At 48.3% G+C, this 70,788-nt stretch overlaps 1 protein-coding gene and 1 non-coding gene across 3 annotated transcripts; both read left to right on the top strand.

Annotated features, from left to right (window-relative positions):
- Nucleotides 1-57,043: 57,043 nt before the first annotated feature.
- Nucleotides 57,044-63,947, top strand: LOC121438939 (ornithine decarboxylase). Of its 2 annotated transcripts, none has more exons than XM_041639452.1 (11): nucleotides 57,044-57,352; nucleotides 59,736-59,842; nucleotides 59,927-60,042; nucleotides 60,279-60,452; nucleotides 60,555-60,727; nucleotides 60,854-60,988; nucleotides 61,105-61,186; nucleotides 61,363-61,446; nucleotides 62,064-62,339; nucleotides 62,420-62,634; nucleotides 63,103-63,947. In XM_041639452.1, exons 3-11 carry the CDS (start codon nucleotides 59,941-59,943, stop codon nucleotides 63,245-63,247), a joined length of 1,386 nt encoding a protein of 461 aa, XP_041495386.1. In that variant the 5' UTR covers nucleotides 57,044-57,352; nucleotides 59,736-59,842; nucleotides 59,927-59,940; the 3' UTR covers nucleotides 63,248-63,947. The 2 variants fall into 2 exon arrangements, with proteins under 2 accessions (XP_041495386.1, XP_041495385.1); XM_041639451.1 differs by having other exon boundaries at nucleotides 57,045-57,352; nucleotides 59,736-59,838; nucleotides 59,925-60,042.
- Nucleotides 58,353-58,486, top strand: LOC121438950. Its single transcript, XR_005973139.1, has one exon. It is a non-coding gene; the product is annotated as a small nucleolar RNA SNORA42/SNORA80 family (small nucleolar RNA).
- Nucleotides 63,948-70,788: the final 6,841 nt, after the last annotated feature.

The following is a 70,788-nucleotide window of genomic DNA, read 5'->3' as shown; positions in this document are numbered from 1 at the left end:
AAGGATATCACTGATGACTCCATTACCCAAATGTATCAGAGGTTTCCATGTTGACATTATTTTCTTTTTAAAAAATAATACATATTTTCAGCCAGGAGGTAGGAGGCACACACTTTTAATACCAGCACTTGCTTGGGAAGCAGAGACGGCTAGATCTCTGTGAGTTCAAGGCCAACCTGGTCTACAAAGAGTTCCAGGACAGCCAGAACTGTTACACAGAGAAACCTCGTCTCAAAAAAACGGTTAAGTACTCTTAACTACTGTACTATCTCTTCAGCCCTGTATCTCCTATTTCTTTAAAGAAAATATTGCATTTTAATTTATTTGTCTCTGTGTGTGCACACACACGTGTCACACACACACACACACACACACACACTTGCCATGGGGAACGAGTGGAGGGCAGAGGACAGCCTGTGGGAGTCAGTTCTCTCCTTCCACCATGTGGGTTTCAGGGAGCAAACTCAGGTTGTCCACTTTGGAGGCCAGTGGCTTCACTAGTGCTGAGCCATCTCCAGCCCACCTCTTTCTCCTTCTAAGCTGATTATCTCAGGTATTTGTTATAGTAATAGAAAGCTGATTAACACACAGCATGCTTTAGTAGCCTGCTCTGTATCATTGATGAAGACCACCCCAGGGCCGGTTAAAATATTTTTGTTTATCCATTTGTCAGTTGATAATAGTTTGAATTTTGTTCTGCTTTCAGGCTATTTCAAACTATGTTGCTTGGAAAATTTTTTAAAGGTAGGGCAGTGTCTCACGCCTTTAATCTCAGCACTTGGGAGGCAGAGGCAGGAAGATCTCTGAGTTTGAGGCCAGCCTGGTCTACAGAGCAAATTCCAGGACAGCTAGGATTATACAGAGAAACCCTGTCTTGAAAAAGAAAGGACATGTCTGCTACTTTTTCTATGACTATTGCTTTTTCATTTCTCTCAAATTGGTTCCCAGAGGAAATTTCTTGCTGTGGGATAATGCTTTTGTACACTGTAAAGATTTGTTACTCATATTGGTTTAATAAAATGCTGATTGGGCAGTAACCAGGCAGGGAGTATAAACAGGGTGACCAGACTAGGAGAATTCTGGGAGGAAAGGGAGAGATGTAATCATTTACCAGATGCAGAGAAAACAAGATGAGAAAAGGTACCAAGCCACATGGCTAAACATAGATAAGAATTATGGATTAAGTTGTAAGAGCTAGTTAATAATAAGCCTGAGCAATAGGCCAGACAGTTTATAATTAATATATGCATCTGTGTGTTTATTTGGGACGAAATGGCTGTGGGATGGGGCGGGACAGAAACATCCATCTACAATTTCTAGATTATATAATAAAATTATGTTTAACTGTTTTGGGCTTTTTGTTTGTATGTTTTGAGACAGGGTCTCAAATGCACCGAGGAGCTGAACATGACCTGAAACATTTGGCTCTCCTGCTGGGATTATGTGTGTGTGTCTTAACTGTGCTGCTTAGTTAACTGTCAATTTAACACAATCTTTGAAAAGAGCCTTAAGGAGGACTTGTCCAGTTCAAGATGGCCTGTGGGCATGCATGTATGGGGGGGGCGGGACTTGATTGTTAATTGAAGTAATAATGCCTGGTTAGTTGTGAACATCCCTACTGTCTGGATAACAGGATCCTGAGCTGTAAAAGAGGAGAAAGCTAGATGAACGTGAGGACCCATGTGTGTGTTCTCTCTCGGCTCACTGAGGATGTCATTCTTTGAGTTCCTGCCTTATTTCCCTACAATAAGATGCTCTAACCTAGAATTTCTCCCCGTGTTGCTTTTTGGTCAGGGTGTCTTTCACAGCAACAGGAACACCAGGAGATAACACCACCGTGTTTGGCTTTCAAATAAGCTGACAAGCTATTTGTTGCAATAGCCAATCCATTTTACCCTCCACCAGCAACACGGGCATGGAGACGGGGGAAGACGTGACACTGGCTTCACACCTGTAGTCAAGGCAGGTTAGCAGGCTTTAGAACAACCACCCAAAGATCTCAAGAAAACTGTCCATCTTCATTCTTGGGCTGATGTGGAGTGGGGAGCTAAACAGAGATGGAACCTAAGTTTATAGGGTAACAAAGGAATCCTGCAAAGCTGACGATTAGCCCTGGGTTCTTCTGGGCTGCTCTCTGGTAGTGTTCCTGTCCCCTTGGCACCTACCGTGGAACAATGTCAGTGGGAAAATGTCTCTGGGAGATGTAGAAAGGGAAGGCGAGGGCCGCATTTCTGGGTTTATGTAGGGTTTATGTGGAGGATGTCTGCTATGACTCATCTTTGGAGAAGTAGATTCTGGTTTCTAAGGCTTGTTTTGAAGTAGAGGCCAGACAGGCTCACTGCATAGACCAGGCTAACCTCTACTTTCCCGGGGATGTTCTTCTGTCCAGTTGGCCGCACAGGCTTCTTTCTCTATTTCTCGAATCCATGTGTTTATAGCTAGAAAGAAAGTATTTTTTCCTCGTGTGTGTGTGTGTGTGTGTGTGTGTGTGTGTGTGTGTGTGTGGTGTGTATGCATTTTTGCAAATGTGTGAGTGCGCTTGTGTAGAGGCCTGGGACTTAAGGGCGTATACCACCACATCCAGCAAGACCTTGACTCTTAGTCCAGGACCAGCCTGGCCTCACTCTAGAGCAGAGGATGACATTGGACTTCTTAGTCCAGGACCAGCCTGGCCTCACTCTAGAGCAGAGGATGACATTGGACTTCTTAGTCCAGGACCAGCCTGGCCTCACTCTAGAGCAGAGGATGACACTGGACTTCTAATCCTCCAGCCTCCATTACAACCGTGTGCCACCATATCTGGTTTTGTGCCATCTCGGTCTCGAACCCAGAGCTTTGTACATGATAAGCAAGTACCCTACCAACTAAGCCGCGGGTCAGCGGCTGCTTAGGAAGCCTTCTATTGCCCTTTAACTGAAAACACTCTGCATACCAAAGTACCATACTCAAGGGTTAAGTATTCTGAGCTCCGACAGCAGCTTAGCATTGCAAATCTTTTAAATCGCTGTCATGTTGAACATCTATGATGCGTGTGAAGCCAGCCACTTGTCCGTGAATTTATGTTCAAATATTTTGCCCATTTTAAGTCTCGTGTTCTGCCAACTGAGCTAGCAGGGTTATTCTGCCTCTTTTGAATTTGCTTGTCTGCCCTATGCTATTGAATTGTAAAGTTCTTTATATATTTTGAGTGTGTCTGCTGATATTTTCTACCAATTTGTGTTTTGTCTGTTGAGCTTTCTGATTGTGTCTCTGAGGAACACAGGAGTTTGTTACAATGAAGTTAAATTTCTCTGATTTTTGTTTGTAAACGCTCTTAATCCAAGTTCACAAGATTGTGTTGTTTCTGGTTTTGTGTTGTGTTGTGTTGTATTGTGCTTTCGGAGACAGGAGCTTGCTAGGTAACCTTGCCTGGCCTGGAACCTACTGTACAGGCCAGGCTAGCCTTGACTGCCTGAATCCAATCCCTGGGAGAGAAGTGTCCTCGGACCTCCACATGCTTGCATTAAGTGTGCGTGTGCACACAAATAAAATAATGAGAAGTAAAAGGGGAAACGAAATCAGAAAGCATAAGTGAGTCCTGAATCTTTTTTATTCTTTTCCAAAATTGGTTTAGTTGTAGAAATTTTGCATTTCCACATACACTTTAGAATTAGTTTGCCAATTTCTGGAAATAAATAAATAAAGCCCGTAGAGACGCTGGTAAGGGTTGGATGTGCAGCCCACTCTAAGGGGACTGCTCTTAACAGACTGACTCTGTCACCCGTGAGCGCCGACTGTCTCCCACTGTCTCATCTTGAGCTTCTCTCAAGAATGTTCTGTAGTCTTAAGTGTGAGGGCTTGCACCTCTTCAGTTAAGTTGATTCCTGAATACACTAACTGTCATTCTAAGTAAAATTGTTTTCTTCTTCATAGTTGTCTTATTTATTGAATATATATATATATATATATATATATATATATATGCCGACTTAATACCCTGCTAAGCCTGTCTGTTACTTCTAGTTGTTCAAACTTGCATATGTGTGTGTTCCTTAGGCCTTTATACATATGAGATCATACAGTCACTAATAAAGGCATTTTACTTCTGTCTTTCCAGTCTGGGCCTTGCATTCCTTTTTCTTGTCTGATTGCACAGGCAATCACCTCCAGTACAAGGCTGTGTGGAAGTCTATTGTTGTAGGAGCTGCTGGCTGCATTCCTGCCACCCTGCTCCCAGCTGCCTGGCTAGCTTATGCTCCGAAATAACAACACACAAACTGTATTCATTTAAACACTGCCTGGCCCATTTCTATTAATGTGAGTAGCACCGAGGTGCGCTTACTGGGAAGATTCTAGCCTACGTCCATCCTGGGTCAGAGCTTCATCACGTCTGCTCCAGAGAGCAGAGCTGTCTAGTCTGAGCTCACTTCCTCTTCCTCCCAGCATTCTGTTCTGTTTACTCCACTCACCTATGTTCTAACCTATAAAATGGGCCAAGGCAGTTTCTTTATTAGCCAATGACCTTCCTCCATCAGTCTATGGTCACAACACCCTGAATGCGCTTAAACCTGGTGTGATCTTGAAAGCTCGGCAGAGCCAGGCCTGGCTAATATTTTGGTGGAAGAATGCTGAGTGAAAAATGCTGGGCATGAATGGGTTAATCCTTAGGTAGAAAAACACTGAGTGAAATGGTGTGCATGAATGGGTTAATACTTAGGTGGAAGAACACTGAGTGAGATGCTGGGCATGAATGGGTTAATACTTAGGTGGAAGAACACTGAGTGAAACACTGGGCATGAATGGGTTTCCCCTATGAATGAAGTATGCTAGCTGCAGACAGACATTCAATAAGCACATTTAGATTGAAGAATTTCTATTACTCACTTTTTGAGAATTCTACCAAGAATATCTCTTAGATTCTATCAAATGTACTTTTGTTTGTACTGAGATGACTGTATTATGAACTGATTTCTTGCATTCCTGGGATAAATCTGAGTTATTCATAGTCTATAACTTTCTCATGTTGTTGCATTAAGTCAGTTGGGTGCTTTTTTTTTTTTTTTTTTTGACACAGCATTTCTCTGCGGAGCCCTGGTTGTCCTGGAACTTGCTCTGTAGACCAAGCTGACCCTTATCCTGAGTGCTGAGATTATAGGTGTGCGCCACCACCAACTGGCTATTATTTTTTTTCAGAGTCTTATTCCCATGGCTTGCTTAGCCTGCTTTCTTATAGAACCCAGGACCACCAGCCCAGGGACGGCACCACCGATAATGGGCTGGGCCTTCATCCGTCAATTCTCATTAAGAAAATGCCCTACAACTGGATCTTATAGAGGCATTTTCTCCATGAGGTTCCCTCCTTTCAGATGATTTTGTGTCAAGTTGATATAAAACTATTTGGCACAGATATGATGTCCCGTATAAACAAAGAAACAAACACATAGATAAAGGTCCAGGTTGCTGTGTGAGCTGAACCATGGGTTATAGGACACCTTAGGAGTTTTGTTTGTCCCTGATAACCTCAACCAGTGGGCCAAGGGCTCCCACCTCCAGGACTGCTGAAGGCACGGGGCTTCCAGAGAAACATTCCCCAAGATCAGTGTCCTCCCTCTTCAACATCAGTGGGGATTAGCTCAGAACCCCTCCTAAGCTGGAAACACTTCGAATAACTGATGCTAACCAGAAAGGAAGCTAGATGACCAGGTCAAGGCTCTGGCCATCTCTGTCTACATTCAAGACTTATGGTGACCAGGTGAGAGGTCTATAAGAACCCTAACAGCCTAAGGCCCAAAATGTCCATTTTATAGAGACAGAAACTGAGGCACAGAGTCCCAGGCAGATCAGCTGCGTGAATCTGGGACTTCCGATTCCTAATACAGGGAATTGTGCCCTGCCACTACCACGTAAGGACAGGGAATCATGGTTCTTCACACTGGTCCTCAGTACCATCCGTCTTTTCTTAGACTGGCATGTGGCCAGGTTCTTCGAGAATGTTCTCGTGTCCCAGTGAAGCCTTGGGTAAGGAGCTGTGAAGGGCCTTTTGCATCCTCTCAGGCCCTCAGCTCAGTTAAGATTGTCTCTGCGGGGACTACAGATTTCTCCTCAACCCCAGCATCTGCCAGGGGATCCATGGAAGAACTTGGGAGGGCTTTTCATCTCCTTTTTCTGTGAGCAGAGCTGGGGCCACAGCCTCACAATCCTGAGTCTTGCCTTCCGACTGTAAAGAGTAGGAGATGACTTCAGTATTGGAGGACGAGACACCCCAGAAACGTATCTGTGTGTGATCTCCACTTTTCCCTGTGCCTCTGGGTCTCCTTTGACTTCATAGCTGTGGTAATTCTGTGAGGGGGACATTGGGGCCCTTGGTGGGAGCATTTGGGCTCGCCTCACTGTAAAGACAGGCAGAATTGAAGCCTCCCTCAGGCCACAGTAACTACCTCTTCCCTCTGCCTTCCATGGCACTAGTCCCAAGCCTTCTGTGGCAGGAGGGTGTAAGAAGACCGTCAGAGTGATGTAGAACCCAGGACGCTGAGTGCCTTGATTTCACCTGCAGGGAAACCCAAGCCCAGAGCACAGCCACACACAGGTACCGAAGCTCCAAGCAGCCTGCTCCCCTTGGCACCACCTTATGGTCTGCCTGCTGCCTGACTGTCCGCCTATCCATCAGTCCGTCTGTGACTAGGAGCCATGCCTCTGTCTGAGGTAGTTGAGAAGAAAGGAGACAGAGGCCCCCACCAAGTCCCCGCACAAAATACCGCCACTTGGAGTTCTCAAGCCTTTTCAAATCCCAAAATATCGCCTTATAATTGCCTCATTTTTGGCCCTCGTTCATTTTATTCAGACCAGCCTGGGGCTCTCCAGCCCGGCATATTAGGGAACTGCTTACTTTTTAATAATAATACTTAATGTTTATATAGCGCGTTTCATGTTCAAAGTCCTTTGACAGTGTTCGCTAATTAATTGGAACGCTAACTGCTGCCCTGGGCAGGTTTGACCACGTTCTCAGGCTCCTAATTGTGAGAGATGGAATTCTTCCTGCCACCTGACCCCACTCTCCCTCTCTGGACCCCCATTTTCATCCATAGCCTAGACCCTCAGACTCTCAGCTCATCCCTGTGTGACAGAAGCATGACCAGAGTTAGGGGGACAGGTAGCTGGGGACAACCCACTGCCACCCTGGGAGCCCTTGAAACAGGGTGCTTCTGATGTCTGGGTACAGAGGAGCAGGGGCTGATGAGAACACAGAGAGGTTCTTGCCAACTGGCCATGTGGAATGGGGCTGTGGAGAAAAGGCTCTGAGGAATGAAGAGGACCTGTTGGGACAAGGACATCCTAAGAAGGAGGCCAGCTGAGTGCAGTGGAGTTTCAAGGCTAGGAAGTCAGTGTGGGGTGTCCAGGGTCCAGGGTATGGGGTCAGGGTCAGGTAATGGGATCTTGGAGCACCCTGCATGGTTGAGATCACTCTTTAGGGGCCTGAATCCAGGACAGCATGAAGTAGAGAGGCCTGAACTAGGAAAAACAAGTCAAACCCAAGGTGGACAGGCAAGATGACAGGGTAGGCAACAGGTCCAGAATGAAGCATGGGGGTGGCAATTCACCTGGAGGGGCGACCCTGGAAGACTGCCTCCTGTGGAGAGACAGGTAGGATGAGCGGGGACCTGAACTGGCTTAGAGAGCAGGTGAGGTTTGGAGAGAAGCTCTGGAAAGAGCCAGACTTGGGGTCACTGGAGTTCAACAATGCCTGAGGCCTGGGGATGTCTCTTTGATATCTCCGATCACCCCCCCCAATCAACTTTTTAAAAAGACTTACTTTGTTTTTATTTACATGCATCTGTGTTCTGTGTGTCTGTGCACGTATGTGTAGGTACCCAGGGAGGCCAAAAGAGGGCAGCAGATCCCATGGAGCTACAGTGACAAGTGACTGCGCACTGCCACGTGGGTGCAGGAACCCAGTTCAGTCCTCTGAAAGAGCAACCTTCTCTCCCATCCCCTCCATCAACTTTTAAGGGGGTAAGTTTGGGTCAGGGATTGGCATAAGTGACTGAGTGAGGTGAGTTTAAGATTGAGGCAGGGTAGCTGGGTGGTGGCGGTGTATGCCTTTGATCATAGTACTTGGGAGGCAGAGGCAGGTGGATCTCTGTGAGTTCGAGACCAGCCTGGCCTACAGAGCAGACAGCCAGGACTATACAAAGAAAAGTTGCTGGGGGGGGGATATGAATATATAATATGATCTAATATAATATATATTATATAATGCATATGATCACCACAAGATCAAAGGTCATCTGGTCAGAACAGAGTTTCTGAAGCAGGAGGGAATTCAACAAGAAATTGATTGACAAGGTTGGGCAGTGAGGCCTGGTCAGAGAGAGGTCAATGCCTCTGAAGAGCCAGGACAAGAACAAGGTTGTCTGAGGTTGTCTGCGGGTGCTGAATGGCTTTGATAGGTGATGAGGATTCGCTAACATACACGTGATACCAGTGTATAAGGACAGACATTGACAATGGCTGCGAGGAAAAGAAGCTGCCTGCTGATGTCCACGGCAGAGGGGAAGTCCTGTGTGTAACAGCAGGAGCCAGCATCCAGCAGTAGAGATTCTGCCCCAGACTAGGACACTGTTCTGCTGGGAGGGGCAGGGTCATCAAAGATCAGAGGCAGCCGGGCGATGGTGGCGCACGCCTTTAATCCCAGCACTTGGGAGGCAGAGGCAGGCGGATCTCTGTGAGTTCAAGGCCAGCCTGGTCTACAAGAGCTAGTTCCAGAACAGGCACCAAAGCTACAGAGAAACCCTGCCTCGAAAAACCAAAAAAAAAAAAAAAAAAAAAAAAAAAAAAAAGATCAAAGGCAGGTTTGAGGGGTTTTTTTTATGGTTTATTTAACTTTATTTTATGTGCATTGGTGTGAAGGTGTCAGATCCCCTGCAACTGGATCTTCAGACAGATGTGAGCTGTCATGTGGGGTGCTGGGAATTGAGCCCGGGTCCTCTGGAAGAGCAGTCAGTACTCTTAACCACTGAGCCATCTCTCCAGCTCCCAGGTTTGAGGTTTTAAAGGTGAGCTGTGCTGGCGGAAGGCCCCAAGGCTTGTCCCAAAGCACTCAGGAGGGTCCTGTTGGTCTAGCTGCGGCCAGCCATCCTATCGACACCCACCCTCTGGGAACTTCCTGCCATGCCAGGGCTCAGCTGCTTAGTCGAGGGAGTGGCTCCAAGGGCCCTTCCACCCTGGCCATCCTTCTAAGAGGGCTGAGAGCAGAGGGTTGCCCGCCAGGTTCGTCACCCCCAGTTCATCCCCTGGTTTATTCTCATCCGCTGAGAGTGGGAAGAATCCACAGGCCTGACAGGAGGAGGGAGATGCAGAGGGCTATTTCTCCACTTGCTGCACAGACCCAACCTGGAGCCTCATGTTCCAGGACAGAAGGATGGTGGAGATGTGTGAAGGAGATGAGAGAAACGAGGAGGGCCAGAGGGTTCAGCTCCACACCGCCCTGAGGAAATTCTGCACGCAGGGGTGGATGGCTGGGGTCTCCGCTGCTGTGGGTCCATCAGCGACAGAGTGGAACAGACACAAGATGTGAGAAGAGCAGCATCCCGGGAAGGGAGGAAGGGATGAAGGCAAGGCAGGTGCCATTCCCATCTGTGTCTGTCACAGACACAACAGTCCAGCCAGGCAGGAAGGAGGTGAGTTGTCAAGGCAGGGCTGAGCTGGGGCCCTGCCAGGTATGTGGGGACTCTGGACGTTGTTGCCCTGAAGGAAGGGAAGAGACCTTCAGGTTTGGAGTCTCCACTCAGGCCTCTGACTAATGGAGTGCTCACCGGTGATCCAGGCCTCCCAGCTGGTAAGTCCCCAGGGCTGGGACGGAGAGGAGAGTTAATTGAACATCTAATCGGGAACAGGCCTTGTGCCAAATAATAATAATTAATTTTTTTATTGAGCACTGGGCTTGCCACTCCCCTAAGCTCACAGGAATTATCTCATTTAAGGCTCACCACAGTCCTATGAGAGAGGTACAACCTCTCTCTTGTGTGTCTCTGCAACACAACTGGGGAAACTGAGGCACAATGCAGTTAAATGGTGAGCCAGACGCCTAAGTGTCCTAAATCCTAAGATTTTTAACTTGACAGCCGGCACCCCCACGTGCAAAATGGGCGCCCAGGAGATGTCTCCAGGTCCTACAGTTAGTGAACAGTGGCGAACCATGCCAGGGCACTCCGTCCAGAACTCCACCTACACCTTGCACATCAGCCTGGCCAGGAAAAGATTGGGTGGGCCAAAAGCAGCTTCTGGCCTCACCTCATACACCTGCCCCATCCGATGCCAGGAGGCTTTCCACACAGGAAACAGGTGGATCTCACAGAGTGAACATCAGAAAGATGGCTCCGCCCCCATCTGAGGCCTGCCTGCCTGCCTGTCTGACTATAGAATCACGAGGATCAGGTGCCATCAGATCTGCCCGCAGGTGATTCTTTATCTCAACATTTATCTAGTTTGCGTGCGCATGCGTGTCTGCCAGCCACACCGCATATGCGGAGGTCGGAGGTCAATGTGCAGGCCTTCCACCACGTGGGTCCCAAGGATCCAACTCTAGTGGTAGCGCTTAGCAGCAAGCCCCTTTGCCCACGGAGCTGTCTCTCCATCCCCAGAGTGGTTCTTACCATATAGCTGGGGGCAGAAACTGAACATGTGATAGGGAGCAGGCCCCGTGCCAAAGAATAATTGGCTTTCCTCAGCGCTATTCTTGGCCCTCCCTAAGCCATTCACAGGAAGGTTCACCACGGCCCGTGAGTGTTGCCTCCATCACAACTGGGTGCCATCTTGAACTGGCTGCTGCGCCCCCATTTCTGTCCTTCTGTCCCTGCATTGGTGCCCTAATGCCTGAAGCAACTATGTGGCTAGACAAGGCTTCTAGCTGAGCTAGTTCTGGCGCCTCCAAGAGACGCATGTAAATGAACTGGAGGTGACAAGCAAGGACTTTGAGAACACAAGCTTCCTCAAACTACCTCCCTCCATCCTCCTTGGAAGAGGCAACCTGCAATCTGACCTGAGCAGGTAAGGGAGGGGGAAGGCCTTGATACTTTTCCTTCCTCCCTCTCTCCCTCCGTCCTTCCTTTCTTTCTTTCTTTTTTTTTTTTCGAGACAGGGTTTCTCTGTAGCTTTTTGTTCCTGTCCTGGAACTAGCTCTTGTAGACCAGGTTGGCCTCGAACTCACAGAGATCTGCCTGTCTCTGCCTCCCGAGTGCTGGGATTAAAGGCGTGCGCCACCACCGCCCGGCTCTTTTTTTTTTTTTTTAAAGGATTTCTCTATAAAGCTCAGGCTGGCCTAGAACTCACTTGGTAGATCAGTGGTAGATCAGGCTGGCCTCGAACTCAGAGATCTGCCTGCCTCCACCTGCCAAGTGGGAGGCAATCTTTTCTCTCACCTGATTTTTCCTTGAAAGGCCAAACCGACCTCCAGTGAGACACACCCAGCTGCCTCAGGACCTTAGAGAGTCCACTGATCTTCCTTCAGCGCTCATTGGGGCCGTGGCAGGACTTAGACACAGCAGTCAAAGCAGCGGCTTCCACGGGGAGAGGTGCTTGCCCATCTCTGCCCTTGGCAGTACAGGCCCCGTGTCCATCCCTGTCCTGTCCATCAAGTTAGATCAGGTCCTGGGCCCTATCCACGTCTCTCCTGGGTTCTTGGTGTAGTTACTGCTCCACAAGAGTGTCCTTTAGGGGTCAGAGAGATGGTTCAGTGGTTAAGAGCACTGAGGACCCAGCTTCAGTCCCCAACACACAAGTGTGGCACCTCACAACTGCCTTTGGCTACTGTTCGGGGAATCTGATGCTCCCTTCCAGCCTCCTCAGATGCACATGCACACACACACACACACACACACACACGTGCACACGCACACACACACACACGTGCACACACATACACTCATGCATGCACATACACATGATGTATTTTAAAACTCTTCTTTAGGGGCTGGGGAGATGGCTCAGTGGTTAAGAGCGCTGTCTGCTCTTCCAGAGGTCCTGGGTTCATTTCTTAGCACCTCCATAACAGCTCATGACCATCTGTAACTCCAGTTCCAGGCAATCCAATGTACTCCCCTGGTCTCTGGGAGCACCAGACATGCATGCGGCACACAGACAAACGTATAACCAAAGCATCCATACACATAAAATATATTTAATCCCAGCACTCAGGAGGCAGAAGCAAAACAAAGCATATCTCTGAGAGCTCAAGGCCAGCTTGGTCTACAAAGTGAGTTTCAGGACAGCCAAGCTATTACACAGAGAAACCCTGTCTCGAAAAACAAAATTCTGTGTGTGTGTGTATTTTTCTTTAAAGACAAAAAAGTTTGATTTCAATTCTTAAAACTTACCAAGGTGACCTGACTCCCCAACACCTTGCTAATAACACCTTGGGGTAGCAGGGAATGAAAGCACATGACCAGGTTCCTGAGGCTCGGGGTGTTCCTGCTATTGGCCATTGGTTGTAGGAACAGAGTTGGAGAGTCCATATGAAGGACACCAGAGTTGGTGCCCTTGCTCCCAGAGCGAGCATGCCTTCTGATCACAAAGAGGCGCCTCATCTCAGGGGCTGGGTCCTGCTATAGGGAAGTCACAGCACGGGCCCCTCACAGTTCAAGCACCAAAGATGAAAACAGCGCAGCTGCCAGTGAGATGCCCAGAAATTTCAGATGAACGAATGAGAAAAGGAAGGATGCAGATCTTGTTAGGTAATGCTGCGAGTTCCGTGAGATAACCCCAGTGCATACACGGCGCTTGGGCCTAGCAGGAACTCAGACACTGGTCACTTCCTCCTGCCACCTCCTCACCTCCATGAGTCAGGCACAGAAACTGCTCCCTGGGGAGAGGGAGCCATTCTCTTTAGTGGTGTAGTCGTTGGTCAGTTGCTCAGTGAATAAACACCCCCATGTTCATACAAACAGCCCTAATTAAACTCAGTGGGTCTCACACCTAAAAACACATGAAGATAGAAGGGAGACCCATTGGAAAGGAGAGTTTAGGAGAAACGGGAAGGGGGATAGAGAAGGTAAGGGGGGAGCAAATATGATCAAAATACGTTATAACCATGTATGACATTATCAAAGAATGAATTTTAAAATTCTCACAGTTTCGTTTCTACTTTCAGGATGTACACACACACACACACACACACACACACACACACGATTTGTGGATCTATTTAAAATCCAGAATCTACAAATAAGAGGGAAAGACGTATTTGCCTCTCAGAGGCTGACTCTGTTGGCTTCCTATGACAATCTCCAGTTGTTTCTGCTCTTCTTTAAATTATATAATTTTGTTCTTTGTCATGGCCGAATAAAATTCCATCATGTATGGTTGCGAGGAGGAATAGGAGAGAAGGAGGAAAGAAGAGAAAGAGGGAGGGTGGAAGGGAGGGAAAAGCAAGCCCCATTTCCTTTCCTTTGCCACATGGACTAGTCTTGTTTGCCTGGCATGTCTTCTTTCTACACAGTGTTCTGTCCTGTCAGTCTACAGGCTCCAAGGTCAAGGCAAACAGTGCTGCACTTGGTAGTGGACAGAAGGGGGCCATGCTGACCCCTCCCCACCTCCTCTGTAGAAAGCTGCTGGCAGGAGTGGTCACTCTGTCCCCCTGCTGCCCAGCAGCTGAGCATCTCTGTTACATCACAGCTCACACACCCTCTGCCTGTCAGCCGCCTGAACAACACCCCCAGCCCTGGCCAGCGTGGCTGTGATGCACCGTGTGTGTGTGTGTGTGTGTGTGTGTGTGTGTGTGTGTGTGTGTGTGTGAGCGCGCGCGCGCGCCTGCCTCTGGCTCCTAGCTTGGTCCAGGGCTCCAAGGGGGCCTGTGCTTCTCTCACCGTGAAGCCCTGTTGGCCAGATGCCAGGGGACTTTAGGATCTGCCTCAGATGATCGTGGTCAAGTGATGCCCAGGGGCTGTGCAGGAGTGGGTGCCAGTCTGAGAATAAGATGGCTTTGCCACCGACTCTCGGAAACTTGGGACCCATCCTAAGGTCTTGAGCATCTGTGAAATGGGGGTGTGAATTGCACGTGCAATGAGAGCATGTGTGTGAGGCTCTCAACACCGTGCGCTTGGTGGGGAACGACAATGAATGGGACTTTTTAAGAATGGCTCTTCCTTGCTAGTCGTCACAAAGCCGGGTGCAGATGTTCTGCTATTTATTTGGTTATTTGGTTTTTGTTTTGTTTTGTGGTTTTGCTTTTGAGATGAGCTCAGCATGTAACCCAGGCTACCTTTGAGCTTGAGGTCATCCTGTCTCAACCTCTTTAGTGCTAGGACTATAAGCCTGAACCATCACACCTGGTGACCAATGCCTGGCTTGATGGAACCCATAGAAAGACAACATCATCTCATGTCACCGTGGTTCTGTAAGAAGCACTAAGCAGGGTACAATTAGGGTTCCAGAAGTTGGCTACTCACGGTTCAGAAAGTGTGCCTTTCGGCTGGAGAGGAGATAGAGAGGCAGAAGGTAGGCTGATGCTGGACCGTGGGATGAAGCCTCGTCCGGGCTGGAGTGGGGGCGTGGCGATGAGGAGAGAGGCTGTGAGGGTGTAAGGACCGTGTCAGGACGGCAGTGGGTAGATGGCAGGAGACCTTCCCTTAACTCCTGGCTTCCTGAACAAAGGGGGAGAAAAGATGATCCACACCTGGTGTTTGCCCAAGATGAAGAACAGTGCTGTCCACATGAAGACTCACACACTGAATGTTCCCCGCAACTTTATCTGTAGTAGTTCCCGCTAGAAATAACCCAGGTGTCCACTGACAGATGACTGGATTAATACATTGCAGCAAAGCTCTCTGAAAGGAACATGTTTAGGAAATAAAGACAGAAGGAAAAAATAAGAGTTGGGAAGGTGGGAAGAAAGAGAAGATGGTAGAAGAACCGGAAGAGAATGAGCCACGAGTCTGCTCAACTACACAGATGGATCTCCCAACATGGATGACTCTCAGAATCATCACGCTGAGAAAAGCCTTGTGAGACAGATGTCTTGTGATTCCAGTTTACAAAGTTCTTAAACACAGCTAACCTGAGGCAAGAGAAGGCACACCGAGGTTATCTGGGGCCCAGGGTAGCTCGAGGCAGGGGAAAGCAGGAGAGTTAAAGAGGTGGCTAGGGAAGGGACCGATCAGTGTCTTTAGCAGGTGGTGGCTTCCGGGCATGCAGATCTGCAACGCACAGGTGTGTAGGTGTGCAGGTGTGAGGAATGTGCAGGGGCCGCTGGTACTGTGAGCCCCAGGACTCCCTGGCTCCAGTCACTAAGGCAGGACTGAGGTGGGACAGCTCTTCCTCCCTCTAAAGGGGGGCTCTGCATCTGCGGGGCTGCTTGGGTCTTCCCAGTTCCTTACTCTGCAGAGTCAACTCTCTGTTCCCAAGTCCAAGATCAACCAGGCTCCTTCAGGAATCACTGCTGAGAATGCTCAGCTCATGTCTCCAGATCTCAGCATGCCAACGACAGTATAAGTTCTCATCAGCCCCAACAAGACCAGTGCCTAGTGGAATGACACCATTCGACTTCATTTCCAATGGCTTTCAAGTGTGGTCCGAGGGAAGGTCTGCTCCCTACAGCCACACAAGGGTCAGGTCACCAAGACTCTGACATGCAGCCAGTGATGAGAGGAAGAAGGGGGTGAGCAGGAAGGTGTTTTGCAGGAGGCTATCACACACACACACACACACACACACACACACACACACAGAGAGAGAGAGAGAGAGAGAGAGAGAGAGAGAGAGAGAGAGAGAGAGGAGAGAGAATGAATAAGACTGACCCCAGGGCACCTGGATATAAGGGAAGCTACACCTTACTCTGTGCTTAGTAGGAAATGGGAGTAGCAAGGCTGCAGGAAGCCAAGTCCACCTGTCTTTCTAGTGTCCAGCATGCAGCAGGTACTGGGAACCCTTCTTAAACAGCAGTGGCTGGCCAGATGCATATGAAATCAAAGTAAGAGCCAGTGTCACTGTTCCTGGGTACAGTCCCTTGTTATGCCCTCCCCCACCATCCATCCAAAATCTCCATGACCCTGTTATGTCTCCTGCTGGTGTGTGCGACCCTGAGAGGTGTGACCCCCAAGCTAGCTGGTCCTTGTCCAGGGCCACTTGCCCTTGGAGTTGCTGTTCCATCTGGGGCTAAGTTGGACTCATCTGGACCTAGCCCTGACCTCCCAAAGAGGCTCTCTGAGTCCATTTCTATGACCTGACATTTGGGGGCAGAGTTTACTCAGTGGGTTTCTCTACCCAGCGACTGGACTACCTACAGCAGGCTCTGACCACCTGCCACCAGCCCGTCCTTCTCCGGAGATACCAACCAGTTTGTCCTGTCCAGAGAGAAGCCACCTGGGTTCCAATGTCAGCCCAACATCCCTGAGCTGGTGTATTTGAACAAGACATCTAATCTTTGAAAGCCTCAGCTTTCCCATCAGTGAAATGGTCCCGGCACATTGGGCTCCTACTGAGTGTGGACTCCATTCTTGTGAGCCATTGCCTACCCCCCATGCAGAAATTGGGGCTCGGTTGTCTGGGATGCTCCTTCCTGCGGGGAAATCTCGCATGTCCAAGGTCAAGCTCCTCGACTCCAATGATAACGGCCTGGAATTTGTGAACTTTGGAATGATCTTTGTTGGGTCATAGCTTGTCTCCACCTCTCTGGCCTCACCTAGGATGGGCTGTGTTCCAGAGGCTGCTGGAGCTCACGCTTTGCAAAATAAACAAAAGCCTGGCTGGCTCCCGGGACAGTTTCTGGTGAATCAGTGGGACAGTTTATAAACCCTCTTAAGTAATCAGCAACTGTCTTGGGGTTTTCCCCTCATTCCAGGATGTGACATGAAAGCCTGCTGCTTCCGATGAGACCGGTCCCAGCGTCACCCCTCGGGTTGCGTCAGTCACCAGCCAGTGGGGAGTGAAGGGCTGAGCTGCTGAGACAGGTGCTTCAGGAGGTGACGCAGGCAGGGTAGAGGCTCCTGAAAGTGTGACCGGGGATTTCCACGCAGACCCAATTCTTGTTCTTTTGTTGTTACTTGAGTATGGCATTGTCACCCCAGGACAGATGTTCCATGACCCACAGTCATTTCCGGGGATGAGATGCATGCTTCCCGTGGCTGAGGGCTCACTCAGCACACAGAAGACACCAGCCGAATGGGTGAGCATTTACCAAGTGCTTACCATACATCCAGCCAGGGTCTCTCGGTTCTGGTCCCACCATCTTGAGTCAGGGATGGAGAGGACTCCTCTGAGGCAGCTCTGCCCTGTCTTAAGGTTCCTGGGCAGAGACTCAACCCTGCTTTACGATGCACTTCCATGATCTGGAATCCATCCTGTGAAGTAGACAGCACAGCCATGAAAGATGCTCACATCAGGAGAGTGCTAAGGAAAAACCATTACCCACCAGGCTTGCCAGATCCCTGCAGAGCCGCAAGGCCCGCAGCTACATTCTGGCTCATGGTACCCACAAACACAGATCCCACAGCTGCACGCTTCACCCATTTTCCTTGTGTATTTAGACCTATTTATTTATTTGTTTGGTTGGTTGGCTGGGTGTGTTTTCCTGAGACAGGGTCTATCTGTCCTGGACTCTCTCTATAGACCAGGCTGGCCTCAAACTCACAGAGATCTTCCTGCCTCTGCCTCCAGAGAGCTGGGATTAGAGGATTAAGGCCTGTGCCACAACACCCAGCTTTGATTTCTTTTTTATTTTTAATTTCATGAATGCATGCGTCTCTGTATGCGAGTTTATGCTCCTGTGAATACAGTTGCCTCCTGTATTCACAGAAGAAGGGGGTGGGATCTCTTGGAGCTAGGGTTATATAGGCAGTTGTGAACTGCCCAGTGTGGGTGCTGGGAACCAAACTTGGCTCCTCCAGAAGGACAGTAATGTTCTTTTTAAGTGTTGCACCATCTCTGCGGCCGCCTTTTTCCTGTTTTAAATCGAGAGCTCACAGTCCACAAAAGCATTCTTTCAGTATGTTATGATTTCTGTGGATGTTATTGCCTTCGTGATGCCAGGCAACCATCACCGCTACCTAATGCGCAAGGGTTGTCATCAGCCTCCAAAGCACCTCCGTCCACGTTGTCGCCACTCCCCGCTCTTCACCCCCAGTCTCTTCCAGCTGTTTGCCTCACCCATATTTCTGTAGACTTGCTTATTCTGGATATTTCAAATCATTTGGGTTCATGTACTAGGTGACCGGCATCTAGCCTCAGTCACTGTCATATTCGTAAGGCACCCCTATGTTGTAGCGAATATTAGTACTCTATTCCTTTTTATTAACAGTGAGTATTCCACTGTCTGGATATCCCGCAATATCACTTATCAGGTGACGGATGTTAGATTGCTTCCATCTTTTGTCTGTTAGGAATCATGCTGCTGTGGATGTCTGTGAATGTTTTTGTGTGGACACAGGCTGTCCATTCATTTGATAATGTGCCTAAGAATGGAGTTGCCTGGTGTCGGGGTGTACTGTGTTGCTCAAGTCAATTGAAGTCACTCCAAGATGGAATGTTAAGGCCTGTGCGGCATTAGGAAGGTCCAGCCTCATCTTACTGGAGGAAAGCATCATATGCCCCATGACTCTGTTATGTCCTTTATTATGTATCCTTTGCAATACACAATAATACAAGAGCCTCAGGTGTGCCTGAGGTGTCATGTGACCAAAGTCCTGGGCCAACTACAATGTTCCTTCAGCAAAACAATTCTACAGATAATGGGAAACAATCCCTGTTTTCCACAAGGATTCTTCAAGGTCAAAGTACTTCTGGGAAAAAAAAAGGTTATTCTTTCTAATATCTACCCTGATACAGTGGCTCTGCTAAATTCCTACAGCATCCTGAGTCATCTGATGAGTATTTTTCAAACCTTTTAATTTTCAGTTTTTGTTTATTTTAAAATTTAAAATTATTTTTTTAAAGATTTATTTATTATGTATACAGCATTCTGCCTCCATGTATGCCTGCAGGCCAGAAGAGGGCATCAGATCTCATTATAGATGGTTGTGAGCCACCATGTAGGTGCTGGGAACTGAACTCAGGACCTCTGGAAGAGCAGCCAGTGCTCTTAACCTCTGAGCCATCTCTTAAATTTTTATTTTTAAATTTTATCTTTAAATTTTTATTTTTTATTTTGATGTTATGGGTGTTTTGCCTACATGTATGTCTGTGCACCGCATGTGTACCTGGAGGCCAAAAGGGGGCATTGCATCCTTTGGAAATGGAATTAAAGATTTTTGGTAAACCTCCATGTAGGAATTGAACTGGGTCCTCTGGAAGAGCATTAACCATCAAGCCATCTCTCCAACCCCACCTTCCTGTCTTAAATTGCTTCCTTTTGTTTTGTTTTGTTTTGATTTGTTATCACAGTGGAGAAAAGTAATGGTGACTTGAGTCTAGAACCAAACATTAAACTACTTTATTTTGGTTATTTCTTTCATTTTATTTATGTTTTTCTGGTGCAAGCTGCTGAGGTGAGAATGTCTCATACCTAACCCAGCAGGCTTCTAATTCTGAGGATGCTGTAGGAGGAAGTGATTTCATAGTTAGCAGAAACGGAACCACTTAGAATGGAAGAAATCTGAAGCCCTCTGGTAAGACAGATCCTGAGCCTGAATGAATGGATACCTGTCTAGAGTGTCAGCTGTGGGTACTCAAGGCCTCAAAAAAGAAGAAGGAAAGAAAGAAAAAGAAAGACAAAAAGAAAGAAAGGAAGGAAGGAAGAGAAAGAAAAGGAAGTAAGAAGGAAGGAGGGAGGGAGGGAAGGAGAAGGAGGAAAAGGAAGGTAGAGAAAATACTCCTGGGTTGAGCCCCACAGAGGGAAGACAGGCAGATTGATAGACCCCAGACTTCTTGCTGAGATAGTAGCTGTTATGGTCCCCAGTGGCTGCAGTGGGCAGCAGGCCACCAGGGGCAGCACATCCTAGGCAGGGGGCAGCACAGTGGGTGAGAGACCTTGGCAAGGCAACCCACAAGAAGCCACAGCCCAGTGGGTAAGAGACAGAGACCTATTGGGCACGCCATGCAGAGAAAGTGGGCATTTATTTAGTGGGTTATGGAGGGTGAAGGGAAAGGGGAGAGGGAGAAGAGAGAAGAGAAAGAGAGAAAGAGAAAGGAGGGGAAAGGGGAGAAGTGGGGAGAAGGGAGCGAGGCAGAAGCTGCCTCTTTGGGAGAGAGACAGAAAAGAAGGGGCTCGGGCTGGAAGCAGAAGGAAGATTGCTTGCCTTCGTGGACATGGACTGTGGACAGGTGGTGGTGGGGCTTCTCTCTTAAAGGGAAAGGACAGACCATTACCATGGCTTCATTGCATTAGGGAAGTGGGAGAGGAGAAATCCTTGAGATATTCTGTGTTAAGTGCCCAGGCTGCAGATGTAGCTAAGGTGGGGGGGAGGGGGGGATGGCACACTCTCCTAGTGGGACCTGTGCCCTGTGTGCTCCTTCTCTAATGGCCAGCCAGACTCACTGAGGAGCAAGGGTCTCTGAAGTGAGGCCCGCTGGATGCCAGAGAATGGGAAAGGGCAACAGAAGTGATGCTCCCTGAAGAGCAGGGGATGATGAAATTGGCTCTCTGAAGAGGGGGTTATAGGGAGACAAGGACTGAGGGACCATGGAAGAAAGGGACCTTCCAGGGCAGATTTATGTTTTGTGGGAGTAGTAGAGCACCCTAGAAATGTTTCCATTGCATCATTTCCAGCCTCGTGGCCCCGTGGAGTAGAATTCAGTGCTGAGTGACACATTCCATGCCTCTACACCGGATATGACAAGCCTGAGGGCAGGGTACTGCCCAAGGCTCCTCTTTGCCTCAGGAGAGAAGGCACCAGGCCTTCCTCCAACTCAGGAATCATCTCTAGATCCCTTGAGTCACGAGCCTACAAGCCAGAGAGGCTTCACAGCCGGGTGTGGGGTGAAGTGGAGGAGTGTCGTAACAGCTCTCTGAGTTGGCCTTGAAAGTAAGTGCAGGGCTGGAGAGGTGGCTCAGAGGTTAAGAGCATTGCGTGCTCTTCTAAAGGTCCTGAGTTCAATTCCCAGCAACCACATGGTGGCTCACAACCATCTGTAATGGGGTCTGGTGCCCTCTTCTGGCCTGCAGGCACACAGACAGAATATTGTATACATAATAAATAAATAAAATAAATATTTAAAAAAAAAGAAAGAAAGTGAGCGCAACTGGTGCTTGCTCCTTGGCCTGCTCAGGTGAATAACAGTTGTTTTGCAATTGGGTTGTTCAGGGGGACTGCCAAGGCTCTGCGAGGTAAAAATCTCCCCCGGGGGCAGGGCAGGGTGGAGGTGGGCTGCAGAAGAGACCAGGTGGGACTTTGTCCATTTAGAGAAAGGAGGTTAAGGACTGGAGAAGCCCAGCCTTGCCCAAGGCCAGACATCAGGAAAAGAATAAAGACAGCCACCGACGTGCTGACTTTACCTCCGACTGCTAAGATACTGAGATCCTCTTATTGGACAGAAACTGCTTTGACTTGGAGGAGCAGCCATAATTCCCCATGCTCATCCCGGCGTGTGCAAAGCCTCTGAGACAAGCCTTGCTGAGCTTCAGCAGACCAGGAAGTGAACCCCCAAGTGCCGTCTACTTACAGAAAGAGACATAAAACTGTTATCTTGGAATATATATTTGAATATTTTGAATATACATACACATATGCATACATATATACACACACATTTGTATGTTTTTTTTATTTTTCGAGACAGGGTCTCTGTGTAACAGTCCTAGCTGTCCTGGAACTCAGTCTGTAGACCAGGCTGTCCTCAAACTCACAGAGATCCAGCTGTCTCCCAAGTGCAGGGATTAAAGTCATGTGTCACCACTGCCCAGTCACCTTTGACATTTGGGAGTGTAAATGTGGTGTTCCTCCTGATGATAGTAACACAATCTGACTGCAGAAATTTAAAACAACAAAGCCCAGTGATGTTGAGAAATAATTTTTAAAAATAAATAGGATGGTTGATATCTGCTGTCCACTTGACAGGATCTGGAATTGAGAAGTCTCTGCATCCCAATAAGCCTCTCCATTGGCGCAGCAATCCAAGTCATACCAAATCGAACCGAATTAGAAAAATCCCAGGACAAAGGTTGAAGAGATGGCTCAGTGGTTAAGAACACTGGCTGCTCTTCCAGAAGACCTGGGTCCAATTCCAAGCACCCACATGGCAGCTCACAACTGTCTATAACTCTAGTTCCAGGGGACCTGATATGATACCTTCATATCAATACACATAAAGTTAAATACATCATTAAAAAAGAAAATGCCCAGGTGATTTTTTTTTCAGTCCTCCAGAGAAGAGACAAAAAAGAAAGACCAAAAACCACATTTCTGTTGGGGGGGGGCAGTTTAAATACCCTGTGGGCGCAGTCACGAACATCTCAGGGTCATCATTTGGTGAGCTTTCTAAGAAGTAGCAGGGTTTGGAGAGAGATGGGGAAAGGGGCTTGGGGTGGAGTTTCTGCCAGAACATTCCAGACTCTGGGTATATGGATGCCAGGGGCAGGGGTGGAGCTTCCGCCAGAACAAGAATGACCTAGCTAATAAAGGTCTGGGCATGACTGTAAGGGAGTGTCTAGGCTAAGTTCACTGAGAAAGGAAGACCCCACTCTGAAGGCGGGCAGCACCATGCTGTGGCTCTGACCAGCCCCTCAGGCTCCGTGACTTCACGATGGATTGTATTCTGAGCCAACACAAGTCTATTGTCCCTTCAGATACTTCTTGAAAGGTGTCCCTCACTGCAGCAAAAAGTGATGAGCAAACACATTCCTCCATTATCTTTGTGAATCTCCTTTTTGTTTTTGTGTTTTAGAAAAGGTTCCTCTACTAGCCCTGGCTGTCCAAGAACTCTGTGTGTAGTGATAAGAGTGGCGGGGCTGCATCCCCAGCACCCCTGCCGCCTGCTAGCTTATGCCCGAAATAACAACACACAAACTGTATTCATTTAAACACTGTTTGGCCCATTTCTATCTAGCCTCTTCTAGGCTAATTCTCGCATATTAATTTAGCCCATTTCTAATCATCTGTGTTGCACCCCAAGGTGCGCTTACCGGGAAGATTCTAGCCTACGTCCATCCTGGGTCGGAGCTGAATCGCGTCTGCCTCAGAGAGCAGAGCTATCGCATCTTCCCAGGAGAGGGGAGCATGGTGTCTCTGAGCTCACTTCCTCTTCCTCCCAGCAGTATATTCTGTTTACTCCTCCCACCTATGTTTTAACCTGTGAGACCAAGCAGTTTCTTTATTGCTTAACCAATGAAATCAACAGATTGATATATGACACTCCCACATCATCTGTGGACCAGGCTGGCCTTGAATTTACAGAGATCTGCCTACCTCTGCCTCAGGAGGGGTAGTATTAGAGGTGTGCGCTGCCACTACCCAGTTAATAATTGTTTTTAATTAAATGTTATTTTATGCTAGAGCAATGACTCCAGAGTTAAGGTCAGTTGGTGCTTGCTATTCTTCCAGAGGACCACAGTTCCATTCCCAGCACCCTGTAATTCCGTAATTCCAGGCCTCTGCAGGCACCTGCACAGACATATACACATAAATACAAACAAAGTAAATCTTGAAGAAAAATAAAATGTTTGGTGTGCATGTACCTCTTTACAAGCTCATAGTCACTGAGCCATTTCTACAGGCTCACCTACTTTTAAAAAGATTTATTTTATTTGAAGCTTTTAATCACCAGGCGATGGTGGCGCACGCCTTTAATCCCAGCACTCAGAAGGCAGAGGCAGGCAGATCTCTGTGAGTTCGAGGCCAGCCTGGTCTACAAGAGCTAGTTCCAGGACATAAAGCTACAGAGAAACCCTGTCTCAAAAAAAAAGAAAGAGAGAGAAAAAGAAAAAAAGAAAAGAAAGAAAGATTACTAACCCCCAAATTTGTTACTAAAAATGTTACTATAACCCAAATAAAGGGAAAGGGTGACTCAGGCAAGTGCCTGGCCCAGAGCCAGGAGAGCCAGGTGGGACTGGCACATTTGGTCATCCTGACACAGCAGGCAGCCTTTTCCTGTAAAATGTAGCAAGCGGGAACCAGAAGACGTGAGTATACCAGCTTATGCTTATACAGTGCCTAGCCATATGGAGAATTATTCTATTTTCACCTCATCACTGATAAGACGGTAATAAAATCTCTCCATGTCCTCTGTGAACACTCTCCAAAACATGTATGGAGAACTATATTTAGATGCAGATCTATGTCTCTGCCCACCCCCAGGCCTTGGCACAGCACCCCAAACCCTGATCAAGAGATAGAGTGCTAGGAGAACCTCTTTGTTCTAATTTGTTGTCTTTGGCCCCAGTTCCTGACTCAGAATTCCTAAGACATTTGTAATTTCCTGAGAGACGGGGTTGTCTGACGTAGATCCTTCATTCCCTGGGATTCTCTGGATGGCAGGAGCATCTTCAGGTTCCATTCATGTGACTCTTGTTGCTAATGGAAGACCAAGCTGTGATTCAAAGGTTAGTCTCCCTTAGTGGGGAGGGGCCGGAGACGGAGGTGATATCTATCATGCCGTCCTCATATCTACACACACATCTACATCACAGGACCACACTAAGAATTGCTGGTTCTGAGCTCTTCTGGATACTGAACACACAGAGATAGCCAGAGGGCAGTATTCCCAGCAAGCCGTGGAAACGCTGCATACCTTCCTAGGTGCCTCACCCTCGGCATCCCTTCCACCCGTGTGTGCCCCCATCCTTTGCAATGGCTCTTGTCTAAGTCAGCGGTTATCTTCCCCTGAGCTCTGTGAGTTGTCCTCACAGGTCAGTCAAACTTGAGGGGGGCTCAGGAACCCCTTTATAGAGCTGTTCAGTTCTAAGCACAAGCCATAGCCTGGGTTTTACTATTGGTGTACGGCATGGTAACAATGATCGAGCCCCTCCCTGTTCCTGGGAAGAGCGTCATGCCACACAGTAGATGAAACACCAGCTAGGGTCGGCTAGAGGATCGCAGGGTCTACAGGGTCAGGGCCAGCCCCACCAGGAGGTGTCAGAATCCTACCATGTGTGAGAAGTGAGATATTTCGGGTTCTCTTGTCTTCATAGGTTTCTTGTTATGAGTTGATGTCATTTATGCCCTGTTCCTCCCCGCCCCCCCCCCCCCAGACTGGGTTTTTCTGTGTAACAATCCTAAGCTGTCCTGGAACTAGCTCTTGTAGACCAAACTGGCCTCAAAACTCACAAAGATGTTTCAACACAAGAACCTGCTCGGAGACACGTACCATCCCTGCTTCTGCGCCACGTGCTTCTACCCCCACCCCATCCATCCCCTCACCTCTACCCCCACCCTCACCTCCCATGTCCACAGAACTCATAGTATTGTTCTGTTGACATCTAAAGAGTCAGGGAGGCGGATCTCTGTGAGTTCGAGACCATCCTGGTCTACAGCGCTAGTTCCAGGACAGGCTTCCACCCACATACACACACACTCCCTGCGTCCTGGAGGGAGCTCACACCTGTTGTATCTAAGTAACCACTTCTGTTGTTTTGTGAATAGATTTCCGTCTCCTCAAGCCAGAGTGGTTTGACTGAAGTGGATCAAGAACACTTGATGGATAGCAAGTCCTACCCCTTTTCCTCAATCCAGTGGACACTAAACCATACATTGTCCTCTGCTGCATGGAGGACCCAAAGGAAATCAGAAACCCGAGGGCCATGGCTGTCGGGATATCTGGAGACTGGCAGCAAAGCTGGAGCCCCTGGGAGGGGCCAGATGAAGCCTCTTCTTCCTCTGACTTCCAACCTAGCAGGGGAGGCAGAGGCTACCCCGTCAGCTGGGGGTGAATGGGAGCAGGCATTTAAAACAGCTCCCCTCAGAGGCGCTTGGCAGTGCCTGGACAGCTTCTGGAAGAAAGTGAGAACAGCACTCCCCAGCCCAGAGGAGGGCCCAGAGCCAGTGTGTGAGAAAAGGATATGCAGAAGGAGGAGCTAGAGAGACAGTGAAGGGGATGGTGTCTCGCTAGCTGTTACTGAGGAAAACTGAGGGGAGATGGTGTGTTCTAGAACCTGTGTTCTAGAACCTGTGTTCTAGAACCTGTGTTCTAGAACCCGCCACCTGAATCTCTCAGAGCTGATGATTGACAGCCTAGCTCAAGAGCTTGAGGGGATGGAGGCAGTCAAGACTCCATCTTGGAAGACAGGACTGGAGACATGTCCTTGCTCAGGTCAGAGAGTATCTCATACGGGAATAGATTTCTCCCCACCACCACCACCATATATCAATACTAATTTAAATGCCTCTACAGAGGCCGCTGTATGCGGGCAGGGCAGCTATGTTAGTCAGATCTCTGTCACTAGAATGAAACGCCCAAGATAATCACCTTCTAAAGAAAAAATGGTGCATTTTGACTCACAGTTTGGGAGGTTTCACCTTGTAATTGGTTGATTTGGGTCTGTGCCAGGGAAACCCATCATGGAGGGTGGTTCATCTCACGTCAAGATTGAAATGAAGGAGAGATGGAGATCCCACAGTACCTTTCAACAGTGTCCTGTGTGGTCTGGAGAATCATAGTTGTGCTTTGGGTTCAAGAGAGTGAATCTAGAAAGCAAGCAAACGTACAAAAATAAATAGCAAGTAGCTGACGGAGGCATCGGGTAGACATCTTTAGTCAGGCAGAGCCGCCTGGTGTGGCCTGATGAGAGAGCAAGTGGGGGCAGAATTATCAAATGGGAGGCTTAGCACATCCAGCAGAAGCCACCGGGGCAGCAGCAGTCACGGTTAAAAGGCTCCCCACCAATGCTGTCCCTACCACAGTACGTTATACCCAGGACGAAGGCTGGTGACCCTGGCTGGGAATGGTTCACCTTCTACCTGTCCTCGGGAGCACAGCGGTTTTACTCATGCGCTGTTTGGCTCCTTCCCTTTCTCCCTCTCACAGAACCAGGGAGGACACTGGACAGAACGTGAGTGACTCTGAGGCCAGGGCATGCCATGCATTTAAGTCTGTTTTCGATAAGCTTAAACAGTTTGCAGCAATTTCCCAAATCAATTCACAGCACAAAGAGCATCGCTGAGGGACCTAAGTGTCCACCGCTTAGGAGTTCCACACACCCCCATAGCACCACTAAATGGCCCAGATCTTAACACAGTGACCTTTAGGGGACATTTAAGATACAAACTACACCAGCAACGCAAGGTTGTGTGGGCTGCTGGGTCCTGTTGCAGCCTGGCAACTTACAAACTCTGTCAGGACAGCTGGTGATGATGGCGACACTTGACCCCGATCTGCACTCACTGAAGTGACTCCAGAGTCCAGTGTCACTCCCCAGCATTGTATCCTGTCAGTTCCAGCCCTGCTATCCTGAGTTTGTATTCCTCTCTTTCTCTCTGTTCCTCAGTTACTTGCACGGGTGTTGATGGGACCTTAGGTCATTTTCTATCACTAAACAGAATGGTGGATATGTGTGTCATTTGGCAAACTTAAACTTAAAAAGAGATGTTCAGGCTGAGCAGTGGTGGTGCACGCCTTTAATCCCAGCACTCGGGAGGCAGAGAGGCAGGCGGATCTCTGTGAGTTCGAAGCCAGTCTGGTCTCCCAAAAATAAAAACTGTAGGTGTTATTTACATTGAAATTCACAGGAAACTACTCTATAGGCTCGAGGTTTAAAACTCCTGCATAGTGGTAGTTTGTGCTCTCTCTCTTGTGGCAGGAGAGTCTTTGGAGAAACATTGTCCTTTCTCCTCTCCTCTCTGTGGCTCTAGCTCTCTTCATTTTCCTGCTGGTGAAAAGCTGGAAGTCAGGTGGGGACTGATGTCCATCGGGAGAAGGGAAGGCAGGGGCCTTCTCCAAGGCGATCAGGAAGGCACAGGTAGACAACATTGTGGGTTTTGGTGGGATTGATAGGTTCCCTCCTTGCATCCTATCTTTCCATTCCTCCTCCTCCTCTTTCCTTCCCCTCCCTCCTCCCAATCCCTCCCTCCATCTTTCCATCCCTCATTCTTTCCTCCCTCCCTCCATCCCTTTGTGTTGAAGGAGCTATGGGCCATGTTCCTGCCACCGGCTTCCAGCCCGCCTGGCTAGCTTATGCCCTGAAATAACAACACGGAAACTGTGTTCTTTTAAACACTGCTTGGCCCATTTCTATTAATGTGTGTAGCACCATGAGGTGGTGACTTATCTTCCCTAACCCATATTTAGTAATCTATATAGCACCAGTCTTACCGGGAAAGATTCAGCATGTCTGACCTGGCGGCTTGCTTCATCACGTTTGCCCTCGAGAGCAGAGGCATGGCGTCTGCGCTCACTTCCTCTTCCTCCCAGCATTCTGTTCTGTTTACTCCACCCACTTATGTTCTAACCTATCAGGCCAAGCAGTTTCTTTATTAGTTAACCAATGACCTTCCTCCATCACCTTTGGATATGCATGGAATATCTTCTGTGCGATAGGGATAAACATGTGTGGTACCCAGAGTCCTGGCAGCTCAATGGTCAGACAAGACACCAAGCCAGCCTGGAAACAGGGAGGGTTTCCTGGGTGAGCTGAAATTGCCACTGGGTCTGATAGGCTCAGATGTCACTCAAGAAGTAATATAATATATGGGAGCTGCAGAGGTGGCTGAGGGGTTAAGAGCACTTGCTGCTCTCCTAGGGGTCCTAAGCTTGGTTCTTAGCACCTACTTTGGGCAACCCACAACTCCAGTTCTGGGGTCTCTAGCACCCTCGCTGGCCTCTGAGGGCACCAGCACTCACCTGACATACACACAGAGGGACATATAAATAGAATAGGGGACCAGAGAGATGACTTCACAGTTTGGAACACTTTCCTGCTCTTCCAGAGGACCCAAGTTTGATTTCCAGCATCCGTGTTATGTGGCTCATAATTGACTATAACTCCAGCTCCTGGGGACACAATCCCTCTGGCCTCTGCAGGCATTCACACACACACACGACACACACTCACACAGACTCAAGTTAGCGTGATTAAAAATAAAGCAAATCTTTTTAAAGGTAAAAGCCAGTAACAACAAAAAAGTAATAGGTACAGCTGATCACAGGAAAGATAAGGGAGATGGGTTTAGAGACCCTCCAGCAAGAGACAGAGGAGGCACACAGCATCTGGCCCATCACCCACCACTGGCCAAGCCATTCCAAGATGGATCGATGAGCTGTACGTCCTCTCATGTTGGGCAGAAGTGGTTTCTCCCTTCATCCTCTGCCTCTAGCAATGATTATGCCCTCAGAGTCTGCTGAGGACTCAAACAATGGCCACCACCCAGCTGACCCCACTATGGCCACTATTTTATCTTGAATGCAAAGGGCGTTGATAATCTTTCTTCAATGGAGCCTGGGATTTGGGATTCAGTCTTGGAGTGTCTTTGGGACTCCAAGTATAATGCTCTCTGAAATTCCTGTCCCCCCTTAAATATTTTGTTTGTGTGTGTGTGGTATGTGAGTGTGCATGCACGTGTGTGTGTGTGTGTGTGTGTGTGTCAGTCACGGCCACCCTCGTCCCGCAAGAATGACGGTCGACACACTGGAGCTCTTCTCACTGCAGTTTTATTCCAGGACTTTATTCACTTTCTCTCTCTCTCTCTCTCTCTCTCTCTCTCTCTCTCTTCCCTTCTCTCTCCGGGCAAACCTCTCCCAGCCCTTAAGTAGGCATGGGCTGCCAATCCCGGATTGCCAGGTGGACACTGCCCATAGGCCCACGCATATGCAAGCAGCTGATGACCATTGCGTGATCAGGCATAAGTCAGACTTTAGCCATAGGAGTTGATTATACATCTCCATCAGGTGTGATTCCATGAAGCTCGCTACATGTGTGTGTGTGCTGTGAATGTAGAGGTGCCTGCAGGAACCAGCGGGTGTATCAGATTATCTGAAAAGTTACAGGTTCGTGAACTGCCCAGGGTGGGCACTGGGAACCAAACTTAGGTCCTCTTGAAAGACAGTAAGTGTTCTTAACTACCACACAATGTCTCCACTCCTCTCAGGCCCCTTTTATCTCTCTACCAAGTCATAGAAACTGTGGCCAAGTGCAGCCATTCTGACAGTGTTGGAAAGCAGTCACTAAAGCCAATGCCAAGGCCAACTCCCAAACAGGATGTATGGCCTCTTCCTGGTCTACAAGTGAATGTCAAAGCTAGACACATAGTAGAACATCACACCCTTTGAAAAAAAATTCTTTGATCAACGAAGAATGTTTGGTAAACTTGCCCAGAGTTAAACTAATTGGTTTGGGAGTAGATACAATCTCCCAAGGTGTTCTGCTACTAAATTAACACTGGTCAAGGTGTTTGAAGTTCAGAGGAGAGCAGATTCTCAGAGAAGCCCATTTGAATAATTGGCATCTCGTGCTGTTCTCAGCACTGGCTCCCGACAGTCAACCTGCCTGAGGAGATGAAAGAGTTCCCTTGACTGGTCTGGCTGTGCTGGCTGTTGCTGTGGATGGAGGACTGGAAATCTTCAGGAATGGAATCTCTCTCTCTCTCTCTCTCGTTTTGGGGAAACAAGAAGCCAAGGTGAAGTCTGTGAAGCCGAGGTGGCAGGCAGCAAGTTTCTCAGCCCCAGCACGGTGTAGATGTTGGGCCTGGCCATTCTTTGTTGTTAGCTGTCCTGGCATTGAGTCATGTGACACTGGCCTTTGGTGTGATCCCTGACCTCCACCCACTGATGCCCAGGCCACCTGGCCAATGTGTTGACAGCCAAAAATATCTGCAAATGTTGCTCATTATCCCCTGGGAGCCTAAAACTCCCTGATGAGGAACCACTGGACTCCCCAACATCTATAACTTCCACTTTGTCAAAGAAAGAGTTCTTCAGCCAGGCGGTGGTGGCGCACGCCTTTAATCCCAGCACTTGGGAGGCAGAGGCAGGCGGATCTCTGTGAGTTTGAGACCAGCCTGGTCTACAAGAGCTAGTTCCAGGACAGGAACCAAAGCTACAGAGAAACCCTGTCTCAAAAAACCAAAAAAAAAAAAAGAAAGAAAGAAAAAAGAGTTCTTCTAGCTACTTACCTTGAGCTCTGGCTCTCCTGGAACATGCTTTGTAGACAGACTAGCCTTGAACTCACAGGATCTGCCTGCCTCTGCCTCCCAAGTGCTAGGATTACAGGGGAGCATGCCATCACTGTCTGGCTTGCCACTTATCTTTTTTTTTTTTTTTTTTTTTTTTTTGGTTTTTCAAGATAGGGTTTCTTTGTAGCTCTGGAGCCTGTCCTAAAACTAGCTCTTGTAGATCAGGCTGGCCTGGAACTCACAGAGATCCGCCCGTCTCTGCCTCCCGAGTGCTGGGATTAAAGGTGTGCGCCACCACCACCCAGCACCACTTATCTTTTTAATGGAGGCTTAGCTTGCAGTCCTTAGGGACTGATCTGTGGTGTTAAGCTTGGTCGCCTAGACTTTGAATCTGTTATGTCCCTCATGAGACCTCAATGAAGGCTTGTGGTGACTTGGATGGAGCCTCAAGGTCTCCACCAGGCAAGGTGGGGAATACCTATCCTAGCCTTATTGTGGAGTGAACTACACATGGTGACAGTAACCACACATTGGCTACTGGTGTTGTGTCTACACTTCTTCCTTTAGTGCATGCATCCCCAGGGCCCAGGCATCTACCCTGCTACAACATCTTTTTGCTATCATGGAACTCCTACAAACCTTAGAAAGAGCTAGAAGGATGTTGCCTCTGTGATATGTACCAACGCTATGGGTTGGGGACGCTATGGGCCTTGGAGGCAGTCAGGCCAGAACTATCCTTAGTTTCGTCATTGTCCAGAGCCCAGAACCACCACTCAGGGTCCTTTACCCCTCAGTCTTTACCTTCCGAGGCAGGCTCACAATGTGGTAAGATCATCCACTCCAACAAGCCTGCAGCCCAGAAGGCAGCTGGGTCAGTGAAGATCACCACAGAGCAGCGGTGATCAGCACCGAAAGCTGTTGTGCCTTGCCTGGGTTCTCTCCAGGTGTGACAGCAGGCAAAACTGGGAGAGCTAGGCTCACAAAGCACCCGTCTGTGTGTGCACCCCCATTCCAGAGTGATGGTATGCCACCCTGCAGGGATCAGATCGCGACCCCCGTGGGGTGCTCTGGCACAGTATTCCATTTCCCAGAAGGCCGCGTTCTTCTAAGTCAGATTACAGAAAGCCCTGAGACTATGAATGGGAACCTCTGGAGGAGGTTGGAGGTTTTTCAGCTTGGGATCTGTCCTTAAGGAGCCTGAATGGCTGGACGGTGGTGGCACACATCTTTAATTATAGCACTTGGGGGGAGGCAGAGGCAGGCGGATCTCTGTGAGTTCGAGGCCAGCCTGGTCTACAGAGTGAGCTCCAGGAGCTACACAGAGAAAAAAGATCCTGGATGGCTTGGATGGCTCAGTGGTTCCAGGGCACATGATATCCTCACACAGATTTTCTGGAGCTGGAGTTATAGATGGTTGTCAGCTGCTCTGTGGTTGCTGGGAATTAAGCCCAGGTCTCCTGGAAGAGCACTCAGTGCTCTTAACTGCTGAGCTGTCTCTCCAGACCCGTTACTCTTTCCTTAAAAGTATGTAAAATTGTGTGTGTGTGTGTGGTGTGTGTGTGTGTGTGTGTGTGTGAATGGTTTCAAAATTACCGCAGTGAAGGCAAACTTGTTCAGGAGGTCTGGAATCCTCCATGCCCCTCATCCCCATCCCACCTGCACGTGTGCCCTTTCTGCCTGCTCTGAACAGCCCAGCTGGCATTGCTGTCTACTTTTCCCTCCCATCGTTTCCTTGTGAAAGATGGGGGCAGTACATCTGGGGTTGACCATATTTTTTATATTCAGTTACTGTGTGTTTGCGTACATGCTCACATGCATGCACACGCATGCCATAGTAGAAATGCAAGGGCCGGGGGACCACTTTGGGGAATCTCTTCCCTCCACCTTCCACCATGTGGCTCTCAAGGATCAAATTCGGGTCATCAGGCTTGGCACAGCAAATGCCTTTTCGCACTGGGCCATCTCTCCAGCCCCCACATTCGTATTCTTTTTTTTTGTTGTTGTTGTTTTGTTGTTTTTTTTTTTCGAGACAGGGTTTCTCTGTGGTTTTGGAGCCTGTCCTGGAACTAGCTCTTGTAGACCAGGCTGGTCTCGAACTCACAGAGATCCACCTGCCTCTGCCTCCCGAGTGCTGGGATTAAAGGCGTGCACCACCACCGCCCGGCTCCACATTTGTATTCTTAATATGTATGTGTGTGACTGTGCATCTTACATGTGTATCTTAGAGACAGACAACTTCACTCATTCATTACTTTTCCTGCTGCGGTGACCAAATACCCAAGAAGCAGCAACTGAAGGGAGGAAGGGTTTCTTTTGGCTCATGTTTTGGTGAGGGAACAGTCCGTCATGCAAGCAAAGCAAGCGTAGCTGCAGAGGTGTGAGCCAGCTGGGGTCTGTATTCAGAAAGCAGAGCGCCAACAGGAGTGGGACCAGACTATAAACCCTCAAGGCCCGCTCACAGTGACCTACCTCCTTCAGTGAAACTCCACCTCCAAAAGGTTCCAGAATCTTCCAAAACAGCTCAACCAGCCTGAGGCCAAGTATTCAAGCATGGACCCTGTCAGGGACATTTCACATTCAAACCACGCCCACGTTCACACAAGGTCTCTTTCCCTTCCTGTGGAGTTCTCCTCCACAGCAGAATTCACACTTTCCCTGATGCTGAAATCAGGAACTGCATCCCCTTTCAATGAAACTCAGCTAGTCAAATGAGGTTAAACAGTGCCTCAGGGTCACCTGCTACTATATACCAGAGAGCCCACAGGCCCTCTGAGATAGTGGCATTTCCCATTTCCACAGCTGCCTTGGAGGTGTGTCTGTCTAAGGAACCTTCTCCCTTATTCAGACTCCAAGGGTCATGAAAACGGGACTATCCCGAAGTATAACAGTGTCTGCCTCAGACAAGCACCTTGAGGTAAAAAAACAACAACAACAAAAAACAAACCAAAAAACCCCACAATATGATTGGCTTTTTCTCAGTCCCAAGACATTAAAGCCACCAAACCTTCAAGCTGTGCTTTTTGGGGTGGAAGCAGGGCTCTTCTCAGAGGGTCTGCAGAGGCTGGGCTGGAGATTAGGAGGAATGGCACAAGGAGACAGATACCTTACCCCTGTAGGGCCTCAGGCAAACCATCTGGTCACCCTAAGCCTCTGGGTCTTTCCCCATGAGCCAGTGAACCTGTTCTACAGAACTCTTACACAGAGGTCCTTAGTGACCTGGACAGGAGTACTTCCTGGTGCACCGTGGTGCTCTATAAATGACAACCTTTAGCCCCTAGGGGACACATTAAGAACATAGCAGCATAAGACTGAACCCCAATCAAAGACTGCGGTGATACCCACCAGAGGTAAGGCTGCCATCCCAACAGGTCCCCTCTCTGTTCAGGTGGACTGGAGTCTGTCCAAGGAAGGTGCTGAGCCCCTCCAGCAAAGGATGAAAGATGAACCAGCTGTTCCCTGCCGCATCTTCCCTTAGGGGTCCCAGAAGTGCAGAACCCGAGGCCCTGCCCTGCCCTGCCCTCTGGGGCCCCTGCTCTCTCTTCATCCCACTGAGTGGTCACTTCCTGTCTGGTCACATTCCCCAAATGGCTGTCCAGCCAGAATTCCTATACTCATGATCCTCCATTTCTCTCCTCAGTCCTGGTTCTGCAGATGAGAATTCCAGGCTCAAAATTTAAATGGGGGTCTGGGAGGGATAGATAGGTAGATGGGTTGTAGTCGGGAAGCACAGGAAGAAGCCTTGTCCATCTGTCCTAAGAGCCAGCACATTTCTTCCTTTGTATGCAAGCTTGATCTCAGATCTTTCTCTTCCATGTAGTCTAGCCATCTCAGGAGCTCCTAATAATGCTAAGATTTGGCTAGTGAAGGCCTCACTTCCTACGAAAAGAGCTGCCTGGATTTCTTTCTTCTTGTGCATTGTGTTTTGTTTTGGTTTTTTGTTTGTTTGTTTGTTTTGTTTTGTTTTGTTTTTTTTGGTTTTTCGAGACAGGGTTTCTCTGTGGTTTTGGAGCCTGTCCTGGAACTAGCTCTGTAGACCAGGCTGGTCTCGAACTCACAGAGATCCGCCTGCCTCTGCCTCCCGAGTGCTGGGATTAAAGGCGTGCGCCACCACCGCCCGGCCCTTGTGCATTGTGTTGACCCCTGTATGGAACCTTTGCCCATACCAGATGCCCATGTTGGGTGTATATGTGTGTGTGTGGGGGGGGGGGGTCCTTGCCCCGTAGTCTGTTCTACAGGAAACCTATCTCTCCCAGGTCTCTGTCACCAGCCCACAAACTCCAGCACCCATGGACGAGCGAGCACAGAGTAATCAGACTTAGCTGGGCAATGGTGGCACACGCTTTTAATCCCAGCACTTGGGAGGCAGAGGCAGGTGGATCTCTGTGAGTTCAAGGCCAGTCTGGTCTACAAGAGCTAGTTCCAGGGCAGGTTCCAAAGCTACAGAGAAATGCTGTCTTGAAAAACCAAAACAACAACAACAACAACAAAACCAGAGTAATCGAACTCACCTTCCTGTGCAGTCTCTACCAGAGCGGGCCTGGGGAGACCATGAGTCCACCAAGGGCAATGTCGAGAAGGCCTTTGGTCCCTGTTAGAGGTTTTCTGTTCTTCCCGTCTTATGGAAGGAACAGTGGGAAGCCATTTCCTGAAAGATCCCGACACTTTTTGGGAATCACGGAAATAAACAGAAAAGCCAAGGCAGGTGCTGGCCAGGGGTGGGAAGTGGGAATCCTCCCAGTGTGAGTCCTCCCAGAAAGACTACCCACCCAGGAGCCAGTGAGGTCCTGATTCATGGAGTCCTCATGACCCGCAGATAAGGAAATTCCCCCAAAATTAAAATGCAGCCAAAATCATGGGGAGCAAACAGTCAAGCTGAGAGCTAGCCGAGTGGAAAAAGTGACTAGAAATTGTGTCTTGTTCTGTTTTTGAGGCCTGGGGAGGCTAGTAGGCTGTGACTCCATTGTCTGCTTCAGGAGTTGTATGTCTGAGAACCCTGCTTTCAGGTTTGCCTCTGTGATCTCAGGCCCTCCCATTAGATATACACAGACATAAATAAATCACATACACACGCATGTATATCTTATATGTGTTATATGTATATACATACACAGAGACATATAAACACACATGCATACACATGGGTATTATACACAGAGATACATAGGTCACACAAGTAGATCACAGAGACACAGATCATGCACACACATTTAAATTATACATCTACACAGACACAAAAACACACACATGGGGGGGACTCTCTCCTTAGACACACGGGTCCTGGAAGGAGCAGGACAAACCCATCCTTCTCTTCGTTGTTCATTTCAGACCATCATTTTCAAGTCTCCATGTATTTTTCCATTTGTCAAGTACATTGTGAAGCTGTTTGGCTATTGTGCTCACCAACTCGCTCCCATTTCTCGTCATACAAACAATCATTGTCAATCACATCACCACCGCCACCATCACCATCACCACCACCACCCATCATCCACCACCCCCATCACCACCATCCACCACCGCCACCATCACCACCACCTCCACCTCCACCACCAGGATCAAGGTTTTTACATGTACTGACCTAAGATCTTCGAGTGTTTACCCCAAATCCCACAGCCAGAGCCAGGCCTTCTCAGTGGCAAGGCCATGGTCATCTCCCTTGACATATTAATCCTCCATTAGAGAACTCTCTTAATGACAGGGCGTGTCCTGCTGGCACCCCCCAAGCCTCCCCAAGTATGGGACTTAATTAAACCTGAGTGTAAGCTTTAGGTGAGATGAAAGAGCCCGGCTACCCCAAACTTTCTATATATAGGCTACTCATCTCTAGACTTATCTATTTATTGTCTATTAATTGCTTTGGAAAGAAGGTAATTTGCTCCACAGGCAGGTGGAGACTGTGTTCCTTTTCTTCTTGTGAAGAAAGGAGCCTAGGATGTGGGGTGGGTGGCTTTCTTGGAATGCCGGGTGTTTGGACACAAACTAGACCACAGGGCAAAGCTTGCTTCCTCCTCAGACAGTACCACCCAGACCTCCACCGCAGGTAAGTCTCAAATCTGCTTGATGATGTCCTGCCTTAGGGGATTGCCACAGCCCCCAGCACAGTTTAAAATGCAAGGACCCCAGCATTCCTGGGCAGCATCCTTTCTCCTTACTGATGGTGTGGTGACCATCTGTACCCCACAGGTCACTGTGGCATTCCAGCAGATAACTCACCTAACACGTGGAGACACTTGGTGTCATTTGCTGGCTAATGAAGAAAAACTATAATTACCCATATTGCATTGATTATTGGTAGGAAGAAGACGTGTTGTAATTTTAAAAAATTACATAAATTATCTTCTAGACTTAAAAAAACTTTCTATGACTATATCTGCCTTTGTTTCTGCTTGTATAGAAATTAAAATTTTTGCCTTTTCCTGCAAAATTATCTTTTATAGCCGACAGGGAGTATGATAATAATACTTTGTACTTTCGCAGGGCCTTTTATCCGGGAATCTCAAAGCGCTTCATAAACTTTAATTAATTCTTGCAACAAGCCCCGTGAGGTAGGTAAGTCTTATTATCCCATTTCACAGATAAGGAGAGCTAGACATTGAGAAGTTAAGTAATTTGCCAAAGGCCCCAAAGCAGTTAGAAGTTAAGTCTGAACAAGACCACTAAGTACCAGTCTCAGGCCTGGGTTGGCCCATTGGGGCTGCCCTGCTGGTCTCCCGAGTCCCGGGACATGATTGATGGGGCGCTGTCAATCAATTGCAGAGCCTGAGCTAAATACATGTTATATTTAGCTCCCATGAGTTATGGGGAGTCGCTTAGGCTGACTCAGACTTCAGCCCTGGGTCCTAGAGTATCCTCAGGGGAGCTGAGCGGAACTCGCAAAGCCCCTTCCCAGATCCAAACCCTGCATGGCACAGCTGTCTCCCGACAACAGACTCCTCCCCCTCACTCTTGGATTCCAGCCGCTCTTCCTTTGGACACTGAGTGTGGCTCTGGGGGTTGTGACCCGTCTTCAAAATACTTTTTAAAAGATTAAAAAATAAAATACAGGGTCTCAAGCACGTGTAGCCCAGGCTGGCCTTGAATTCAATATGTAGCTAAGGAAGGTTGGTCATAAGATGCTGATCCTTCTGCCTCCACCTACCAAATGCTAGGATTATAGGTATATGGATGCTGGACAAACCAACTGAGCAGCATTCCCAGTCCGGCAAAATAAATTACTTCTCATTCTTTCTCTCCCCTACCCTGCGTGTGTGTGTGTGTGTGTGTGTGTGTGTGTGTGTGTGTGTGTGTGTGTATACATGGTTATGAAAGCCAGAGGCCAACCTCAGGTGTCATTCTTCAGGGCTATCTACCTTGCCTTTTGATACCAGATCTCTCACTGGACCCTGGGGCTTCTAGGTTAAATGAGGCTGGCTGACCAGTGAGTGAGCCCTGGGGAGCCACCCACCTGTCTCTGCTTCTCAGCCCTAGGATTGAGCAAGCAATCACCATGCCTAGCGGCTGGTTTCATGTGGTTGCCAGGGATTGAACACAAGCCTCAGGCTTGTATAAGGAACACATTTACCAACTAAACCATTCCCCGAGCCCCTCCTCCAAGCCGCTCAAGATCTAGAGAGTCTCTGAGCAACCATTATCACCATCTCACAGGTGAGGGAAACAGAACTCTGGAAGTAAAGTGGTCCTTCAGGACCAACCTCACATAGCAAATCCCAGATCCTGACAAGCCCAGATAACTCAAAGGTGACCCCACCTCTGGCCCTGTGAGCTGTCTGTCACACAGGATCAGAAGCAGCTCTTACCCCCAATCAGCTGACACTTGGCTCGAAATTGTGTGGCAAGTAGGAGTATGGATCCTGCGGTGATGTTTCCAAGGACAAGAGAGAACTTGGTCTTGCTGTGGCCTGGGCTGAGCTAGATGCGTCTGCTGCTGGTGCACAGGCTCCAAGCGCTCTTCCCTAGCAGGCCCGGTGGTGTGCTAGGATGTTTAGTTTCAGCCAGGCAGTGGTGGCACACACCTTTAATCCTAACATCCTAGTGGCAGAGGCAGGTGGAGCTCTATGTTCCAGGCCAACCTGGTCTACAGAGTGAGTTCCAGGACAGCCAGGGCGACACAAAGAAATCCTGTCTCAGAAAGAAAAAAAAAAAATGATGTTCAGTTTCAGAAAGGAGCAGGGTGCTCAGCGGGTGGTTTTCCTTGCCTGCCCCAGGCTCCTGACCTGTGGTCAGTCACATCTATAGCATAACTCTTGGGGTGCGGAGAGCTGGACACACCGGCCCGGCTGCAGCTCCTTCCTTCACTTTCCTCCAACATCAATGTTCAAGTCCAACAAGCCTGGATTTGAGTTCAAGCTCTGTCCTCACATGTGGTTTATCCTGGGCAAGTCTTGACCTCTCCCTGCCTCAGTTTCTTCAGGAGGATGAGATGAGTTAGTAGGCACAAATGCCCACAGCCCAGCCTGGCACTACGGAAGGCACTGTGTGGTGCACGTCTGCTGCCCCCTCTTCCTCGGGCAGGCTGCCCATGCTCCAGTCTAACAGACCCTCAAGATCAGGTCACTGTGGTTGCTGCCAAAATCACCACCCACCGCCTCTCTCTACCTCCAGGTCATCCCAACTCAAAAGATGCCGGTGGCTAAGGCTCCTGTTTCCATGTGACAACTCACAAGGCCAGAGTCTGAGTCCGAGCCTTCCTCTGGTAGCCCTAACAAGCTAGGCCCAGCACCTACTCTCAGTGGGTGAATTAAGGAAACAAAACAACAATGGAGAACAGTAAAGAGAAGATCTATAGTCAACAGGACCATGTTGAGGGAGGGAGTGACTGCCAAGCTCATCTGGGGGTCCAGACACAAAATTTAGGTTTAAATGAAGGTAAGACATGTGTGTAACTGAACTGCCTGACCATGGTGCAGTCTATAGCCCTGACTCCTCATCCCGACTCTGTCTCTCCTGAAAGGTGGTCTGACCAGTTGTCGGGACTGTGTGAACTCTGTTTCCCGGAGGCACTGCCCTCTTTCTTCTCCCAGCGTGAGACTCCTGGGGAAGTTCTAGTTCCTCAGCAGGGTTTCAGTGGTCTGATAGCTAAGGGGAGAGTTTGAAAGTCTACAATATCTTCATCCCTGCAAGGATGGTGACAAGAGGCGTGGGAGCAGGCTGTCATATTGGTTACTTTCTGATCCTGCAGCCGGTCCCTACTCTCTGGAAACTAAAGCAGAGTGGGCCTCAGCCTGCTCCGGGCCTCCAGGCCTCCAGGCCTCCGGGCCCAGAGTTCCCAAAAGTGCAGATCCAATCTCACTGACAGTGCTGGAACTGTCCCACTGGGTGATGGACAGGCACTTGGAACCAGTTACACAACGAGCTCACTTGGGCCCCGGCGAACCTGGCAAGTGCCAGTGGACTTTTCTACCATTCTTCAGCGCACGCACGTACATTCCAACCCCCAAATATAAATTATTTTTTAAAAAGTGTTTAAAGGGTGAGAATGGGAGAGTCTGGGGGTAAAGTGCTTGCCTAGAAGTCGAGTCCCTGAGTTCAACCCTGAATGAACCAAATTTCGTCTCTCCCAGGAAAAGTTACACAGCAACATCCATAGCTGGGACAGGCGGATCTCCATGTCTACCTTCTCTAGTAAAGTTCTAGCCAGCCAGGGCTGTGCAATGAAACACTGTTTCAAAACAGAGAGAAAGAGAAGCAAGAGAATTGTTCTTATTTTTAATCCAGCATGGAATATTCTGACAGCTCCGCAGCCCAGCCTCTGATGCCCAGACTCACCTTGAACCTCTCTGCCCTGCCCTGCCCTGCCCTGCCCCCTCTTTTCAACCCTTCTGGAGTTGTCCTAGGTCTGGGTCACTGGTGCCTAGCAGGCACACAGGCTCCCACTGCCTGTGGTCAGGCAGAGGTCCCCACACTCTGTTGCTAACTAGCCTGAGTTCAATCCCCAACTCCACATAAAAACAAGGTGTGGTGTAGCCTAAAACCCCAGGCCTCAGAAGGCAGAGGCGGGGAGGGGGGGGTGCATCTGACATATCTGGGCCTAGTCCTAGAGAATTCCACCCAAGCCTGGCCCCAGGGCCCATCTTCCCCTCCTCCCAGGGCTTCCTGCCTTCTAGGCATGACTTGCCTATTTAAAGTAGTAGATCCTGTACACAGTTGCCTAGATAGCCTAGGGACTGCCACTCTCAGAGCAAGGAAAGCTATCACTGGGGAAAGTAGGCTTTTCTTTACCACCCTTGGTTCCTTCTAGAAGCTTCAGGCCTATTCGAGTATACTCAGGAATGAAGACTCTGTGTGTGTGTGTGTGTGTGTGTGTGTGTGTGCGCGCGCGCGTGTGCGTGTAGCCTGTGTGCTCCAGTGTGAAACACTGAACTCAGGCACAGTCCCATAATACACATCCCACAGTGCTCAGTTCTGTGTTCTCACCTTGCTACCTGGTAATCACCGTGAGTGGAGGAGGGTCAGCCAAGAAGTGCCAACCCCAAACCCCTGAAACCCACACTTGCTATTTGTGATCAGAAAGTTTAAAACTGTTCAGTACTGGGACTGTAGCTCAGTAGGTGGGGTTGTCTGAATGCAATCCCCAACATCCCAGAAACCAGGCATGGCGGCACACCCCTGTGACTGGGATTGTAATTACTTGGGAGGTGAAGGATAAGATGTTTAGAGTCCTCCACGGCTGGTCAGAGAGTGTTCTCTGAAGATAGTAAGAGGTTCCAGCCTATGAAGGTCCTCCCTGCTGTTGGACTTTGGAGAAGCCTCATGAAAAACAGAGAACTCTATCCTCTGAAAGGCTGCCCCTGGACTGCCACCTGCTCCTGGGAGCCTCTTCAGGGTTTCTTGGCTCCTTTGGGTTGGCTGGTTCTGAGACAGGAACTAGGGAAGTTCTAAACTGCTGCCTGCAGCAGCTGGGGATTCTCTTTGGCATCCTCTACTGCGTGGGTAAAGCCAGATTCTTGGTTTTGCTGCTGAAAAGGAGTTGGGACGGTCAGGTCATCTTCGGCCGCACAGCGCGTTTAAGACCAGTCTAGCATACGTGAGTTCAAGAATGTAGGTTAATAGAGGGGAAAAGGGTAATATTTACCATCGCAAAATACACAATTTTGGTGGCTTCTGCCTTTGCCTCTCATATAGTTGCTAAGTATTTAAGTGAGGTCCTAGGGTGGTCCCTTAGGTGTGTTGGGCCGGGTATAGCTGATAAAGTGAAACCTTTGCAGAAAAAGTTGGGATCTTGTTTTTACTAAAAATAAGTTTACAGTCAAAAAAAGGTAGAAGCTGGGTGTGATGGTACACACCCTTAATCCCCAGCAGAGGCAGGAGGATCTCTGTGAATTCAAGGCCAGCCTGGTCTACAGAGTGTTCCAGGACAACCAGACCTAGATAGTAACGTCTCAAAAAAATTTGATGTTTTTTTCTGAGACAGGGTTTCTCTGTGTAGCTTTGGCTGTCCTGGAACTCATTCTGTAGATCAGGCTGGACTCAAACTCACAGAGATTTGCCTGCCTTGACCACCCAAGTGCTGGGATTAAAGGCGTGTGCCACCACTGCCTGGCATTGCATATTTTATTAATCCTGCTGGATTCTTGACTCTCCCACTGAAAGGCTTTAATCCAGTGATTCTCAACCTGTGGGTCATGACCCCTTGTGGGGGGGGTCACATGTCAGATATCCTGCATATCAGATATTCACATTCTGAGTCACGACAGTAGGAAAATTACAGTTATAAAGGAGCAACAAAACAATTTCATGGTTGGGGTAACCATGACATGAGGTTATTAAGGGGTTGCAGCATCAGGAAGGTTGAGAACAGTTGTTTTAACCGGACTTCAAGATGAGGGGTCTTATTTCCTTTCTGTGGGCTTAAAGTTTCTATGTTTCTATCCTTGCACAGATGTCTGTCTGGAAAGACAGTCAGGCTCAGGTGTCAAATCAAACTAGACATATCTGAAATTCCAGGCTATTTAACAGCCATAGGTTTTCTTTGGGGGAAAAAAAAGTTTAATTCAAAAAGCTATGTAGCCAGATGGTGGTGGCACACGCCTTTAATCCCAGCACTTGGGAGGCAGAGGCAGGCGGATCTCTGTGAGTTCGAGGCCAGCATGGTCTACAAGAGCTAGTTCTAGGGCAAGTACCAAAAACTACAGAGAAACCCTGTCTTGAAAAACAAAAACAAAACAAACAAAAATAATGTAAGAGTCAGTCATGGTGACTTACTAGCTTTTAAACCACGGATTGCTGCGGTTCTTTCTTTGTCCCATGAGAACGCTCTGCCACATCTCTCTAAGAGCCCCATGCTGTGGCTGTGGGTTCCCATTGACTTGCCTTGGGAGCTGAGGCCTCCAGTAGTTCAAGGACTTTGAGAAAGCCTTGAGCATAACAAACCTTGAGATATCTCAGCTGATTGGGCTACCTAGACCTGGGAGATAGAGAGGGAAGGAGATGCTAATTCCACCAGGTGAGAATAATACCACTACCACAATTTTTTGAACCAAATTTAGAGCAAGCTTTATTAAATATTGGCCAGGACCACGGATTCATTCAGCTGTTATCTTACACAAACAGCTCCTAGCATTCCAGGACATTGTCTTTCCTTGAGCAAGTGGGACTTACTGCTTAGAGGCGTTTTATTTTGTTTTACAGATCCCTTACGCACAGCACTTTAAACTTAAAACATAATGTTAGCCATCACAGAGACAAGGTAGAGCCAATGACACCTCTTTTCAACTCCCTGAAAGCTGACAGACACATCTTGAAGGAATAGGCAGGCATCAGTGAGGGGAGCTCTCCCTTCAGTGCCTGCTCATTTCTGCTGATGCCATCAAAAGAACTTTCCAGACCCACGAGTGGAAGGAACCAGAGAACTCTTTTCTTTTCACCTTACTTTGTTCATTCGGTCTTTGGATAGTTATGGTTCACTGGTTATGGGCCTGTCCTGTAAACTAGGGGTTAAAAGAATATTTGCTTGCCAGTGTCCAGAGTCAACAGGGTTGGAATCACAATTGCAGGACACAAAACACCCTGAGTTTCTGTCTTTATCTTTGAACTAGTTCTTATTTTACTGGGTCACCCCAAGGGAGCAAGAGCTCCTGTCAATTTTTTTTTTTAATTGGACAGGGCGAGGTAATGTCAGACCACAAGGTAAACATTAAAAGTGGCCAAGTGACTTCAGGGCACAGGTTTGTCCAGGGTTTTATGGTTGTTTTCTCTATGATAAAATTAATGCCAGACTGCAAATGCTTAAACCCTCAGACACCTCAGACAAGCACTCTGCCCCATCCAAACACAGTGGTGAGTCCAGCAGGAAGAACCAAATGATGCCAAAATAAGACAAGCCTCTGCCCTGTCCCAGAAGAAAGACTCTGTGCTGCTCCTGGCTCATCTCATGACAGTGGCTCAGAAAACTGATGTTTGCAAAGCACTGCCCTCCCCTCAAACTACAGACTAGACCCTAGGTCTCCTGATTTCCAGCAAGCTGTCCTACAGCCCCCAGAGGACACATACACATCACTGCTCTGACCAGATGTGGTCGTGGTAATTCTCAGTCCCTCAGTCTCGGTGGCAATGAGGTCTCAAGGGACCTCTAGGTGCAGGACAGTGGGCCACAGGCTGGTCTGTGTGAGTGGCCCTCAGTGATGTCACTGGGAGTTGTCCATCGGTGACTTCACAGCAGTGTGAATATCACACACACCTCCCCTTTGCCTTAGCTCTGTAGCGTGGCATTTGTCCAGGCTTCACTCAGGTCAGTGTGTGCTTTAAAAAAGCTAATGACAGCCAGGAGTCAATGTGGTGTAATAAGGGGTTTGGTTTTATGAGGAGGAAGAAATTACCTTTGTCCATGAAAAGGTGGTTTTCAAGTCAAAATTATGTCATCGGGTGCCTCTCAGACGCTGGCTATGAATGATGGCTGCAGGGGTGGTTTCTTCCCAACAAGGCCAGAGAAGAACGTGCACCATTGAGGCAGGAAACAGTTCCCACTTGCTCCCGAAATGCTGAGCCAGCAGACTTGCCAAAGACTATCCAATCCCAGACCAGAGTCCTGCGCCAAGAGCACTGTTCTCCAAGGGCAGAATGGGAAGATCCCAGAGCCCCCATGAGCCTCAGTTGTGCTAAAAATGCAAGTCTAGCTGGGTGGGTTGCTCCGTGTACAGCTGGTGGCAGTGTTTATAGTTTGGCAGGAGCTGTAATCTCCAACACAGCACTGACCAGCTACAGATGTTCACTTATTATTCATAAATTATTTTCAAGTTTCTTTACATTTATTTATTTTGTCAGGGAGGAAAGGTGAGTACACACATGGTACACCTGCGAAGGTTGGGGGACAAATTCTACAGTCAGATCTTGCCTTTCCCATGTGGGTCCTGAGTATTAAACTTAGATGGTCAGACTGCTGTGTCTGCCTGCCTGATGTACATCTGCGCAAGCGCATGCACACACAAACACATACTAAAAAAAAATTTTTTTTTTTGGATTTTTGAGATAGGGTTTCTCCATAGCTTTTGGTTCCTGTCCTGGAACTAGCTCTTGTAGACCAGGCTGGCCTTGAACTCACAGAGATCCACCTGCCTCTGCCTCCCGAGTGCTGGGATTAAAGGCGTGCCCCACCACTGCCCGGCTCTAAAAATTTTTTAAATTTATTTTAAGAATAAACAAAAATTGCCGGGCGGTGGTGGCGCACGCCTTTAATCCCAGCACTCGGGAGGCAGGTGGATCTCTGTGAGTTCGAGGCCAACCTAGTCTACAAGAGCTAGTTCCAGGACAGGAACCAAAAGCTACGGAGAAACCCTGTCTCGAAAAATCAAAAAAAAAAAAAAAAAGAATAAACAAAAATTGCCAGGCATGGTGGTGCACACCCAGCATTCAGGAGACAGAGGCTGGTGGATGTCTGGCCATTCCAGGCCAGTCTAGATGACAAAGCAAGTTCCAGGACAGCCAGGGCTACACAGAGAAACCCTGTCTTAAAAAACAAAACAATAGAAAATAATAAAAATTGTCTGGGCAATCTAGCTCAGTTGGCAGAGTGCCTGCCGGTCTAACACGCACAAAGTTCTGGGTTCAATCCCAGCCCTGGGAGGAGAGTTATGAAAGCCAGGAGAATTAGGTCAACCTCCAAGAGTTCAAGGCCAGCCTGGGATGTAGGGGGCTATATTTTAAAAAGCAAGCAAGCAAACAAACAAACAAACAAAACAAAACAAAACAAATCCTGATCCTAAAATGGCTATTATGTTTCCTATGTTAATCTTCTAAGGGACATTTAGTAACAATCGCATCCGCAGCCCACACACAATGAAAGGAGTATTTTACTTGACAGAAGCAGAAAGGTTATTAAGTAACCACTGTAAGGGTATGCAAATGCTCACCAAAGATAGGAAGGAATCCCTATCTCTGTAAGTTTCATTGTAGCACTGAAGTATCCAAATTCACCCTGAGGCCTGGGAGAGGCCGTTCATCTAATTACTTTAAAAATGAAATAAAGACGGTGCCTCTCCGTGCATAGGTCTTTAGTACCAGCACTCAGGAGGGAGGGAGTGACAGGCGGATCTCTGTGAGTTTGAGGCCCGTCTGGTCTGCATGGACTTCTGGGCTATCCAGGGCTAAGTGAGACCTTGTCTCAAAAATAATAATACAAAAAAAAATGTTAAAAACTAAGCCGGGCGGTGGTGGCGCACGCCTTTAATCCCAGCACTCGGGAGGCAGAGCCAGGCCGATCTCTGTGAGTTCGAGACCAGCCTGGTCTACAAGAGCTAGATCCAGGACAGGCTCCAAAACCACAGAGAAACCCTGTCTCGAAAAACCAAAAAAAAAAAAAAACAAAAAAAAAAAAAACTAAGTAAAGCAGGGCATGGTGGCATGTATTTGTAATTCCACATAAGAAGAGGCTGGGGCAAGGGGATTGTCACAATTCCAAGTCTTCCAGATTATATACGTTTCTACATCCCTCCACTAGACAACACCTCTTCCTCTTGCTATATGCTTCACCTGCCAGTGTCATTCTTGTTGGCTGTTTAGAGTATTCCTAATGTTTGATTATTATAAATGATATTAAAAATAACTTCATTTTACATGCAATGGTGTGAGGGTATCAGATTCCCTTGGAACTAGACTTATAGGTGGTTGTAACCTGCCACGTGGGTGCTGGGAATTGAACCTGGGTCCACTGGATGAACAGCCAGTGCTCTTAATGGCTGAGCCTTCTCTCCAACCCCATACAGCTCTTTTTAATGTATAAAATTCCATATGCCTTTCAGGCCAGACATGGTAGTGCCCACTTGTAAACCTTGCACTTGGTGTGATCAAGGCGAGAGTCGGGGCTACATATTAACACCCTATCTCCAAAAACTAAAAACAACAAAATAAACCTAGAGGGGGTCCCTTACAGTGGAGTCCTAAAGTGAGCTTGAGCTAGCAAGCGGACTCGAGGTTCATAAGTGCTTATCATACAAGCACCTCCCAAGCAGGGTCACCAGATGGAAGGACATGCATCTTTCAGTCCTTGAATACCTGTTGCCAGATTGTACTCATTGAACATCCTCTCCTGGATATTCCTGAGAGAATTGCTGTCACAGCTCAACAACCTGAGCAAATACATCTTAAAATGTTTTGTTTTATTTTTTGAGATAGGGTTCAAAAATCTATGTAAGTCCTTCTTTTTTTTCTTCTCTCTCTCTCTCTCTTTTTTTTTTTTTTTTTTTTTTTTGGTTTTTCGAGACAGGGTTTCTCTGTGGCTTTGGAGCCTGTCCTGGAACTAGCTCTGTAGACCAGGCTGGTCTCGAACTCACAGAGATCTGCCTGCCTCTGCCTCCCGAGTGCTGGGATTAAAGGCATGCACCACCATCGCCCAGTTTATGTAAATCTTTCTTACACAGATCCTCCTACCTATGCCTTCCCAGTGCTGAGATTAAAGTCATATGCCATCACACTGCCACCATCCATATGGTTTTTTTTTTTTTTTTTGGTTTTTCGAGACAGGGTTTCTCTGTAGCTTTGGAGCCTGTCCTAGAACTCCTTTGATAGACCAGGCTGGCCTTGAACTCACAGAGATCTGCCTGCCTCTGCCTCCCAAGTGCTGGGATTAAAGACATGCGCCACCACCACCCAGCCATTCATATGTTTTTAAATTATGTGTATGCATGTGTGTCCATAGGTGGGTATGTGCATGTGAGTGCAGTTACCCAAGAAGGCCAGAAGAGGGTGCTGTATCTACTGGGGCTGGAGTAACAGGCGGTGGTAAGTCACCTGATTTGACTACTGGGAACCAAATTCAGATCCTTTGCAAGAACAATACATATTCTTTTTTTAAAAAAAAAATTTACTTATTTTTGTTTTATGTGCTTTGGTGTGTATGTCTGTGTGAGGGTGTCCAGTCCCCTGAAACTAGAGTTACAGATAGTTGAGCTATTATGTGGTTGCTGGGAATTGAATCTGGGTTCTTTGGAAGAGCAGCCATTGCTCTTAACTGCTAAGCCATCTCTCTAACCCTCAATCTGTATTCTTTTTTTAAAAAAATATTTATTTATTTTTTATTATGTATACAATATTCTGTCTGTGTGTATGCCTGCAGGCCAGAAGAGGGCACCAAACCTCATTACAGATGGTTGTGAGCCACCATGTGGTTGCTGGGAATTGAACTCAGGACCTTTGGAAGAGCAGGCAATGCTCTTAACCTCTGAGCCATCTCTCCAGCCCCTCAATATGTATTCTTAACTGTGGCACTGACTCTGCAGATCCAAGCAAATGTTTTTTGGTTTTGTTTTTTTTTTTTTTTTTTTTTTTTTTGGTTTTTCAAGACAGGGTTTCTCTGTGGCTTTGGAGCCTGTCCTGGAACTAGCTCTGTAGACCAGGCTGGTCTCGAACTCACAGAGATCCGCCTGCCTCTGCCTCCCGAGTGCTGGGATTAAAGGCGTGCGCCACCATCGCCCGGCAGCAAATGTTTTTTGAAGGATATGAACCACCCATGCATTCCCACTCCCTTCCTACTGTTCTGTGCCTGGCCAGAAGCATCTCTTAAGTTTTTTTGTTTCATTTGGTTTTGTTTGGGTTTTCAAGACAGGGTTTCTCTGTGTAGCTTTGGAGTCTGTCCTGGAACTTGCTCTGTAGACCAGGCTGGCCTCGAACTTACAGAAATTTGCCTGTCCCTGCCTCCTGAGTGCTGGCATTAAAGGTGTGTGCCACCACCACCTGGCTGCATCTCTGAGTGTTATTCTTTTGTTGGGACCAAAGTCATGGATACTTGTCACAAGGAACACTGGCAGAGTGTCTCCAAGAACCACCGAGGTTGGTGTGCAACACAGGCCTGGGTTCAGGCAGGTATGTTCTGTAAAGAGATGTGGGAGTGGGGTGCAAACAAGGCGTTGGGGGTCAGGAGATGAAAGAGGAGGGTATCCTGAGATGTGTTAGCCTAACCAGAATACTACAAGCATCAGACCAGGGTCTATACACCACTTAAAAAAAATGTCATCTGGGACCTATGTCTACCTTTGGTCATTCTGTATAGAATGGGATATGTATAGGGTTGGCATCTCTGTGTGTTTACCCAAGAGCTTGGTGGGTGCAGGGAAGAGAGAACATTGTCACCCAAGAATAGTGCTAGCATCTCAGCACATGGGATAATGATGGCAGCACATCCACCCACCTGCCAAGCTCCAACTCATCAGAGAAACAAGAGAGCGGGTGAGATGGGTATGGCCAAGAAATCTCAAGGAAGTCAGAGACGGAGTCCCCCAAGAATCACACCCCTGAGGCTCTATGCCTTTGAGGTGAGGTCTGTGTAGAGCCTCAAAGTTTTAATGGTGAGATATTCTGAGTGAGGGCACCCTGTAGATACTGAAGCAGGTACAAGGAAGGGAGGGAACAGACAGGAGCTGAGCTTCTACCTGGGACAAAGCCAAGTCCCACCAACAACTCTGCAAGATAATAGTGAGGTCCCAGACTCAGAGAGGTGCAAAGACTTCCCTAAACCCCACTTACAAGTCATGTCAAATTCACCTTGGTGCTTCCTGGGTAGCCACACTGGGCCAGGAGCCTGTGGTTCAGCAAGGGCGGGACAGTGGGTACCGCCTGCAATAAGGAAGGGCATTGTCTGTAGATCATAAGCTGGGCTCACAGTTGCCCTGCTTGTTATTATTATCCTGCCCATCAACTCTAAACAAAGGCATTGATAAATAGCCTTCCCTGAGAGCGCTCCTTTGTTCTACACAATGGCTGTGGTTATGAGCTTTAATGGTGTGCATGGAACATCACATCTGCATGACTTCTGCTGTCCTAGAGGATTCTGCACCAAAATTAATGTTGAGAAACTTCCAGTTCCACTGCCAGGCCCTGATTCACAGGCTTTGCCCCACGTGTCCATCTGGGAATGAGTTTCTTATGGGCCCTAGTCTTTCAGCTAGCTGACCGCTCATCCTGGCTCACCAGGGCTCTGCTAGTTTCAGCACCAACAGTTTGAATGTCGGCCACTCCACCTTGGAGCCTGGTCCCTGGAAAACCCATGGCTTCAGCTGTCATGTTGATATTACAGGCATCGTGAATGCTAAGAAACAGAGTTTGATTTCCCTGCTATAGCACTTGGCCTATCACTAGCCTGTCAGGCAGGCCCAACCCAGTTGAATATTGAGTATGGCCCTGAGAGAGGCAGAGATAAGAGCAGACCTTTGATATTGGGGTGTGTGGCCAGTTTTGAGACATTACAAATAATTGTGCTGTAGCTGCCTCCCTGAACTGCTGGGGTGCCATCTCTTCAGACCCTGACATGTCAGGCATTCGCTGGCCATCCACTGAGGAGCTGTAGATGATTTTGCCCGGCCCTGGTCATCCTGTCCCTTCCTCCATGGAGGCGCTGCCTGTTTACTTCTCACCTGCTGAACCCTGCGCTCTGCCAAGAATGGCTCTAATGAAGAAGGCCATCTGCCTACAGATGCCTGCTGTCTCTGAAGAGTGGAGGGGAGTCCTGTGGGACAAATTGGGATGCACACTGAGTAGGGACAGGGCATCGTCACTCTGGAAAGGAAAGAAAGATCTAGAGGAGGAGTGGGGCTGGAGACACAATAGTGAGTCTAGTTTCTTTTTTAAAAGGAAACTGTTATTTTTATTTATATGCATGTGTGTATGCCTGCTTGAGTTTGTGTGCACTATGTATGTGGAGATACTCCTGGAGGCAGGAGGACATTAGATCCTCTGGAATGAATGACTGGCAGGTGTGACTCTCCATGTGGGTGCTGGGAACTGAACCAGAGTACTCTGCAAAAGCATTAAGAGCTCTTTACCACAGAGCCATCTCTCCAGCCCCTGTGCAGTGAGCTTTCAATGGTATAAAAAAAAAAAAAAAAAGACCCCGCCTCTTCCATTGTCTGAAAAGGAAGCAAGAGACAGCCAGGGTTTGTTTGGATTTTCAGGGTGCTCAAGCCAACTTGAAAAGTCCCCAGGAGCTCACTGAACTTCATTAGGAAGAGTAAGGCAATAGCTAGAAAGATTTGAATGCATCTTTGGGAAAGGGCAGAGCCTGTCCTCAGCCTCCCTGTTCTCAGGCTCACTTTGAGAGGACGGCCCTATTCTCTTCCTGGATTTTCTCCCCGTCTCCCTTAGGTGGTTCAAGCTCCCTCCTAGAAGAAGTACTGTCTGTGAGCCCAATTCCTACTGGTCAGCCCAGGGCTTGCAGCCCTTTGAGGACCTCACTCCCTTCTATCCCTAACCTAGTTGTTGGCCTCTCTCTTCAGTCATGAGGTTTCCTGGTCACCCCTCCATCAGTGGTCTGCTTGGGCCTTGGGTAACCCAGGCATAAAAATGGAGAGATTTTGTGTTTTCATTTGGTGGCCTACTTACCTTCCACACTACTAGGCCTGATGGAAACTACAAGCTCAAGCCATGAAAAAGGAGGCTGCTCCTCACATAGCCCACAACCCTCTCCCAAAGGAGAGTTGGGCATGGGCAGGTTTCTGTGCCCACAAGACTGGTTTTTGCCTTGTTTAAACTTTTCTAAGCCCAGTTCATCTTCTCTATTATTTCTGAGGTCTCTGTCTCTGCCTTTGAGTCCCAATACTGTCCAGGTAGCTGGCACAACAGAGCAAAAGCCTGAGGCTAGTCCTCCCTTCTGAACACTGCTCAAGAACAGGTACATCTGGGGTTGATGAAATGACTGAGTGGGTCAGGGTGCCACCAACTCTGACAGCCTGGGATGCCTGGGACCCAAATGGTAGAAAGAGGGACCTCACTACTGCGAGTTGTCCTCTGGTCTCCACTGTGCACTGTAGTTTATGCATGTACACTCCCCACAACAGCAACAATGATAGACAAAATTCAATTTGAGCTGGGCAGTGGTAGTGCACGTGTTTAATCCCAGCACCCAAAGAGGCAGAGGCAGGAGGATATCTCTGAGTTCAAGGCCAGTCTGGGTTAAGTAGTAAATTCTGGCACAGCTAAAGCTACAGAAAGAAAGAAAGAAAGAAAGAAAGAAAGAAAGAAAGAAAGGGAGGGAGGGAGGGAGGGAGGGAGGGAGGGGAGGGGAAGGGGAGGGGAGGGGAGGGGAAGGGGAGGGGAGGGGAGGGGAGGGGAAGGGGAGGGGAGGGGAGGGGAGGGGAGGAAAGGGAAAGAAAAAGAAAAAAATAAATTTGAAAAAAAGAATGGACACTTCCTTGGGTTCATCTCTTCCTTCCTGGGGCCTGCTAGGGTCCTGGTGGAGAAGTACAGAGAAGGAGAGGTTCAGAATCACCGCATCCAGTCATGCTCCCCCCTCCCCCGCTCTGTGCAGGTGTGCAGGCTTTCTCTTCCTAGCAGCCCCTCAAGGTGTTTTTGGCCACGACTTGCCAGGAATGCGTCCTGACTCCGGGAAGAGTGCTAACCTTCCCGAAGCCTCCATTGTGCAAGGGCCATCCAGGCACTGTTCACTGCCACAGAAGGAAGAGAGAAGCTTGCTAGCTCTGGGGCTTCCCAGAGGTGAGGCCCACGAGGGTGTGGCTCCAGCAAAAAAAATGGAACAGGACAAAACCCAGCAGAGATGTTGTGCCTTGTGGGCATCACCTGGCACTTAATTATCAGAAGCTGAGCCTTCTGTTGGTGCCGGCAGACCCACAGGAACCTAGCAGTGTGTCCCGGCTATCCTGGAAGAGCTCAACAGACGGACAGGATGAGTGTGACCTAAAGATGAATGCTCATCTTCTATGTCCTTGACTCCAGAGAACACACTGAATGGGGAAGGGATTCTCAGCAGCCAGCGGCTCACACAGAAACCCCAGATGCCTTGTCACGTCTAGTTTTGTTGCTAACACTTATTGTGTTCATGTGTGTGCTTTTTACATGTGATTGCCGCAGCGCACCTGGAGGTTCTCTCCTTCCATCATGTGGGTTTAGAGATTCAACGCAAGTGTAAGCTCAGGCTTGGTGACAAGCTCCTGGACCCGCTGGGCCAGCATGCTGGCCATAGTTGTGCCTGGGAGGGGATTGTTTGTATTTTTACTGTTTTGCTTTGCTTTTGAGACAAGGTCTCTTTGTAGCCAAGTATGGCCTTGAATTTATGCTTCTCTTGCCCAAACCTCCCAAATGCTGGGATTACAGATTCGCTACCATATCTGGTTTTAGAAATGCTGGGGATTGAACCCAGGGCTTCACGCATGACAGGCAAGCACTCTGTCGCTGAGCTACAGCCCCAGCTAGCCCCAGTTACAACAGAACAATACACAGTGACTTCTCTGGGTCAGGTTGAGGGTTAGAAGCTGGACCTATAGCGTCAGAAGCAAATTATGGTTCTGGCCTTAAAGGGGGGAATGGAGGGTCAGGAAGGATGAAGCAGGAAGTTGAAGGTACCCATCTTCGGGACAGTGTCTAGGTGATGGAGCAGACTCCGAAGAGTGGGTCCCAGTGAATCTGTGGACTACAAAGGCACTAGTGAGGGGTTTTATATAGACAATTTATAGCCAATTCTCAAACCTGCTGCCATGCCACTCTACATGAAAGGTGACGTGTCTTAATGCCCACTTGGCTCATGTGTACTGGCATTCAGACTTCAGCCCACTAACTGCCAAGGGTATGGGAAGCAAAGGATAGCCAGGTACCAATGAATCTCAAGGCAAGGGTTACTTTATTGCCAAGTTCTGTGTAACCACAGACCTGTTCCTAAGCTCTCCTGGGCTCCGGAAAGTCCTGTCCCCATTTTCACTACTCGGCTTGCTGTCTGGTCCTCTCCCAGAAAGCTCTACCAGGGCTGGGTGAGGTGGGGCCTTGATGCAACTTCATTCTTTATAATAAAAATATTCCAAGACTTCCACACATGCATAGTTGTCTGGTGCTTAGAAGAAATCCTTTGGAGAAGTGCCATCGTCTCTGATGATGCCATCATTGCTCAGAACAAGGAGGGACTCCCTGGAAGCCGCCTTCCCTGCCCTGGGCACATCATTTGGATTATCAGCACAGGTGGCACACTTTCTGCCTTGGAGGGAGGGTTAGCTTTTTGGAGATGCTTAACACAATTCCAGGGCAAGTCTAGCATTGGTGAGTAATAGCAATGAAACATGATTTTTGATCAAATATTCAGATGTGATTTGATTGCCAGGTGGTAGTGGTACATGCTTTTAATCTCAGCACCTGGGAGGCAGAGGCAGGTGGATCTCTGTGAGTTCAAGACCAACCTGGTCTACAGAGTGAGTTTCAGGACAGCCAAGGATGTTACACAGAGAAACCCTATCTCGAAAAATCAAAAATCAGCAGATAAATAAAATAAAGTTAGGGTTTTTAGAATGGGTCTGAGTTCCATTTGGCCCAATCACCCCCACTTACAGACACTGAGCTTCCACTCCCAAGGAGAGGAGTGAGAGCTAGGGCTCCCCCATGGGGAAGATCAGAGTCCCTAAGAAAGTCAGAGGCAGCCCCAGAATGTAGGGCAGTAACTCAGAAGACCACTACTCATTCGTCAGTGCCTCTGCACCCAACCAAACACTTCTCACTTCATTGCAGGGTGACATCCAGGCATCAGGCACTGCCCATTTTATAAGGTCCCATTACTTTATTTTAGTGGGCAACGGCTTTCAGGGCCTCAAGATTGCCCCCAGGAGAAAGGGGGCAAGCACTCTTGTGCTGAGCGGTAGCCTAGCCTTTGTTGATTTTTCTCTGAAGGAAAATGGAAAGGGGAAGGGAGGAGCCGGAAGAAAACACATTGACGAAAGCAATGGCTCCTGTTTGACTAAGAGTGGGTTTAGTCACCACGGACCTGTCTTCTTGAATGCAGGTTAGTAGTTGAGTCTTATGACTCAAGTATAGCTCCCTTCAGACCGGCTTTGGGGGCCTCTCCTAGCTGGAGCCTGTCCACCGCCAGCCAGCAGGGCCAGTACCCCAGGAAGCGGCCCCTCCTTCCCTACCTTCTGTCCCCACCCTGACAGTCAGCCTCACCCCACCCCCACCCCCAGGGGAAAGCACAGCCTGCATTTGGGCTGGAATAGGAATGTCTGGGTGGGTTGTAGGTTGTTGCCTACCACATGCACAGGTTGTGATAGGGCGATTGTAGTTCACGCGGGAAGGCATGGTCTCCGGCCTCCTGGATGAGGACCTGCTCTGCCCCTTCCGGGTAAGGTTTCCAAATCTAAAGCACAAAGAGGATCTCCCAGCACAGAGACAAAGATGTCTCACCTAGTGCTTCTCTGATGGGTGCCAAAAGCTCATCTCATTCTTGGGGAAGAAAAGCGTTAAGAGGGGGGTCCCACACCCTTCTCCTGCTCTTCTTGGCATCCAGTGACTGCTCCAGGATTATATAAAAATAAGATAGATCAAGGTGCCCAAGAAAAGAGTGTAGCGCCCATCATGTCTTTGTATGTACATCTCATGACTCATGAGTTCGAGGCCAGCCTGGTCTATAAGAGCTAGTTCCAGGACAGGCTCCAAAGCTACAGAGAAACCCTGCCTCGAAAAACCAAAAACAAACAAACAAAAAACTCCAAAGCAATTTGAGAGCAGAGATAGAGCATGGATTTCCTCTGTATCTGTAGAAAAGCCAGTGTAAAAAAAAAAAAAAAAAAAAAAAAAAGAGGAAGGGTCTTACTATGTAGCCCTTGGTTGATGGGAAACTCTTTGTGAACTGTTCCTTGTTTTTTCAAGGGCAGGAGTTTCTCTGTGTGTCAGCCCTAGAGGTCCCGGAACTCACTCCATAGACCAGACTGGCTTTGGAACTCACATAGAACCACCTGCCTCTGCATCCCAAATGCTGGGATTAAAGGCGTGCGCCAACGCCGTCTTTGGAAAGGGGTCTTAACTGAGAACAAACAAATCATTAACAATGTATACTAGTAACAATGTGGAGTACTATTTGTCTTTGCGGATACTCAATATATAAGTAGCCAATCAGTCCCACTTGTTCCCTATCAATGTGACTTGGGGGCAGGGGGAGATACAAATCCATCGTTGAGACTTCCTAAAGCGTGTTGGTTGTAGCTAACCTGAAAGACTACTGATCTAACTCCATCCAATAGAATACAAGGCGCAGTGGGTGGCTCAGAACCCCACAGCCTCTTAACTCGCCCCTAACACGCTTTTGGGTAGAGCTCTTACTTAGATAGAAGACATATTTTAGCATATTAGGCAACTGGTGCCTAACCTCTATGGAAGATGCCTACAGAGCCGCTAGCGTGCTGAGCTCCATGCATAGGCATGCGGGGCCGGGAAACAGTATCAGTTTGCGCCGCGATGTCTACATGGGCTGCATCCAACTCACGGCCCATCCATTCGCGAGCCCGCCTGTCCCGCTAGGGAATACCACGCGCAGAAGGCAAAACCGAGAAAGAATTTTGCTAGTCTTCCAGGCCTGGATCCGGCCATGGGGAGTCGGAGGTGAGACGGTGGAGGGAGAGTAGTCGACTAGGTGCGCCTGCGCATGCTCCGGCCGGCTCCCGCCCGCTGCCCAGAGGGCCCTGCGGCAAGCAGGCCGGCCGGACTCGTGGCTCGGTGCGCGTGCGCGGGCCTGCCGCAGGGCGTGTCCGGCACGAGGCCGGGCAGGGCGGGGCGCGCGGGCGGAGGTCTCTCCCCACACACCCCCGGGGCGCGGGTGGGCGGGCACGCGCGGCGCTCCGCCCCACTGACGCGCGCGACCCACGCCTCCCGCCCCCAGGCACACCCGGTCCGGGGTTGGCCGCCGCGGAGCCCCCGGCCCCTCCCTCGCCCGCGCCTCCCGGACGGAACCGATCGCGGCTGGTTTGAGCTGGTGCGTCTCCATGACGACGTGCTCAGCGTATAAGTAGCGGAGCGGCGCGCCGTCGGGCTTTGTCAGTCCCTGCAGCGGCCGCCGCCGTCCGCCCGCCCTCAGCCAGCAGCTCGGCGCCACCTCGGGCCGGCGTCTGCGGCGGGCTCGAAGAGGCGGCTGACGGGGCGGCGGCGAGCGGCCGGACGCTCCTCGAAGTTCGGCGGCGGCGGCAGCGGCGTCTCCATGGGGCTGGCCGTGGGCGTCGGTGCGCTGTGAGGTGAGCGGGACGCGGGAGGGCTGGGTGGCGCCACGTGTCGCGAGGCCCCGACTGCGGTCGCCGGCAAGGGGACACGTGGCCTGGGGCCGGTGACCTTGCTAGCCGCTGCCCGGAAGGCAGATGCTCCCGGTCCGTGGCTGCTAGCCCTCGCGTCACCTCCGGAGTTCTCCCGGCAGCCGGGCTCGGCGCTCCACCGGCCGGCGCGATGAAGGAGGGCAAGCCCCGCGGCAGGTGCAGGGGAGCGCGGCCGCCCTGCAGTTAGTTCCCTGCCGCTTTTAGTTTCGCTACGTGTACAGAGCAGAGTCGATGACCCGATGTAGAAGTTGCTAGACCTAAATTTAGTCCGGGAGTCACTGCTGATGGATGCCCACCGTTTGTGACTTGGAATTAGGACTCCTTGAATGACTTAGTGGTTTAGGAAAAGTCTGACTGCCGGCTGGCCGGCGTGCACGTTTAGAAGCCCGGCTTAGAATCATCAGTAACTGGCAAAAGTGTGGGGAGCTGAGCCTGTCTGTGAGAGGACAAAGAATGCAGCGGTTTTTATTCAAATCTAAGATCGAGCAGAATTTGACTGGTGGAATTCTTTTTGTTTTAATTGGCTTGTATCTCTACTAGACTTGCCTACCCTCTTGTGTTAATTCAGTCAATTACGACTTAGCTACGCCCAGTGCAAAAAAAGGTGTTGGGAAACATTTTTTCAGATTTTATGTATTATTCAGGAAAAAAAAAACGTTTAAGAGATGCGGAAAGGTAAAAGTAATTGGCATCTCAAAGAAAGATTTCCAGGTTTAAGCCTGAAGGGTGCCTGGAAAATACTTAAGACCGAAAATTACAGAGTTCCGCCCCGAGCCTATTCATCAGTTGTAAGTGGTATACGCATAGGCAGACTTGAGTTGGCTGGCACTGGTCTCTATACTTAGGAGTGGTTTAGGCAACTAATGAAGTTGACAGTGCCAAAAAGTCTCATTAAATGGAGAGGCTTAAAGCGTATTTTTACCGTGCATGGATTTGGATTTATGGCAGGCTTGTCACCCTGGGCCTCTCATAGTGTCCTATGCTAGAGCAAACTGGCTCCTAACCATTGCCCAGCCTCTGTGCCTGTAGGCTGTTGGCACTGAATTGGGTCGTACAGTGGAAAAAAGAAACCTTTACCTGGCCCCTGCCTGGTGTCAGTTTCATAAGACTAAGACAGAAACTTTTATTGTTCGGTGTGATGATTTTAGTATTCATAAAGTTAGCCAGAAATCCTACCATATGGTTATTATCCATAACTAAGTGAAAGGCATTTGAGGACAGTTGGATTCACTGAGTGCTCATTTGGTAGGCAATACAGGCTCTATAGAATACCGATTTCTGATAACAGTAACTATTACAATATACTGTGTGGATTTGAACTTTTTTTGTTTTTTCGAGACAGGGTTTCTTTGTAGCTTTGGAGACTGTCCTAGCACTAGCTCTGTAGACCAGGCTGGCCTTGAACTCACAGAGATCCAGCTGCCTCTACTTCACTGAATTCTGGGATTTTTTTTTTTTTGTTGTTTTTTTTTTTTTTTTGGTTTTTCGAGACAGGGTTTCTCTGGCTTTGGAGCCTGTCCTGGAACTAGCTCTGTAGACAAGGCTGGTCTCGAACTCACAGAGATCCGCCTGCCTCTGCCTGGGATTAAAGGCGTGCACCACCACTGCCTGTTTTTGTTTGTTTGTTTGTTTTGGTTTTGTGTTTTGTTTTTTTTTTTTTTTTTTTTTTTTGATTTTTCGAGACAGGGTTTCTCCGTAGCTTTTGGTTCCTGTCCTGGAACCAGCTCTTGTAGACCAGGCTGGCCTCGAACTCACAGAGATCCGCCTGCCTCTGCCTCCCGAGTGCTGGGATTAAAGGCGTGCGCCACCACCGCCCGGCCACTGCCTGTTTTTTAAGTGCCAGTATGGCATGAAAGTTTCCTTATGGAAATTTGTTGGTGGATTATTCACTAAAAAATCATTAAGCGTAACTTAGTCCAAGTGGAAAATGATGTTTACAGGACTGTGTGTAATTATTGTAATGCCGTTTGAAATTTCTGAAGAGCTAGAATGGCTCGGAAATAGAGCAGATAGGAACAATGACAGCCAGTAGTCTACGTGCAGATAAACTTCTGAAACCCACATGCTGTTTGAAGAGGGCTAGGGATGGAAATGCCCTATGTATATGGAGCAGAGCCGTAGTGTTCATTGTGGAATCTGCAGGGTTTGGGAACTGTGTGGTTCACCTAGGCACTGGGATTCCCACCCATCCCACTGATCTTCCTGGGCGATTCATTCCGCCTGCTTACTCTGGTATGCTGTTGCAGTGTCTAACCTTTAATGGTAAGATTCCAAAGGGAGATACCAACGTCTGTGTTTCTGTTCATAGACTGCTTCCACCACTCTAAGGAGACAGCGCTCAGAGTTCCTGGATAGCTGGCCTGGTGAGGAGCTGGCAATAATTTAATTCCATCTCTAGTTTTTTTTTGTGTGTAAGTATTCAGTTTATCCTTGTGGGTTTGTGTTGAGTCACTGCTAAGGCTGTGAGCAAATTTCACCCTCACTTGCTCTATTTCAGAGGCACATCGAGAACCATGAACAACTTTAAGAAGGAGGAGTTTGACTGTCACATCCTTGATGAAGGATTTACAGCTAAGGACATTCTGGACCAAAAAATTAATGAAGTTTCTTCCTCTGTAAGTATGAGAAGCCCTTGTCCACAGCTAGGCTGAGTTCCTAGCACAGTGGGAGTGAGCATGTCTTGATGTCTTGCCAGAGACTTTAGCTGTGGTTGTCCATCAGTGTGATGGTCATGCTGTGTCAGTGACCGCTAACAAGAATAGGATCAGATGAAGGAAGGAAAGGAAAAGAGGGTTTTTAGGGTCACACTGCAGGACTGCTCATGAGGTCCCCAAACCCACTCTCATTCCAGGATGACAAGGATGCTTTCTATGTTGCGGACCTGGGAGACATCCTGAAGAAACATCTAAGATGGCTAAAAGCTCTTCCCCGCGTCACTCCCTTTTATGCAGTCAAAAGTAATGACAGCAGAGCCATAGTGAACACCCTAGCTGCAGTCGGGACAGGCTTTGACTGTGCAAGCAAGGTGAGCCTGCTCTTTCCCCAGGGCAGACACCAGTGTGTCTTGGGCAGTGAGCATTAATGGGCTAGGGTGGGGCACACACGACATGGTTGCCTTTTCTTCCAGACTGAAATCCAGTTGGTGCAGGGGCTTGGGGTGCCTCCAGAGAGGATTATCTATGCAAATCCTTGTAAACAAGTGTCTCAGATCAAGTATGCTGCCAGCAGTGGAGTCCAGATGATGACATTCGACAGCGAGATTGAGCTGATGAAGGTCGCCAGAGCACATCCAAAGGCAAAGTGAGTCCTGAGAGCGAAGGCTGGCCACTCTGTCCTTGCACATCGTAGAACTGGGCTAAACCCTGGGTTAGTCAAACCACAGGGCGCCACCCATTCCTAGGACTTATTTGATGTACTTCTGTCTAGGTTGGTTTTGCGGATTGCCACCGATGATTCCAAAGCAGTTTGTCGCCTCAGTGTTAAGTTTGGTGCCACACTCAAAACCAGCAGACTTCTCTTGGAACGGGCAAAAGAACTAAATATTGATGTCATTGGTGTCAGGTGAGATCTCAGTGACATAGTTTGCGGCTGAGTCATTAGACAGTGCCAGTTTTCTGGGCCCTTCTCATTTTGAGAACTAATGAGAAAACCAGCATCCTGTTTCTTTTTGATTTCAGCTTCCATGTGGGGAGTGGATGTACTGATCCTGAGACCTTCGTGCAAGCCCTGTCGGATGCCCGCTGTGTCTTTGATATGGGAGTGAGTACATGTGACTCATTAGTGGAGGGACTGTCTAGAATAACTACTCTTGAATCTAAAATTAGCCTTTTGTAGGAGTCTTTTCTGTATAACAGATTTAAACCCATCTGCTGTGTGCATTTTTATTACTTGTTATGAATCTGGCAATCTGACTTCTGAATTTTTCTTGGTTCTAGACAGAAGTTGGTTTCAGCATGTATCTGCTTGATATTGGTGGTGGCTTTCCTGGATCTGAGGATACAAAGCTTAAATTTGAAGAGGTAATTTGCAGCGTTAACCTATAGAGACATAGCAAGTTCCATTTTGGTGTAGTATAGAATCTAAATGTTTACTGATACCAAAAGGGGCCAGACATGAAAGTAAATGTCCTGGCATTGTGTTTCCAACTGACTTTATTGTTTTGAGCCAGAATCTCATTTTGTAGTCAGGCTGGCCCTGAACTTGGAATCCTCCTGCCTCAGCTTGTGCCTTCATCCCTGGCCCCCATATATTTTAATGTTCAATCTCTTAGAAAGTGAAGCCATTGTCTAGAGCTTGTGCTGCTGCTTGTACAATCATGTGAGGCAGAGTGGAAGGGTTGGCATGCATTTCTAAACAATTATTTTGGCATGTGGCCCCTATTATTATTTTGTACTATTGTTTAATAAAACAGTATCCATAGTGTCTTGAAATGATAGAGACAAGTCCCTAGCAGAGAATGGGAAATGAAGTAGTGTGCAGGCTGGTTTCCATGGAGATAAGATGTTACGTGATGACACCTGCTGGTGCCAGCTCCCAGGCTCATGTCATGTCCTGTCCTTTAACACTGTCCTTTAGCAATGTGATCTTTCTCTTCTGTGTAAACTGAGTAACGAGTGGCTACACCTTTCTCTCTTAGATCACCAGTGTGATCAACCCAGCTCTGGACAAGTACTTCCCCCCAGACTCTGGGGTAAGAGTCATAGCCGAGCCAGGCAGATACTATGTTGCATCAGCTTTCACACTGGCAGTCAATATCATTGCCAAAAAAATGGTATGGAAGGAACAGACTGGCTCTGACGATGAAGATGAGTCAAACGAGCAAACCTTCATGTATTATGTGAATGACGGCGTCTATGGATCATTTAACTGCATTCTGTATGACCATGCACATGTGAAGGCCCTGCTGCCGAAGGTAAGTTCTAAGCATGCTCTGTAGCAGTGAGAGTGTTGGGACAGGATTCGGGAATATTGAGGAGCAATGTTTTCATACAGAGACCCAAGCCAGATGAGAAGTATTACCCGTCCAGCATCTGGGGACCAACGTGTGATGGCCTTGATCGGATCGTCGAGCGCTGTAACCTGCCTGAAATGCATGTGGGTGATTGGATGCTCTTTGAGAACATGGGTGCATACACTGTTGCTGCTGCGTCTACTTTCAATGGGTTCCAGAGGCCTTCTATCTACTACGTAATGTCGAGGCCAATGTGGTGAGTGCGATTGTGCATGCTGTGTTTCTCCCAAGCATAGATCTCTGGATTGTTCAGCTATAGGCTGAGGGAGGAGGATCAGGTGAGGATTGACCTTGACTGTAACTTGAAGCTAGCCTGTCTCCCACCCAATAAGGCATCTTGAATTTGAGCTTGGTTCTTGTCTAACTGACAACAAATTGTTTTACCTTGAATTAAATACAAATGGAAGGGATTTCTCTAATACTGGTCTTCAGACTTTTCCCGGGAAAGTTCTTAGATCCAATAGCAATTAGATTCCTTTGCAACTAGAACATTAATGTAAGAGTATTCAAGTTAACATATGCCACCCACGATTTCCCTGTTAAGGAAACGGTACATTGAATTGCTTCCTAGTGCTGTAGTGACCAGGGGTGTGCTGTCAGAAGACCTTGGGTGGCTTCCGACTTGGAGGGACTTGGATTTTATATGCCACTTCTTTGTTTTCAGGCAACTCATGAAGCAGATCCAGAGCCATGGCTTCCCACCAGAAGTGGAGGAGCAGGATGTTGGCACTCTGCCCATGTCTTGTGCCCAGGAGAGCGGGATGGACCGTCACCCAGCAGCCTGTGCTTCCACTAGTATCAATGTGTAGATGCCATTCTTGTAGCTCTTACCTGCAAGTTTAGCTTGAATTAAGGGATCTGGGGGGACCATTTAACTTAATTACCGCTAGTTTTGGAATGTCTTTGTAAGATTAGGATTGGCACGGATGCAGTGTGGAATGCTAGGAGATGGGTCACACTTACCTGTGTTCCTATGGAAACTTTGAATATTTGTTTTATATGGATTTTTATCACTTTTTAGACATGATACTAACGTGTGCCCCTCAGCTGCTAAGCAAGCATTTGTAGCTTGTACATTTGGCAGAATGGGCCAAAAGCTAATGTTGTGACCCATTTTGGAAATAAACTGTCTTGAAATAATTGGGCATCAGGGAATGTTTCCAAGTTTCCCTTAAAGAAGGTGCACACTTCCTGCACAGGCTGCTGTAGTCACAGCATAGCAGAGAAGGAAAGGGTGGATGGGATGAGGCCACACCCTCTATACGCAGCATGAGTCTGCTTAGCCAGCCCTGAGTGTGTGTACCTGGCTGTGAAGTCGGTGCCCAGAACCTGTTGGTGAGGAATGTCATCCGTCTGACCTGATGTCCTGGCCACATCCCAGGCTCTTTGAACCTTGCCTGCAGAAACCCGGAATGTTCCTCAACCCTTGGCTTGGCCTGCATCACCACCTAGTAACAACTTGGAAGTATCATACAACCAACTTCCTGTAATAAATTCAACAGCAACTACTGTGTTGTAAATCTTTACCTTGACCATTGACCTTTTATAATCTTTACCCAATTTACACATTTCCTGTGAAGTGTGGCAGACTCTTAAACCTGTAGCTCAGGAGAGATAGTCATGGCCTGGAATCCCAGCACTGTTGTCTTGACCAGTTTTGGCTACACAACAGACCTACATCAAAAAGTTATGTGTAGCCTGAAAGCCATAGCCCTGTGAGCACCTGGAGGGGGGGCAGTTGCCCACAGGGCTAAAGCCAGCTAGTTTGTGCTGCCTGTGCCCTTCTACTCAAGTAAGGGAATCCCAACCATCAGCTGCCTTCAAGGTTTCCACTACACAGACATGGCCAAGCATCTCCTGCCCCAGGCTCAGGACCGTAGCTTTATTTGCTAAGTTGTGAACTTTCTTGGGAGCTATCAAGATTGGGGCTGGAGGGGCTGGAGGGATGGCTCAGAGGTTAAGAGCGTTGCCTGCTCTTCCAAAGGTCCTGAGTTCAATTCACAACCATCTGTAATGGAGTCTGGTGCCCTCTTCTGGCCTGCAGGCATACAGACAGAATATTGTATACATAATAAATTATTTTAAAAATTGTGGCTGGAGTTGGGAGGGAAGAAATAGAGCAAAGCCACTGGTTATGGGTAAAGAAAGGTTCAGGTGGTACCCATGCCCATAACCGCCTGTAGCATCACATGGGAACTTGAATACAGCGGTGGAGAGGCCCCAGTCCAGGCTTAGGTTGTTGGTAACTAAGATAACTGGAGAAATTAAGAAATTATTAGATGAAAGTTTCAAAGATAATAGACCACATGACTACTGGAAGCACTGAAGGCAAGGGACAGATGGGAGGACACCAGAAGAGGGCTCATTTTCTTCAGGCTGAGCTCCATTCTATATAAAGGTGCAGGCTGCTGGGAAAGGGCTGAAAGCCTGTGGGGTTTACGGTTTATACAACTTGATTTTGCTTGTTGTGCAGCCCTAGCTGGCCTAGCATTGGTTAATATAGATCAGGTTGTAGCATGTGGGTGCTTCATGCCTGAAGAGACTAGGAGAGCCTCACAGAACCTGGGTCTTCTGCAAGAGCAACCAGTGTACCACTGAGCCATCTCTCCTGCCCTACAGTTAAGATTTATATATAGTGTTCTATACACACCAGAAGAGGGCACCAAAGTAGATGAGCCACCGTGTAGTTGCTGGGAATTGAACTCAGGACCTCTGAAAGAACAGCCAGTGCTCTTAACCTCTGAGCTATCTCTCCAGCCCTAAATCTAGTTTTTTGAATATAAGTTTTTGACCTTTGAAGAAACAGATCGTTCTCACCTGTCTAACTGGCAAAGGCAGTTTCTTATCCCTGGTAGATGGTAGCCTAGCCTGCTCAAGGGTTCCTTGCCACAGAAGGAGATTGGTATGCCCTTGAAGATACGCGTGCTCACTCTTAGTGTGATGGTAGCTTAAAGAGCAACCACCTGAATCCAACTCTGACTTTGAATTTATCCTCCTGCCTCAGCCTTGTGATTGAATGCTAAGATTCACATCAGTCTCTTGAGAAAGAACTCACTGAGTCTGGAATTAGGCTGTGAGCCCACAAGACCCAGGGAGCCCGCCTCTCCCCACCCACTCCCACACCTTATTACTCCAGTGTCCCTCACCAGATTGTTTGCTGGTGACTACTGACTGGCCTGTAAACCCTAGGGATCCTCTGTCTCCATCTCTCTACTCTGGGATTACAGGCCCCTGCCACCTGGATTTTTATATAGGTCTTGGGATTGAAATTGGAACCACATGCTTGCAAGGGAAGAGCCATCTCCCCAGCCTCTGAAACTCCCTGGCTCATTCCTTGTCTGAATGGCAGCAGGCAGGGGCAGCCCAAGGCACCTGTGGCCCTGGAACGCAGCCAACGTTGGCACCTCATTCCTGCCATGGACTGAGTTGAGCTTGGAGTTGTACAGACCCAGCTGAGACTGGGCCCCTTTGTGGCTAGGCAGAGTGCCTGCCTCTGTAGCTGCCTCATCCTCAGTGGGAGAGAGCCAGCTCTCCCCTCGGACTTGCCATGGCAGGACTTACAGAGCCCAGAATTAGGCAGCGTGTCTCCATTTCTCTGTGATTTCTGCTCCAGTTCTCACCTTGAGGTCCCTGCCCTGAGCTCCTGACCTGGCTTTCCTCCACGATGGTCTTGTGAACCAACGAACCCTCCCCCCTCATGTTCTGTCCCGCAGCAGGATAACTAGTAACTAGGGCGTTTCTAGCCCCACCCCTAAAACTGCTGCTGTTAGTGGGAGAAGGGTTTTTACCCACATTTGCTGCTTGCTTGAGGGTGACCAGACTTGTTTACCTGGCCCTAAAGTCTGTCTGTCTGTCTGTCTGTACTGGCTGATTTTGTCAACTTATGTCAACTTACAAAAGCTAGAGTCATCAGAGAGGAAAGAGCTTCAGTTGAGGAACAGCTTCCATGAGATCCAGCTGTAAGGCATTTTCTCAATTAGTGATCAATGGGGGAGGGCCCATTGGTAGGTGGTGCCCGGGCAGGTGATCCTGGGTTCTATAAGAAGGTGGGTTGAGGAAGTCATGGGAAGCAAGCCAGTAAGCAGGTCCCCTCCATGGCTTCTGCATCAGCTCCTGCCTCCGGGTTTCTGTCCTATTTGAGTTCCTGTTATGCCCAGTCCATGGGGACCTCAAAAGACCACCAGGGAGACAAGGTTTATTGTGTGTGCCTTACAAGCCGCAGAGACGGCAGCGACCGTGTCAGGGCAGCAGCAAAAGAAGGTACCCTGTTCTTCTCGAGGGCATTATTTAAAGGCAAAGCCCAGAAAAGGTACATTGGCAGGGTGTGGGGTGATGGGTTCAATCCTAACTGGCTGACATTTGTCTTGGGGTGCCCTGATGAAAAGCAGGTGATCCTATCTACAAGGGTTGGCACATTAGGAATTTCCTTTGGATGGTCTGTTCCCGGGTAGTGTCTGGGTGGTCTCAGTTTGTGGTCTTTCTAGGAACCAGGTGTTGCCTTAGGGTAAACTACTGAGACTCAGGCCTCTATTGAGCTTGTCATGGCTGGGTCCTAAACTATCCTGACTTCCTTCAGTGATGAACAGCAAAGTTGAAGTATAGACCAAATTAACCGTTTCCTCCCCAACTTGTTTTATGGTCATGGTGTTTGTTTCATCACAGCAATCGAAACCTTAACTAAGACACTGTCTTTTCCCCTTATTTATTTATATCCCAACCAGAGTTTCCCCTCCCTCTTCTCCTCCCAGTTCCTCCCTACTCCCCTCTGCCCCCTCCTCCACTCCTCCTCCTCTGTTTCTCTTCAGAAAGGGGCAGGCCTCCCATGGATAGCTACCAAACATGGCGTGTCAAGTTGCAGTAAGACTAAGCACCTCCTCTCTTATTAAGGCTGGACAAGGTGACCCAATATGAGGAATAAGGTCCCAAAAGCAGACAAAAGAGTTAATGACAGCCGCTGCTCCCACTGTTAGGAGTCCCACAAGCAGACTAAACTACACAACTGTCACATCTATGCAAAGGACCTAGGTTAGTCCCATGCAGGATCCCTGGTTGTCGGTTCAGTCTCTGTGAGCTCCTATTAGCCCAGGTGAGTTGGTTCTGTGGGTTTTCTTTGGTGTCCTTGACCCCTGCAGCTCCTACAATCCTTCCTCCTGCTTTAATGCAGGATTCCCCAGCTCTCCTACTGTTTGACTGTAGGTCTCTGCATCTGTTTCCGTCCCTTGTTGGATGAAGCCTCTGATGACAGCTGGCCTAGGCCCCAGTCTCAGCACAGCGGAATATCGTTAGGCATCATTAAATTGACTTTTTTTTGGGGGGGGGGGGGCGGGCAGCCATGTTTGGTTCTATGCTAGGTCTTTAGGTAATCCAGTCTCTGGGCCCTGGTGCTCCAGGCAGTGTCAGGGGTGGGTTCCCTCTTGTGGCATGGGTCTCAGTGTGGACCAGTCATTGGTTGACTACTTCCACAATCTCTGTGCCGCTCTTACCCAGCACAACCTGTAGGCAAGACAGACTGTAGGTCTAAGGTTATGTGGCTGGAGGCCGGTGTCCCCATCACTTCACTGGAAGCCTTGCATGGTCACAGGAGATGGCTGACTCAGGCTCTGTATCCCTCATTGCTGGGAGCTGGGGTCGTCTTTGTAGATTCTTGGGACTTTCCCATGCACTATGTTTCTAGCTCACACAAAATGCCCCTCTTTTCCAGTCGTATCTTTCACTACTCTCCCCCTCCACTGCCCCCTGCTACCTGATCCCTCATGTTCCCATCCCACCCACCCCCAGTCCACCCCCAGAAATCTCTTCTATTTCCCCTTCCCAGGGAGATCCAAGCATCCTTCTCTGAGCTCTCCTTGTTACCTAGCCTCTCTGGGCTTGTCGATTGCAACATGGTTATCCTTTACTTTATAGCTAATATCCATGCCACGTTTGTCTTATTGGGTCTGGGTTTCTCACTCAGGATGTTTTTTTCCTAGTTCTATCCATTTATCTGCAAATTTCATGATGTCATCTTTAACAGCTGAGTAACACTCCATTGTGTAAATGTACCACATTTTCTTTATCCCTGAAGATTGTTTCCAGATTTGAGCTATTAGAATAAAGCTGCTATGAACATGAGTGAGCAAGTGTCCTTGAGGTATGGTAGAGCCTCCTTTGCGTGTGGTAGAGCTAGGTCTTGAGGTAAATCAGTTCCCAGTTTTTTGTAGAACCACCATATTGATTTCCAAAGTGGCTATAAAAGTTTGCACTACTATAGCAATAGAGAAGTGTTCTCCTTGCTCCATATCCTCTCCAGCATGAGCTGTCTGTCAATTGTGGCTTTTTGGTGTGGGAGATCCTTCTGTCTGTGTGTTGCTTTTTTTTTTCTTCTTTAATTTATTTATTATGTATACAGTGTTCTGCTGGCATGCCTTCAGGCCAGAAGAGGGCACCAGATCTCATTATGGATGGTTGTAAGCCACCGTGTGGTTGCTGGGAATTGAACTCAGAACCTCTGGAAGAGCAACCAGTACTCTTAACCTCTGAGCCATCTCTCCAGCCCCCATGTGTGTTGCTTTTCTTGGTTAATGAATAAAGAAACTGTTGGCCTGGTGATAGGGCAGAATTTAGGTAGGCAGAGAAGACGGAACTGAATGCTGGGAGGAAGAAGGGCGGAGTCAGGGAAAAGCCATGGATCCGCCACTGGAAACATGATGAAACTTTGCTGGTAAACCACAACCTCGTGGTGATACACAGATTAATGGAGATGGGTTAAATTAAGATGTGAGAGTTAACCAATAAGAAGCTAGAGCTAATGGGCCAAGCAGTGTTTTAAATTAATACAGTTCCTGTGTGATTATTTCCAGTCTAAGGTAGCCAGGCAGCTGGGAACCAAACAAGTGGCTCCTCCTCCAACATTTTTTATTTTGTTTTCATTTATTTATCTATCTATTTATCTACTTATTTTTGGTTTTTTTATTTTTATTTTTTTATTTTTTTTAAATATTTATTTATTTATTATGTATACAATATTCTTTCTGCGTGTGTGCCTAAAGGCCAGAAGAGGGCACCAGACCTCATTTCAGATGGCTGTGAGCCACCATGTGAACTCAGGACCTTTGGAAGAGCAGGCAACGCTCTTAACCACTGAGCCATCTCTCCAGCCCCCTTATTTTGGTTTTTTGAGATGGAGTTTCTCTATGTAACAGTTCTGGCTGTCCTGGAACTTACTCTGTAGACCAGGCTGGACTCACTCAGAGATCCACTTGCCTCTGTCCCCCTCTCCCTCCTGTCCTTGGATTAAAGGTGTGTGCTACCACTTGTGTTTTTGTTTTTGTTTTTTTTTTTAAGATTTATTTATTTATTTATTTTGGTTTTTCGAGACAGGGTTTCACTGTAGCTTTGGTGCCTGTCCTGGAACTAGCTCTTGTAGACCAGGCTGGCCTTGAACTCCCAGAGATCTGCCTGCCTCTGCCTCCCAAGTGCTGGGATTAAAGGTGTGTGCCACCACCGCCCGGCTTAAGATTTATTTATTTATTATGCATACAATATTCTGTTAACATGTACACACCAGAAGAGGGCACCAGATCTCATTATTAAGGGCGCTGGGGAGATGGCTCAGCAGTTAAGAGCACTGGCTGCTCTCCCAGAGGACCTGAGTTCAATTCCCAGCAATCACAGGGTGGCTCACAACCATCTGTAGTAAGATCTGGTGCCCTCTTCTGGCCTTCAGGAATGCATGCAAGCAGAACACTACATACATAATAGATAAATAAATCTTAAAAAAAAGGAATTGTGTTGGGATTTTAATAGGGGGAGTATTGAATCTGTAGGTTGGTTGTGGTAATTTGGTCGTTTTTATTATGTTACCCTACCAATTCATGAGCATGGGAGATCTTACTATCTTCTGATATCTTCAATTTATTCTTCAAAAGTTTTAATTTCTTGTCATATAGATCTTTCACTTTCTTGGTTAAAGTTATACCAAGATGTTTACATTGTTTATAGCTTATGAGGGGTGTTTTGCTGATTGCTTTCTCAGTTTGTTATTTGTATATAGGAGGGCTACTAATTTATTTGAACATCTTGTATCCAGCCACTTCACCAAAAGTGTTTATCAGCTATGGGAGTTCCCTAGAAAAACTTTGGGGTTGCTTGTAGAATTTTGTGGGTTGCTTATGTAAACTATCATATCATATGCAAATAGAAATACTTTGACTTCTGCCTTTCCAATTTGTTTTGTTTTTTGTTTTTATTTTTTATACATTTTTTATTGATATTTATTGAGCTCTACATTTTTTCTACTCCCCTCCCTGCCTCTCCCTTCCCCCGTTCTACACTCCCCCAAGGTCCCCATGCTCCCAATTTACTCAGGAGA

Source organism: Microtus oregoni, unplaced genomic scaffold, assembly GCF_018167655.1.
Source record: "Microtus oregoni isolate MIOR12 unplaced genomic scaffold, Mior012 000058F_ref0000040, whole genome shotgun sequence".
Classification (NCBI taxonomy): Eukaryota; Metazoa; Chordata; class Mammalia; order Rodentia; family Cricetidae; genus Microtus; species Microtus oregoni.
This window is presented reverse-complemented; position numbering and strand designations above follow the sequence as displayed.

What these genes read in the sequence shown, in the direction of transcription:
- LOC121438939 (XM_041639452.1), top strand. Translation starts at nt 59,941, where the DNA reads ATGAACAACTTTAAGAAGGAGGAGTTTGACTGTCACATCCTTGATGAA. An exon ending in GCTTTGACTGTGCAAGCAAG is followed by an intron (nt 60,453 to 60,554) that starts GTGAGCCTGCTC and finishes CTTTTCTTCCAG; the next exon opens with ACTGAAATCCAGTTGGTGCA. An exon ending in AGAGCACATCCAAAGGCAAA is followed by an intron (nt 60,728 to 60,853) that starts GTGAGTCCTGAG and finishes ACTTCTGTCTAG; the next exon opens with GTTGGTTTTGCGGATTGCCA.